The 72,089-nt window shown below is 42.1% G+C and overlaps 1 protein-coding gene across 1 annotated transcript; it reads left to right on the top strand.

Annotated features, from left to right (window-relative positions):
• Positions 1-9,713: 9,713 nt before the first annotated feature.
• Positions 9,714-36,065, top strand: Elovl4 (ELOVL fatty acid elongase 4). Its single transcript, XM_052189308.1, has 6 exons — positions 9,714-9,813; positions 26,789-26,976; positions 28,654-28,734; positions 31,735-31,906; positions 33,375-33,502; positions 35,790-36,065. The coding sequence occupies exons 1-6, from the start codon at positions 9,714-9,716 to the stop codon at positions 36,063-36,065; spliced, it is 945 nt and encodes a 314-aa protein (XP_052045268.1).
• The last annotated feature ends 36,024 nt before the right edge of the window (positions 36,066-72,089 follow it).

Genomic DNA, 72,089 nt, shown 5'->3' on the forward strand with positions numbered 1-72,089 from the left:
TGAAGAGTTAGGATAACAGGGTGCACTGGAGCAGCCTCTCACAAGCTCGTGGGTGCCAAGGTGGGCATCTCCTTCTAGCTCTGCACTCACTGATGAAATGCTCCTGGGCTTAGATGCAGAGAGGGGAGGATTTAAACATAGAAATGCTGCAAGCGAAGCCTCTAAGACCTCTTATATATTCTAACACACACACACACACACACACACACACATTTTTCTTCCTATTCTACCCTTAAACTCTGCACATCTCTTCAACATCAACTGTTGCTGTTTGCCCCTAGTTATCTTTCTTACACCTCTCAAAGGGTTCCTGATTTCCTTGTTGAAAGTGTTGATCCCTGAAATGCCCCTTTCAAACATCAAATCAAGAATTGTTCTCTAAAATATATTCTGTGTACTCTTGTGCTTCTTATCTTTTACACCAATTGTATACAGGAAAGGTCCACACTCCTCAGCATGATTTCTCAAGGTCTTTATCCACCATCTGATACTCCTGCCTTGATCTTAATACCTGGCAACCTTTCATTACTTCTTATTCTATGTGTAGTGATGTGGAGATAAACACAAATTCTATTTGTCACTTTTGAAATTTTTGTTTTTGTTTTTTAATATCTTGCATTTGATAATAGTTTTATACACGTATACAATATGTCTTGGATCATATCTATCTTCTACTTTCCCTTCCCAAAAGTCAACTCATAACCCATTGTGTCCACTAAGTGAGAGGTTATCTTACATTGTGATGGTAAGTTTTAATTGTGAACTTGACCCAATCTATAATCTCCTGGGAAGAGAGTCTCCATTAAGGTCTAGTTGAAGTTAGCCTATAATCTTGCCTTTGGGGGATTGTCTTAATTATATTCGTTGATGTGGGAAGACTCAATCTACTGTGGGCACTTCTGCTCTCTGAGTTTGGGCTCTGACTGTATTGTATATAGAGTAGGCAAGCACAAGGAGGCGTGCAGGAATTTATTTCCCTCTGCTCTTGACTGAATACTTCAAGTGCCTACCCTGACTCCCTTGAAATAATGAACTATAACCTGGGAGTATTTTTAAATAAATCCTTTCTCTATTAAAGTTACTTTTGTTGGGATAGTATAATCACGATACCAAAGGAAATTAGAACACATATCCAACTAATTACATGGACCATTTTGTTGGAAGGTCATACTTGATTCCTGTTCTCTCTGCAATGGCGGAGGGAACTACCTTTCCAGGTCTAACCTCTGCACTCTTGGCCATTAATTACATTTAACTCATTATATTGAAATGCTACTCTTTTTTTCCCCTCTAAAAATCCTCAGGAGAAAGACAGCCTGGCACGAACACTAACTAAACTTAGCATACACAGAAACTCAACTGATATTTATTTAATGATAAGTTAGTATTTATTCATGACATTCATTTTAGTTATTACTTTGTCCAATAAGCCAGAAATATCCTCCACCAGTATTGGGAGGTATTTTTATTTCACTCCATCACCCCTCTGACTTCATTCTCATCAATATTGTTGTTTAAGCTAATGTTATCAATATCATCATTTTTGCTACATTTATTCAATATTCTGACCTAGGCAGTAGGATTAACTTTTTTATGAGGTCAAAGAGCAAACCAATAGCTATTTGTCATCATACATACTTACCATGTACTATAGGCTCTCTCTTTCCTGTCTCAACAACGATGTCAGTTCTTTGATGATTGTGCCTTGTTCAGGGCCAGTTTTAAATAACAATATTAACAGCTGTAATAATAACAATGAAATGTGAGTACCAAAATTTATCGATCATATTACTCTTTTTTTTGTTTTATTTTTTGTTTTTTGTTTTTTGTTTTGTTTTTTGAGACAGGGTTTCTCTGTATAGGCCTGGCTGTCCTGGAACTCACTCTGTAGACCAGGCTTGCCTCGAACTCAGAAATCCGCCTGCCTCTGCCTCTCAAGTGCTGGGATTGCAGACGTGTGTCATCACCACCAGGCAGAGAATATTACTCTTTATGGCCGTCTTCATCTAAACATCTCAGAGTACTAATTCTATGGCTAGCATTTCTAAGCCTACATTAAGATATATCATAGTTATTTCTTCAGAATAAATTCCTAGACTCAAAATTATTCCAAAAGGTCATATTTTTCACTTTTTTTATTATTTAAAACTATTTATCAGTTAGAAGAGTTTAAGATTCATGTAGTGGGTTTGGAGAGATGACCTGCAAGTTAAGTGTGCTTCTTAATCTTCTAAAGGACCTGGTTCCCGGTCCAGGTGGATCCAGGGGCTCTGACACCTTCTGGCTCCCACAGGCACTGTCACACTGTTACACTGTCACACTGGTGGTGTGTGTTCACACAGACACACATGTATAAATAAAAACGATAGAAGTAAAATATTAAAATAGTTTTATGTAGTATTTGTAAAGATGAGTCAAAGCGTCCATCTATCTCTTCCCCACTTTTCCTTAATATCAAGCAGGACAATTTTGTCATGCTTACTGAAAAGACAAAGAGCCCAAACTATATGATTCACTTGGTTTTATGTAATGATCCGTCACAGTTCATGTCTCTTTTGTTGCCATAAAACACTGACAAAAACAAGTTGGGAAGGGAAAGTGTTTTTGCTTCATCAGGCTAATCCTGTCACAGTCCAATCGCTGAGGGAAGCTGAGGCAGGAACTCCAGGCAGGAACCTGGAGGCAGGAACTGGAGCAGAGACCACAGAGAAGCATTGCTTCCTGGCTTGGTTTCCATAGCTTGCACAATTGGCTTTCTTGTACATCTCAGGCTCTCTTGCCCAGGGGTGACACCGCCTACAGTGGGCTGGGTCCTCCCACAAAAATCAGCACTCACTGTCCCACAGACATGCCCCTGGGCCGGCCTGATAAAGGCAATTCCTCAATTTAAGTTCCTTCTCCCCAGGTGACTCTAGTTTGTGTCAAGTTGACAAAACCCTAACCAGAACAACTGACCTTCGTCAATTTAAAACACTAATACATCACTGTTAAAACATGACCTGTTCTTTTTTTTAACCCCAAGATCTCATGCAAATCTGCAATATAAAGCATAGGATAGCTTAAAGAGTCCCACAAATCTTTAAAAGTTTCCAACACTTTCATAATTCAAATCTCTTTAAAATATCCCAAAGTCTCTATCTGTAGGTTCCTATAAAATAAACTAAAATACAAGTTAAATCCCCCTTTACTCCAAAGAGGAAGGGCATAGGGGGAAGAGCCGTGACATTTAAGCTAAATCAATGTCTAGAAGTGTAGCTCCACATCCTGTGGCAGGGTAGAATTCCCTGAAGTACCTCCAGGAGGCCATTGGTGAAGGTGCTGCTTCTGCTGTAACGGAAATCTAAGCTTATCAGAGAAACCAACGGTTGTCTCAGGACAACCGCCAAAGATAATGGCAGGTGTGAAGTGGATCTCGCCTGAGCCTGGGAGTCAGCCTGTGGGGTCCAGACAGCAGAGAGATACTAGTTCCATGTGTTGCAGAATGATTTGTAATCGGAACTTGTCTGCTGTTTCTCACGTGATGAGAATTTTGAGGAGCAGGACCAAGACGCACATCAGGGCAAAGTTTCATATCACCATCCTTATCTGGTTTTAATATTTATCCTTTTCATCCATCTGATTAATGTTATTCACTGTAAAGCTGCCTTTTTCTTGTTTTAGTTCTTCACTGTTTGGGAAGAAGTTACTATATATAGGACGCACACACTTAAGAAGTGGGTGTTACGACTTGAAGGTGGGCTACAAAAATTATTTGAAGGTTTTACTACAAAGATAATTTTTTTCAGTGTTAAAAGGCAGGGCATCATGCATGCTAAGTGTGTTTTCTACCCTTGAGCTAGATCCCCAGCCCCACATAACAAGTGCATTTATACACAATCATTAATATCTACATTTATCCCCAGATGTTTGAGCTGTTGTGCCAAATTTTAATATTGTGCCATACGATCATTCTGACCTCCTTCCTATGCTTTCCTCTAACTTTACTTTTTATTAAGAGCTTTTTGTCTTATACATCCATTTACGTTATAATTGAGTTCTAGTGTAAATATATGGGTGTATCAGAATTATTGTTTCATTCCACTGTGGGAAATAGTGATACTGCATATATGCAGTCAATTTGCCTTAGTATTTTAAGGATGATTTTTATTTATTTTTTGAGAATTTTATACAGTATAATTTGATCATACTCTTTCGCTTCTCACACCTCCTCTCAGATCCTCTCCTACCTACCCAATGTCCTGCTATCTCTTAATAAAACAAAACCAAAACCAAGTGTGTGTGTGTGTGTGTGTGCATGCGATCATGGAGTTCAATAGGTAATGATCAATTACTCCTGAAAATGGAGTCTGGTTGATATACCTAGTGTTACTTCAATCAAGAAAACTGATTTCCTCTCTCTCAGAAACTATCAATTGTTAAGTAGCTTCTTGGCGAGGGGGAAGACTTTGTGCCCACTTCCCTTCCTTTCATTGTGGGGATTTTATCTGGCTTGAACTTGTACATATCTTGTATATACAGTCCTTTTCTCTGTGATTTCATATGGACACCTGGCCTGCTGTGTCTGGAAAAATACTATTTGGTTGAAGCTGTCCAACCACCTCTGGCTCTTACAGTCATTCTGTTTTCTTTCTACAGAGATCCCCGAGACTTGAGGGCAGAGGAACAGTGAAGACTTAGGGTGCAGTGCTCCAAGCTCTCTCACTCTCTACACATTTGTCTATTCATAGGTCTCTGTGTTAATCATCATCAACCATACAATGGAGTGTTTCTGATGAGGGTTCAGCAATGCACTAATCTATTGGTATAGACAGACATCATCAAGAGTGGTTCTGTTCAGGTGTTCATTTAGTAGAAAAAAAATGGTTTTGTAGTAGATATCCCCCTACCTACCAGGCCTCTCTAGTTTCAGTTTCCCAGCCTTGTTAACACTGTCAGGTATAAGTTCTACCTCATAGAGGGACTTTAGATCCAATTAAAAAGAGCACTGGTTACTCCAATGACAGTTGTGCCCTTAAGCCAGTGGGCGTGTCTTGCAGGCAGGTTGCTATCATAGCTCTCAGGCTTCACAGCTGAATGAGATGGAAGGTTACTTTTCTACAGGAGTATCATGAATAGCATTCTCAGGCATTATAAACACTGGTTGTAGGGATGGGAGTGAGGCTTGCAGTTGAGTACCAGCTTGATCTCTTTGTGTCCTGTTACACTATGTATGTGATGTCTTCATCAATAGGGTCTTACTATCACCCTCGCAGCTGACAGCAATGCCATTTCGTCTTAGTTTGACTGACTATTCACGTTGGACAGAAAATTATATTCTGATCCCATTCAGTCAGGTTTTTCTGAGACAAGGAAGACAAGAAATTAAGTAAGAGGTAACCAAGAAAGGATTTATATTGATGACTATGTCTCCTGGTTAGATAAAAGAAATTAGATGTGGGCTTGGCAAGGGTGGCACATGCCTTTAACCCCAGAACTCAGGCATATCTCTGAGTTCAAGGTTAGACTGGTCTACTGAGGGAGTTCCAGGACAGCCAGGGACACACAGAGAATCCCTGTTTTGAAAAAACAAACAAACAAATGTTAAGTAAGTAAATCAGTCAATAAGTAGATAAATAAGTTAGATGTGAAGGAATGAAAGGGAATTCCAGCACTATCTAGACAGATGTGTCTACAGACAGAATGCTTCATTCTGGCTAAATATCCTTCAATGTGCAATTAGGTTCGTCTTGACATATTCAAAATGAGGGGACTAGGGAACTTTCCAAATTGACATACATGCACACCAATGAGGGGTATGCATCTCCCAGTGACCTTGACTTTATTATATTTACATTATTGTTTGACATCCCTACCCTATTGTAGCAGTTCAAGAGGATTACGAGAGGAATTACTTTAAAAGGGGGTAATAATCCATCCTGACTTGGGAGAGGAGGAAAGGGTGATCTTACCTTAGCAAATATGCTACCCACTTCAGAAATAGTCTTATAAAAATGCTTCTTAAAGTTCAACAATGCATTTGAGGTTAGTCTGTTCCCATGTTTGTGTGGAGGGTAGTATTTACTGTCTTTGTCCTGCTTTGTTAAATAAGCTACTACTGAAACAGTCTGTGTCTTCTCTGTATTCTTTCTTTTAAGAAGAATCAGAGGAAATTCTTTTGTGGCAGTCTATATTTATTTATTTATCTATTAAAGGACATTTTGGCTGTTTGCAGCATACAGTGATTATAAGTACAAACTGCTACAAATACCAGTGGGAAGGATAAATACACTTCTATTTAGCTAACTTTCCATTAGTTTGACTATTTGGAGGTACATTATCACATACATTCTGGGTCCAATTGTCTTAGCAGAAATGATGCCTGTAATTTGATATAAAAACACCACTAACTCTTGGGAGTTAGTCAACTATAAAAAAGTTTCCTTTCTCCAGCTTGCTCTCTTCTGGGTGGTTTGCTACCAAGTGTCACAGTGTTACTGTTATTCTTTCCTTTGACACATAAATGTATCTCTTACTCAAAATGATTCAGTTTCACTTGGGAATAAATAACTTAAATATCAAAAAGAGCTGTGTGCTCATGTTGGCTCTGGAAAATTTGCATGGATCTTCTCCCCCACCACACACACACACCCCAAAACCAAAACAGCCTTGAACCACAACTTTTCAGACAGACCTAAGTTCCTTTTAAAAGTCCTAGTCCCAGAAGGCGTCTTGTGGGTCTTGAGAAGGAGGAAGGAGCCATAGAGACACGTGCAGGTTTTGGGATGGATGTAAGTTTGTTAAGTCAGGAGAGTTGCTAGGTCTCTCACATAATGAATCCACCTAAAAGCAATTGCTACCATTGTTTGAGTAGCAAATCCTTCTATCATTCATATATCTCCGGTCATCACTCCTAATGTGTTCCACACATCCCTAGGCACGGGCACGGTCTAGCCAATTTCACTTTCCTTCAGATTTCAGTGCTGTTCTTGTTTCCCTCTGCGATGTCATCAGATGTGTACAGATGTACATTGTCTGTGTTCCTACTGCTGGCGACCACTTAGGTTTAAAGATACGCAGTCTTTCTTCCCCAAGTTCTCTCTGCTGCTCCAACAGTTCCTGGGAAATCTCCATTTTGTAGCCAGTCCTTGAAGGTCTTCCAGTCTCTGCCCATTTACCCTACTTCAAAGCCACTTCTATATTTCCAGGTATCTGTAACAGCCGTGGCCCCGCTTCTCATTATTTTCTGTCTTAGTCTGTTTTGTGTGGCTACAAAAGAATTCAAAGGACTAACTTGTAGAGAATACAGGTTTATTTCTTACAGTCCTGAAAATGAAGTGGTCTGTGTTCAGCGCACTAGATCTAGCGAGGGGCCTTTTGTTTCCTGCATCATTCTACAGTAAAAAGTAGACAACTAGCCAGGCAGTGGTGGCCCACGCCTGTAATCCCAGCACTCTGGGAGGCAGAGGCAGGTGAATTTCTGAGTTCGAGGCCATCCTGGTCTACAGAGTGAGTTCCAGGACAGCCAGGGCTATACAGAGAAACCCTGTCTCGGGAGGGCGGGGGGGGGGGGGGGGAGGGAGTAGACAACGAAGAAGTATTTATTGTGAGAGACCAACCTCACAATTTAAAATGCTTTGTAACTTGATCTATTCGTGAAAGTAGAACGCCTGGGACCCACCCACTTCAGGTAGGTCTCACCTCTCTCTGCCTCGCTGTATTGGGGATTAAGGCATGAACTTCCAGACCGTAGAAGCAAGCTTTGGTTCTGTACGCTCATTGCTATCTGTAAACCACTTGTGAATTAAGTAATATTAAGTAAAGGACTGTAATCTTCAGGCCAAGTAATAGAGCTTAAGAGTGGATACATTTAAGACTGTCTCTTCTTAATGTGCTTGAACAGCTCATAAGTATAAATAAAAATGACTGTGCCCCTCAAGTAAGGCAGACAAAATGATAACATAGTTGCCATTTCTAACTTAACGAAGAAGGGCTTGTCTATGATTTCCTTATGTGACAGGCGCCCCCTAGTGACCAAGGAACTTAAACTGGCCTCAGCGGTAGAAGAGAGGCACCAAGGAAACTCTTGAACAAAGCTGCCTTACGGATTTCATATTATATTAAATAAGCAAAGACGATGACGTTTTGTGAGGTGAGGGTAGGAATCTGTTCTCCATAAAAACATCGGAGACTCCAAGACAATAGAGAGGTAGCAATCAATATTGTAAGCAAAGGGAAACCTGACTCGTACTTACATTACCAAAGGAAATGAGGTTTGACTAGAATTTTTTATAGTTACTAGATTCACAACTAGGGATTGAGATGTAAGAAATGCTTTGATCTGAGAAGCTTCAGTCTAGCAGGCAGAATTGGCAATTTGATAAATCATATACCATTTGGTTGATTTCAAAATAAAGCATGGAAAGAAGGCTATGGTGGCCTGAGTTATACAGCATATCAGTCACTTTTAATGACCCTTTCTCGCCGAAGCTCTTTCTACTTAAACAACTGCTGCTATACTCTGGAAGTGGTGTGCGTTATAATTTTGTCGCATAAATATTTATGACTTGCTATTTATAGCAGAGTTAGGGCTCAGGTAGCACTCATGTTAACAGTGCTGGGCATTTGACTCAGTGGCCTTTAAGATAAGCATTCTAAATCAGCAAGTGGGGAAAAAAAGCTGAAACAAAAGCCGATGGCACATCTGAATAAAAAGCAGATGAATTTGTTATTGGACCATTCACTGAAATCTTGCTTTATGTCAGAAACCATAAAAATAATATAGTTTAATTTTGTTGTTGTTACTCTTCGCCGGGAAGGCTGTCTTCTCACAAGTCAATTGCTCTTTGTCTCCTCAGCAACACCCTTTCTTTCAGATTGTCCTGAATCTCATCTGGTCCAAGCGGATTCTTTAACCTAGTCCTACGGCTCTCACTGCACTACCAGTAGCCTAATGTGGTGCAATTACTCTGCTTTGATCGGTCCATGTCCGTTGAGAACACTGTTTTCAATACTCACAAGGGTTTAACTACATGCTAATATTATTTATGGGGTGACCACAGACTACTCTCCTTTGCCGCTGCATAAGACAAATGGCATTCCTTTACAGTGAAACCACCGCGTTTCCTTGTCTGGGTGACAAGCGCGTGCCAGAGGTGAAGACAGCAGAAGCACGAGTGATGGAGATGAATGGTAGACAAGGACCAGAAATGTCTCGCCTTCTTCATCTTTGCTCACAAACTCCCACTTTTCCCCGTTCGGTTTCCCACGTTGCATCCGGCAGAGCAGAGGTAACCGTGGGCAGGAGGGCAGGGGAGGAGGACTGGGTACGAGGTGTCCCCCTGCGGCGTTCTTGTGGCCCAGGTGGTGGCCCGGGGCTGGCCTTAGCGCGCCTGCGCAAGCGGGCCACCACTCGCGACCGCAGCATCCCCGCGCCCCAGGCGAGAGGAGGCGCCGCCCCGCCCCGCGCGGCCACGTGATGCGGGCGAGGGGATTGGAGCTGCGGCAGCGCGCGGCGACAGAGAGGAGCAGCGCTGGGCGCTCGTGGCGGGTCCTCCTCCTCCTCCACCCTCGGGCTTCTTGTCTCTGCTGCTCGCTGCAGCTCGCCGCCTGCATCCCCAGTCGCAGCGCCTGGAGGAGGAGGAGACGCCGCCGTTGCCAGCAGGGTCCCCGCCGCAGTCGCCCACCGTCCCTCGTTGCCTCTCTTCTCGCCGCTGCTCGCACCTCTCCGCGCCAAGATGGGGCTGCTGGACTCAGAGCCCGGCGGCGTCCTGAACGCGATGTCCACGGCATTCAACGACACCGTGGAGTTCTATCGCTGGACCTGGTCCATCGCAGGTACAGGCGAGGGGCCTCACCCATCTCCCCTGGGTGCTCCATGGGCTGCCCACGGCACAGACGCCAGTTCCCGGCCTCAGCGCCAGGCAAGGCCCTGCGCCCCCTACCCGGCGCCCTGAGGCTATTGGGGGCGCCTGGGTCCCCGCAAGTGCGGCGGCGCGGGTGTCGCGGTTGTGTACTGGTTAATCGGATGAGAACGTTAAGGCGTCCTCCTCCCTCCCCCCCCCCCCCCCAACACTCCCATCTCTTCAGCTCCGCGGATGCAGGAGCTGACTTAACCAGATGCTGCTAGTGCAGCCAAGGAACCACCCCGCCCTGACGCCCGCATTTCCCGAGCTCGCCTATTCTCTTATGTGTTGGTACTTCTTGTAGAGAGATGGAGAGGCCTGGAGGTGGAGGAGAGCTGCGACTATACCTGTCTCTCCACTACCTTTAAGGCTTTGACAAAACACTCATTACCTTCTTCCATTTAGCTAACCTCTTTGTAGTATAATTTCGACTGAAAAGTAAAATAGCATTATTTAGCTTCTTGTAGAACGTTAGTTTTGTTTTGTTTTGTTTTGTTTTGTGGCTCCCCAGTAGCAAATCTGTTAGGCTACTTTTCGAGGGCTTTGCGCAGTGCAGTGCCATGGGGGGAGGGGAGGGGAAGGAAGGCATTCTTTGGGCCAGGGGTCTCCGTAGCAGCACCTAGAGGTTGGCCCAGAAGCCTGCATAGATACAGTGTGCTGAAATTAGCTAGCTCTCCCTTTAGCTTTGAGTTTGTAGGGCAAGGCTGCCATTGGGTGACTTAGGTAGTTTTCCCAGCAGAAGTAATTGTAACATAAATGTTCACGTTTTAACCTTTCTTCATTTGCTTTGCTTTTAAAGTTTCCAAGACCTTAAACATTAAGTTTAAAGGATCCTAGGGAATGGTTTGGGGCTTTAAATTTGTGTTAGCTTTTCGCAGCGTGACCCTGTATTCTAGCAAAGGAGAATGTTAAACAATCAATATAGGTTATGATAGCTGTCTTCTTTAGAAGTGAAAAGTTTCTTCTGTAGTTTTTTGTGTTTTGTTGCTAGGGCAAAGGAGACAGTGGGATGAAATTTGATGTTATGTGCTGTGGACAAAATGTTTGCTGGAATCGTTTCTGTATGAGACAAATACTTTTCGGCTACATTGACTTGTTTTAAAAGCGCGATATTTCTCAGGAGATCACATATCTGACTATAGGAGAGGCAGTGGTTCCCAAGCCTCGCAGCTGGAGATGGTTTAAAGGCAGTTGTCAAGGGACGATTCTTCCTCGAGTTTTACTTTAATGCTATCACACTGATACCTGCAATACCTGAGGAAGAAGCACCCTTCCCTTCATCTCTGTGAGACTGCCCTGAACATTGCATCAGAGCTTCCCCTTACACAACTGCACGGAGCTGAACATCAGACAAGCTGGCTGGCAGGTGACGATGCGGTTGAGGTCCTCTGGCTACCTTGCACCCAGAGCCACACCTAGGGCGTTCTCAGTCCTGTCTCTCTGGGCTCCTTCCCATTCTGTGGTGTTCTCATCCTCCCTGAGCCTCAGAAGGAAGAGTTGAGAGCCAAGCTAGAACGTAGCAGCCTCCTGCAGTGGTTCATTCCTTCCGAATGAGCCTGAGAAAGACAGTGAATGGAGTTGGGAGTTTTGTGTGGTCACGCATGTGAAAGCTTGTGCTTGCACTTTTGAGGGGCATATAAAACAATACACAATGATGGGCCAAGCTTGAGAAATGAGCAGAAGCAGAGACACTCAAGTGACCTCTTACTGGCAGGTCAGTGGGAAGGTATTCATCCACGTTCTAGACTCTCCACTTACGAAACCTGAGACTGCTTCCTTGCCTCTGCCCTGAGCTGCCGTGTGCAGACAGAACTGCTTCTTAATCCACCAGAGGCTCCGTGGCTAGAGTGTGTTTGGGCCTTGCTGCAGCGTACGGGGGACCATTGTTGGAGTTTGTTTGTTGGTTGGTTTGTTTTCTAACACACCTGGAGCTCCTGTGCTTGCTCCCTTTACGTTCCTGTGTGAGCCGCGTCCCTTCGGGGAGGCAGGCCACACTGCTCCTCTTCCAAGAGCACTTGTTTCTGAAAACCTGGGGCAGGGGGCTACAGAGTAGAAAGGGAGGTTTCTTCAGTGAGGCTGAAGAAAAGTGGGTGAGTCAGATGTTTGGAAAGAGGAAAATAAAACTGGGTGGGAGACACAGGTGCTCTTGGGAAATGGATGTGACGAAAGAATACAATTCAGGAAAAGCAAGCTGAGCTGGGCGCCAGGCCCCGAGTGCCTCGCTGTAGGTGTGTGCCGATTTCTCTTCCTTTTACTAGTTCCTTGGGTTTTTCTCTCCTGGAAGTTCCTACCTGAGCACAAGTAAAGTAATTCTATTTTGGATCATCTTAATAAGAAGGTTCCAGGTTTGTAGAGTGGTATTTGACAGTCTAAAACTTTTTTTTGGGCCTTAGAACAAATAGCTTTGAAATATAATTTCAAACTCTTTCATCAAATGTTGCTGCTTAATAAAACACAGCCAAAGGGAGGCCTACAAACCCAACTTTTCAAATATATGTATATATATATGTATATGTATATGAAATAAATTTGTGCTTTTGCAGGAACAAGTCACCTTTAATGTGTCATTGACACTTTATATTTTGAAATTTAGGATCTAAAGGACTGTCAGAAGCCAGACTTGTATAAGTTAACTGCACTTAGGTCACGTATAGTTCTTTAGTCCAAAATGTACTTGCTAGGCAAAATCCAGGTCAGGGACAGAGAGAATAGGAGGTCACTAGGTCAAAGCTCACAAAGTCTAAGGGGGTCACTGGCATTCTGCTCCCCTTTGAAATCCTGGTTTGAGGGCCTGAGGACAATCAGAAGAGTCCTTCTCTACTGTCATCTCAGTGTCAGTCACCAGTGGCGAAATCAGCAGACTGACGGGGCTCTGTTTTCTGATCATTTTAGCAATTTCCCTTGGGGCTCTGTTTTCTGATCACTTTAGCAATTTCCCTCTGGTCCCTTACCTCAGCAGTGAGCGAGCTGATGGGACACTGGGGCAAAGGTGTCAGAGGCAAAGGCAGCAGGGGCTGAATTGGGGACTGAACCGGGAAACCCAGGACTTCGAAAGGACCAGTGAGTCACTTGGAGCTGCTGTGGGCGGGGGTGCTTAATTCAGCTATAATAAGCTGGAGTTGAGGAGGTTTATCGGATGACTTGCCGGGCTGCAGGGGAGGAAGACAGGTTTTAAATGGTGTACAGCATGTTGATATTCATTTTATTTGACATAGTTAATGGGTAGTTTTTATTTGTGTTAATTTCTAAAATAGGTTTTGTTTGGATTAGATGGGAAATATATGTGTATGTTTCTCTCTGTCTCTCTCAGCAAGGGTCATGATGTGTGAAACAGGCCAGCTCTGAACTCACCATGTAGCTAAGGCTAACTCCAAGGTCTTTAAGTTTTCACTTCCCAGTACTGTGATTGCAGGCGTACACACTAGCACAAAAACCAAAGTGTGGGAAATGGCCAGCTTCTAGAACCTCCCATGGTCAGTGTTGTTACTAATGTCTTGTCTTAGCCTCTCTGAAGCTTCTGTGAGGTCCAGACAACTTTAGGGGGTTTGCTATGTTGATATTTTTCCTCTGCCACAGTCTGACTTGCGATAGCACTTACCCTTGGACATCAATGGCTGGTATTTCCATACTCTCCCCATCCATAGCATATAGCAGAACACCCCTCACGGTCAGATCGTAGTGGGGCAAACAGGGTTCTTAGACTGGTGTCATTTGTTTAGGGACACATGGTTTAAGATTATAAAGGTCTTGGACAATGGTTTTGTCATCTTGTAAGGTACAAAGTACTTGGTCATCCTTTTTAAAATTCAGTTTTTTATTTTTCTCTAGTCGTGTGAATAATAATGTCACATGATATTATTACATATGATATCACTTACATCCTAAATAATGTGGATGACTTTACATGAGTATGATTCTTCCCCTGAGCCACTACTCTTGCATTAAGTGTATGTATCCTTGCAGAGAAGAGTTATTTAATGAAGTCTATGCCTCTCTTTCCCCTCAGATAGAACAATCTTTTGTTGATAAAATAAACCAAGGTTTTTCTGTATCAGAGTCTATTACTTCAAAGTCATATGGGTTTTGAAAAGAGAAGGGTGGGAGGTACAGTTTGCAGAATCTGCTCCTGGATTAGCTTCCTAATGTGCTCAGGCAACAGTCCTCTATCCACAATCCTCTATCTGTAGCTCTAGCCAGCTTGTGTAAGTTCCCGGTCCTCCGGTAGAAGCAATGCCTGCCTACCCTTCTGTCCTTACAGTATTCCCTTGCTTATTTTCCTCTGCTTACCTCTTCAGATACCATGTAGCTCTGCTTCCCAAACTATTCCCCACATGTAGGCTAAAGCAACTACAGGTCCTCTGACATCAAACCTGGCGTTAAGCAATTACTTATCTTGTGCCATTTTTTAAAAGTGACTCTAGTCCTGAATTACATAAACCCTCATTATGATCTGCCTCTTCATTTTAAGGTTTCCTCCTCGACATGCCCCAGAGAACCTCTCTCTCTTCCTCTTATGCAAGTGGCAAGAGATGATTTGCTGACTCTAGCTTTGGTCTTTAGTTTTGAAAGAGAGTCTCACTGATATAGTCCAGGAACTTGTGATTCTCCTGTCTCAGTTTCCTGAGTGCTGACACTATAGTCAGGTACCACCACTCCTGGTCATCTTGTATAATTTTGATTATCAATTGATGTGTTGGGGTAATAAAGTTTTAGATAACCCTAAATTGCAGACAGGTGCCCCACCCCTTTTGTGGGGTGGGGGTTTGAATTTCAGTCCTTCGAACATGCTAAGCAAGCATTCTTCCTTTGAGTGCTTTTTGGGAGGTCTCTTTATTTTGTTTTGTCTTTAGCCCTGTAGAAAGTTTTTTTTTTTTTTTAATTATCTTTATTGCTTGTAATTTCAGTTGGTGCCCACTAAACCTAATAAATCAACTATCAAATCATTTAGTCCCTCATGACAGAGATACATAGTCAGATAAGAACGGTTTGCTTCTCATACCCGTGGAAACATTGTGAGGTGGGGATAGACGGTAGCAGGACACAGAGGGTGGAAAGACTTAGGGTCTGAGAATCAGGTGGCCTTGCTTTAGTCATGAGGCCACTGCTACTGAGTGTGAGAGTTTGAACAAGTCCCTTCCTCCAACAGTCCTCAACAATTTTCTCCCATAAATCCAGAGGACTGAATGATGTAATAGTAGGATCTTCCTGTCGCGTAGACCAGGCTAGCCTTGAATTCAGAGATCCGCCTGCTTCCGCCTTCTGAGTCCTGGGATTTAAGGCGTGTACCACTCTGCCTGCTTGCTCCAGAGTTCTGTATGGATGCTGCTCTTCTGTTCTTTGACTAGAGAGAGCAATTTCAGTGGCATATATGTCAGTTATTAATTTGAAAATCTTTTTGTATCATTTAAGTGCTTTCTAAAATCCTCTCAGTATCTCCCCATTAGTAAAAATAGTACATTTGTTATTAGCCATTTTTTGCTTGGCCTTACCTGTTCTGCAAGAGCCCTGTAGAGGAATGGAGAAATAAAGGACTCTACCTGAAACAGCACCGTGTGACACTACATCACCAGAGCTATTTAATTATCTCAGTAGTCTTTGAATAACCATAAGTGAGCTAACTTGCCAAAAACAGGAGCAGTAACAGAAAAAGTATAAATGATTTCAGTTACATAGTAATTCTATCATGTGATGTGCAGCTTCTAAAGATGGCTTCTTACGTAGTCTGGGAAAGCTATCAGTATTTCTTTGTGTCTCTGTTTTTTTAAGGATTTTATTTTTACTTGTGTGAGTAAAATGTGTGTGTGTGTGTGTGTCTATGAAGTATACATTTGGATGTCAGAGAGGACCCTAGAGCCATTAGAGCTGGAGTTATAGATGGTTATGAGCTATTCATCTGTCTTAAGTTTTGATTGTGGTGAACAGACACCATGACCAAGGCAACTCTCATAAGGAAAACGTTTAACTGGGGCTGGCTTACAGGTTCAGAGGTTCAGTCCATTATCATCAAGGCAGGAACATGGCAGCATCCATGCAGGCATGGTGCAGGAGGAGCTGAGAGTTCTACATCTTCATCTGAATGCTGCTAGGAGATTGACTCCTGTGTGGTTAGGAGGAGAGTCTGACTGCACACCCCCACAATGACACACATCCTCTAACAAGGCCACACCTTCTAATAGTGCCACTCCCTGGGTCCAGCAAATTCAAACCACCACATCTAGGTACTGGAGGTCAACTCGATTCCTGTGTAAGAGCAGCAAGTGCGCCTAGCACCTGCCATCTCGGCAGCCCCAGGTCTCTCACTGCTACCTGAACTGTGTGAAAATTTATCTATAAGGACATGTCATCTACCTTCAGCTCATCTGTGTAATCTGATCATTATCAAATTTTTATAGAACAATAACTTAAGTATAAGTCTAAACTTAATATTATTAGCTTTATTTTTTCTTTAGGAAAACACCTACTTTTCTGTATCATTATTAAACTTTTCAATGACAGATATTTTCTATTTGATAATGTCCAACAACTTTGGAAAGCATGGCTTAAGACATTTATAAAACTGCTAACATGTGTATGTCTCATGAGAACGGGAAAACAAAAGAAACTAAATGTTTTGGATATAAACACGTGCCTCAATGTGACACTATATTTATTTAAAGACAATTCTGTCTTTTTCCTACAGAAGGTTGTCACTGCTAAGCAAATGTCTTAGTGTGGTATTTTATGTTTTATTTGTATCTTGGAGTTTAATAAGATGAAATTCATCAGTCCACTGAAGGAATCAGTTTCTGTCTGATGACATCAGACAAGCCTTTGTGATTCTAAACGGGAGCATTTGAAGGAGTCCACATTTCTGTTTTCATTTTTATTTATCAAATGGAAACTCAGGCACATATCTGTATGTTACTGCATCTCACGTGTGTGTGTGTGTGTGTGTGTGTGTGTGTTGATACACCTCACATGTGTGTGTTAATGCATTGCAAATGTGTGTGTTAATGTATCTCACATCTCGGTCATTCCTTGTTGATGGTTGCATTGCACCATAGCCAAGAGATAGAAACAGCTGAACTGTGTCCCCTGATGAATGATCTGATAACCACAGTAGAACATGAAGATACAGGAATATTTCAGTTTGGAAGGAAATGTCTACACTGTATGTGGATGACCCCAGGGGGCATTGAGCTCCAACACAACAGGACAAAGATGTGTCATCTTACTCACGTGGGCTTTCTAAAGTAATTAATAGAAACAAATTAAAACCGTGTTTGGCAGGGCTGGAAAGAGAACGAACTGGCTGGGGAATTGGTGTTTAAGAGGTTTGAAATTTCCGTTTTGCAATGTGACACTGGTTGTGGAGACTGGCTGTACAACATTTTGAGTATGCTTGCTAGTGCCAGCACATGTAGTTAAAGCAATTACAGTGGTAAACTTCATGTTTCACACTGAGGAAAATATCCAAACACACACACACACACACACACACACACACACACACACACGCGCGCGCGCGCGCGCGCGCGCGCGCACGCACATACGCGCACACACACATTGGAACACACACACACACACCCACATACACACACATTGGGACACACACATGTTGGGACACACACACACACACATTGAGATACACACACTCACACACACACATTGGGATACACACACATGTTGGGACACACACACACACATTGGGACACACACACACACATTGAGATACACACACACACACACACACATTGGGATACACACACATGTTGGGACACACACACACACACACATTGGGATATACACACATGTTGGGACACACACACACACACACATACACACACACACACACACACACACACGAAGACATTATGAAAAGGGGCTGGGGACCTGTGGAAGTGAGAAGTAGGGACTAGAGAGGGAATGAGGGACTGTAATTAAGGTGTATCACATGCATGTGTGAAGGAATCAACATGAAACCCATTATTATGTATAATTAATATAGGCTAATAAAACGTAGGAAGAACCCCACATACTGTAAAATTAATATAGTGGCATTCCTAAACTTGACCTTTCTGGTATTGGCTGGTGAAGCAAATGCTGCTTTTGTTTTTCTGCTTAATGTAGAACGGCTTTATAAGGAATGCAGGGTGTTGTCAACCAAGCACACCAAGTGCCTGCTTGGCCTGCAGGCCGTGAACCAGGAGGCAGAAAGGTTCTGCTTTGCATAGACCACCTGGAAGTCAGGCTTGGAACACCTTATCTCCTTCCATACACACACACACACACACACACCCGAGGTTCACAGACGTGAGGGACTGGGTTGTGTCCTTCCTAGCCTGACGCTCATTTCATCCTCACACAGGTCAAGAAAGACGTCTCCATGCCTCCGCCTAGACAGCTTTCTAGCTGATCTTTCTCACTGCCTCCTGACCTACATAGCATGACTACATTCTTATTCCTACGAGATACTAAATCTGACCCAAATCATAATACTGACAATGATAACAAAAAAGCAATTGAAATGCTCAAAGATACTATTAGGGCTAGCATACGAAATTAAACTAGTGGGCCTTGTTGGTCCTTTCGAGGGCCGAGGTTCAATTCCTAGCACCTATAGGTAGCTCATAGTTTTTTTAAGAAACTGAAGGTGGTATTTTCTTAGATAAATCTGTATGCTGACATGACATATGGGCATATATATTTAAGATATAAGACATGTATCCTGAGATAAAAATTGTCTTCCATAAGCTAGAGTTATTAGAACTGTTAATTTATTGTGTTCAAATCAATGATGAACTTATTTACCAAATGGCATGAGACAAGAGCTACCAGCTACTGTTAATTAATGAAAATTTGGGATGGGAGAGTATTCTGCTCAGTGAGTATTTAGTTTATAGATGTGTTAAAGACAAAGTTCCCCCACCCCATGCACACACACACACACACACACATGCTACAAGCCCTTTAACAAATGAGAAGCATCATGGTTAAGCAATGATCTTAAAGCTTTAGATCGTTGGTGACACTTGAGTGTTGTTTGGACTCATACAACTAGAGTTCATGAAACAGGGAGAAGAGGAAACTGCCTTCCTTTTGGTCTTGACTTGTAGGACACGTGGTATTGTTTCCATTTTCTAGACCTCTCTATTTTCCGCACTGCATGTCTCCCTTCTCTTGAACTGGCTTAAATGGATGTGCTAGTTCTTAAACTATGAGTCAGGCATCCCTGGCAACCTATGATGCTCACTGCCGTCTGTGAAGTCCCTGTTCCTAAGCACTCTGACTCTCTGAGGCTGCAGTAGCATACCATCCTTTCAGGTTAGGTATTACCTAACTGTGGAGAGATGAAGAAAGGCTTAGAACCACACAGCTAGAGTCACAGCACTGGGGGAGAAAGAAGATCTTTCCACTTCTATCACGCAGCACTGCCTACTAGTCACTTACGGAGTTCTGAGTGGTCTGGTGCCGATGGAGCGCCAGGCGCTGTAGCCAGGGCTTTGACGATCATCACGTTTATTTATTACTTGTGCTCTCTGGTTATCTTCATCTTCTCGGGAGCAGATTGACTTTTCGGGGGGAGGGGAAGGGGGGTATACATCAGATACTTAACCCTTCCAAGTCAGAACTCCGTCTACGTAGCATGTATCTCACACAGATTCGATCTGCCGACGGTCTTTGGTTTTACCCTTTGCAGCATCCAAACTCACCCTTTTCTGCGTTCTGCAGGGAGCCGCATGCTTTTCCTCCCCTTCAACCTTTACTATGACCACTCTTTAGATTCACAACCAAAGTACTTTTTTCTCTTCATTTTACCCTCCACACCCTTGGGCGACTGGTGCATAACTAGGTTAGTACACCAGTTTGAACTACTCTGTACCACCTGCTTCCTCCTGCCATCAGACACTCACTCTACCCCTTTTTCATTCATTCATTCATTCATTCATTCATTCATTCATTCACTTTAAATCCCAATTGCATCTCCCCTCCTCTCCTAAATCCCATCTTCCCAATTCCTTACTCCTCCACCCTCCCCTTATCCCCAGCGAAGGGAGCCCCTCCCCCACATACCAACCTGCCCTGGGACATCAAGTCACATCAGGATCAAGCATGTTCTCTGCCACTGAGGCCAGACAAGGCAGCCAAGCTAGTGGACAAGGATCCAAAGGCAGGCGACAAAGTCTGAGTCACTCCATTGAGGACATAGTTCTGACATCTTAAATAAACTCCCAAGGCTAGTCTGGCTAGCGGTTCTCAGACTTGTGTTTTTCTTTTGATAATGGTAGATTACACAGATGAGAACACTGTTAGAAGCAAAGAACCAAGGGGCTGATTCCTCCAGGTAGAATCAGGGACCGTCTCAAAGAAATCTGGGGTGGTGTTTTGGCACGATGAGGGTTCTGACTTAATGCTCCAGGGTAAGAGAGCTTCTATTCCCTACCAGTCCCAGACGATGACATTTTACTGGTATAGGGACCACACTTTAATAGAAAGGAATAGAGAAGATTGCTATTTTCCTTTGTTTAATACTGTAGAAAAAGGAGAAGTCTTAAATGGACTTAAGCTATTATAAACCAAATAATAGGCCAAGCCTAGAGGTGCATGCCCATAACCCGGCACTCCTTCCCCAGACCCTGTGGTGCTTATGCTATCCAGGTCACCAGGAAGTGTGTCATTTCTTGCCTCAGCATCGTGATTAGCTGGGACTATGGGTGTGTGCCACGCCCTAGGATCCAGTGCTTGATGTACGCCTTATCTCTTGTCCACATATTCTGTGAACCTTCCCAAGACATCATCACCCATGACACGTTTCCTCTGCAGACCTGGTTCCATCTATTCTAGGAATCCGGATAGTTGAAAAATGTTTATTTTCACTATGTTTTCTCTGGGATGTGATAGTGGAATCTTGCTAGAAAGGAAGTTCATTTTGGCTAGTAGAAATCCTGAGCTACAACTAGAGCCTTTCAGAGAAAAAGTAGACCGATCAGAGTTTCCCAAGGATTCACTGTGATTACTTGATTAAAAGCGGAGGTTACCCGAGCTACTCAAAAGCTATGGAACTAGAGGTATTTTAGCTTTATTGTATTTTGTTTTATGTTGCTGTTAAACATGATTTTGAAAAATAGCCTTTTGGCATAATTTGAAAATTAGGCTAGGGAGGCGTGGGCAGACTGGCTCAGCAGATAATGGGGCTTGCAGTGCAGGCCTGACGACCTGAGTTCAGTCCCCGGAGCCCATGTATAAAGGTGGAAGGAGAGAACTGACTTCCCAGGGTTGTCCTCTGACCTCCACACACGTGACATGGCACGTGTGTGTAATGGAAAGGAGGGAAGGGCTTTTGGCATGGTGTGTGTGTGTGTGTGTGTATGTAGTGAAATGGACTTTATAGAATCCTTATGAGCTGGGGACACTGTAGCTCATTAAATCTTCTCTTATCAACCCTCAAAGTAATGAGTTCCTCAAAGAAAGAAGGAGCAGACAGAAGGAGGGAGGGCAGGCCGGCGGGTACAATAGATTCCAGTGTCTGACTATTTTCTCTCCCCCACCTCCGAGGCTGGTTTGCTGTCATTTGTCCCCTTTCCCAGTGTGACTCCAGGCATAGACTGTTTTGCTTTTTTTCCCTCACTCTGTGCACTTGACTTGCTTGTGACCTGATGTGATTCTCATGGCTTCTGGCTCCTGTCTCCTGCCCAGGCAGTCAGCTCCTCTGCATCCCTGGAGCCTCCTGGCTGCCTCACCTAGGGGCCACTTAGGTACATCACACAGGGCTGTTTAAACATTTCCTGATCACTTCCTCCTGGGCCTTCTTGCTGGTGTAGTCTACACTCTCCTGACTTTCCCAGTGGCCTCCTGGCCATAAATATGGCAGGAATCCTGAGCCATTCTCCTTTTCCATCTCGAATCTGTACCTGTTTTCAGATCTCTAGCGCTCCCCCTGGTGACGTTCCTGTCGTCTCCTATCCAGAGCAACATCTGGAACCCGGGATTCCATCACAGCATGCATCATAGCGCCAAGAAGCATCGTAGTCACAGTTGGACCCCAGCTGGAGAGGTGACAGTTCAGGTGGTGGGATGGACTTGAGAATGAATCCGAGTGTTAAATAGCACTTGCTCCTTATGTCTCCAGTAGAGGTGGAACTGACATGGTTTCCATGCTTCCTGAAATCCTGTAGTCTATTCTTCACTGCTTCCAGAGTCTTGTCAAACAAGGAAAGGAGCTCTGGGTCAGTTTCTCTTATTCCCTTCTCGGAAACAGGACTTCTCTGCGTGCCTGTCTGCCTGGCCTAGATTCTTTTTCATTGAGTAAAAGTTTAGATGCCTGAGGTCGAGCCGTGTCTTGTCCACTTTCCCGTCCTGTTGCTTACCTTGGACTCTTATTCTGCAGCAGAGCAGATGAATTTTCAAGTCTGTTCCTCCTTCCTATCAATGATAAACTTTGATAGGTCAGTGACGAGCACACTCGCGAACACACACACACACACACACACACACACACAGTCCCAAAGGTAGAGTTGTTGACTTCAGTGCTGTGTGATCATAAGGTACAAATGAAGTCAGAAACAAAAATGTGGCCGTGAAAGCTCATCCGCTGGCTGTGCAGGCACACGTCTGTAACTCTAGCTCTGGGGAGGCAGAGGCAAATTGGATCTTTGTGAGTTCAAGGCCATTGTGCTGTGCTTAGGGAGTTCCAGGCTAGCAGGGGATACACAGTGAGACACTGTCTCAATAAATAGGGATCTGTTTCTGATGGACATACCCCCTAGTTTTGTTTTGTTTTGTTTTACAGTTAACATTTTGAAAGTTTGGACAATGTGGTTGAGTAACTATGTACAAATTTTTAGTATAGGTAAAATGTGGCTATACTATAATAAGATTGGTCCAGTTTACCATGCGCCTCTTGAAACAGTAAATATATTACAGATATAAACCATTGTAACCTTTAAGGATGAGGCTTGAAGACATATGCCTGTCGTTCCAAGCCCAAGATGTTGAGGTAAGAGAATCAGGCTGTGAGACTTTGTCTCAAAACAAAACAAAACAAAGTGCACACACTTATTTGGAGTGGTATGTGAGAGTATGAAGAATCCCAGATACAGAGAAAGTGCAGTATCCCTGGAAATGCACTGCAGCACTGACCAAAGCATCACTGCATGTCAGCCACTCCTGGAGCTGGCTGCTGTCTTAATAAGGCTGGAGAATCACTAATCTATTTCACCTTCTCACCTCCCTGTTTGTTGGGGGCTGTGCTGTAGCATCCTGTGCACCGAGGCAGGGCCAGTGCTGGAGCTGACACAGGAGCTGCCTCGTCCTGTGTACTCCATTATTTCCTATTGTTCTCTGGTTTCTTAACTGTGTCTTGGCCTCCCTCAGTGTTTGACATTGTAGAGCCTTCAGCTTCTCACTTGTGTCTTCCTCTGCCTGTCTTGATAGCCCGAAGTGCCATTGCTTAATGAGAGACTGTGCCAGTACTGCAAGCTAGACATAGTGGGACGCACTTAGTTCTGGCTACTGTTTGGGAGGCAGAGGCAGAAGCATCAGCCTGAACTCAAATGTTCCAGCACAGGCTGGGCAACAGAGTGAGGTCCCCTCCCTTTGTCTTTAAAAATATTGAAGAAATGCATTATTTACTCTTTATTGCTGGCTAGTTTTGGTGCCTGGTTTTCTTTGTTTTGTATTTGTCTGTATGAGTGAATGTGTGGATATTTATCCGTGTGTGTGTGTGTGTGTGTGTGTGTGTGTGTGTGTGTGTATTTTGTAGGCAAGAAGTCAATACTGTGTGTCTAAAATGCTTGACACCTGACTTTTCTGAGATGGGGCCTCTGGGATGGGGCTAGATTGGCTGTCCAGCCAGCCCCAGGGGTCTGCCTATCTCTGCCTCTCCAGCACTTCGATGAGAAGTGGGCATTGCCAGTCCCAGTTTTACATGAATTCTAGAGATCAGATTCAGGTCCCTATATTTGTATGGTGAGTATGTTATTGACTGAGCCTTCTCTTCAGCTCCTGAACCTGTTTTCTCTAATTTTTCTTTTTGTTCTCACTCCTCAAAACTTTCTTTGAAGTAAATAGGAATCTTTTGTGTGGTGAGATAACAGGGGATACAGAACCCAGGATCTTAGACATTAAGGTCTCTTTACAGCAGAGTTCATGTTCCTGTCTGTGCCAGCTGACTATCCCATCAATAATGCATTGGCTCTTGACCTCCATCTGGTAGGTCAGTATTTGCCCTAACAGTTGTGGAGAACAGGACCCTAGAACAACTCTGCTGTGACCTAGGGCAAGATTTTAAGCTTCTGGAGTTTGTCTACTTCAGGGAAGACCTAAGTTGATAAGCATCCTGTGTTTTATATGGTAGCTTCTGACAGGGAACCGTTGTGTTTATAGGAAGATAATTGTCATTGAAGGATAACGTGTCTTCTAAGCCCCAAACAACCGTGACAGTTATGTGGCCTTTTGACTAATATTTAGGTATCTAATTCAGAACCATTTTGCACATACAGTTTTAGTAAACAAGTCAACATGGTTTAAGTCTCTTATTTTTTAATTGAAGTCTAGTTATATTTTATTTGATCAGTATAATCACAGTTATAAACAGTAAACCTCCTTTGTAAAGTAGGAAATCTGATTGTAGTTTTTCCTGATCCCATGTATGTTGTTAAATTAATGATATCTCCCTTCCCTTTTAAAAATACATATTTTTAACATTATATATCCACTTATATTGTTTCTCTCTTACCCTTCCTCTCTCCATACTGTCCCATGTGCTCTCCTCTCTCTGTCCTTCAAATTCATTAACATATTGTTTTCTTTAACTGGTGGTTGTGGTGGCAGTGGCAGTGGCAGTGATGTGTATGTGTGTGTGTGTGTGTGTGTGTGTGTGTGTGTAGTGTTTTCAGGCTGACCATTTGGTATTGGGTAACAAATTGGTGTGTTCTTTCCTGGGGAAGGCTATGTCTCCCACTCTCAGCATCCCTTAGTTATATATAGTTCTTGTGTAGCATTCAAACCTCATGGATTTCTCCCCACCCCTGTCCATATTATGTTGTCCCTGGGTATCATCCTTGTTCCAGTCATCTTTTGGCTGCCATATTGGTGAGACTTCATGGGTATAGCTTCTGTCATTTCTAAGAGACATCATTTCACAGCTATTACGATCTTTCCACCCCCTTCTTCTGCAATGATTCCTGAGTCTTAGGTGTCGTATACTTTGGGACTGGGCTCTACACCTCTGTATTTTTATCTGTTGTGCTTTTCTACAATGGCCTCTATCTATGGCAAAGAAGAGTTTCTTTGATAAGGGCTGAGAACTATGCATATGTATTCATCCAGACCCTAGAGTAGAATGCCCCAATCTTTGTTTTGTTGAGGCAGGATATCTTCCTAGTTTAGTAGACCCGCCTGGAGCTCAGTCCTTCTGCCTGAACGCCCCCTAGCCTTCTCACCTTTTTATCAAGTTATTTTACTGAAACTGTAGTAATTATGGCACTTCCTGACTTGAAAGATTATTTAATGAAACCTAATGTTTTGTGTCTTATTTTTAACTGACAGTATATAGAAATAGATTAGTGTGTGTTTATGCATAGATGTGTGGGTATATGTATATACACACACAGGGAGATCCTTTCTTTACCTCTGAGCCATACTCCCAGCCTGATTACTATATTTTAAAACATTATTCTAATATTTAGCTATCTAATTCAGAACCATTTTGCACATATAGTTTTAGTAAACAAACCTGTTTTAATTGAGGTTACTGTAATTAATAATACATTATATTCATTTAGGATGGATTCTAGAAACTGTTTTTCTTTATTTTAGAAATAAACTATGCTGAAAATATAATGTTAATGTGTTTTATATTGCCAAAAGTAGATATTTGATTATAAAAGATAAAGAAGGTATTTGATTATAAAAAAGTGAAATTCTGCTGGGCAGTGGTGGCACATGCCTTTAATCCCAGCACTTGGGAGGCAGAGGCAGGCAGATTTCTGAGTTCGAGGCCAGCCTGGTCTACAGAGTGAGTTCCATGACAGCCAGGGCTACACAGAGAAACCTTGTCTCGGAAAAAAAAAATTCTGTTTAACATTAGAACTGTAAATTTTAATCTTAATATACTTTATATATAAATAGATTTTCTTACTCTATTAAATCATATCATTTCTTATTTAATCAATGTTTTTGTTTTAAAATAATTACACCATAAAACTAATTGATGTTGCTATATTTAAATATTATAGGCAATCAGTTTACTTTAAAATGAAATGACCCGTTCCATATGTATTTACACATATAGGAATAAATGAAGTTAAGCATAAAATTGATTTTTCGTGGACAATAAAATTGATAACACATTATCAATGGGAAAGTAGCAAACCCACTTGAATATGGCAAGTGTGTAAGAGAAATTAAACTGGAAAGAGATTAATTCCTCAAGTATGACTGCACGGCAACTCTCCTTTCTAGACCTCCTCGCTCTCACGGCTTCCATCGCCCCAAACCTCATCAGTCCGATTTGTGCTTAGGGGTGGATGCAAAGCACCCCACTGGTGATAGTGTGCCACACTGTCTGTTACATTTCATTTGCCTCATGCAGAAAATTAGTGTTTCCTTGAAATAATTATTTTTATGCTATGAGGTCTACTTCACTTTCAACTCAAGTTATCTTCTACATTTTTAGTGCATTTCTTATCTTTGCTTCTTTAACTCTCTATAAAACACACCATGCAATCTAAGTAAAGAAGTAATCTTCCATCAATACTTGCAGGACTCAGCTGTGTCTGTTTGTTTTATATACCATGTATCTTCCTGGGCACAGTGATCTGCATCTACTCCAATTATGGAATTATAGGACGTTTTAATTCCTAAGAGAATTTTGTTTTGAAAAATGTGGACTGCCCAGTAAATTGCACGTTTGATTCCCTCCGTAGATAAACGCGTGGAGGACTGGCCGCTGATGCAGTCCCCATGGCCAACGCTCAGCATAAGCACGCTCTATCTCCTGTTCGTGTGGCTGGGTCCAAAGTGGATGAAAGACCGAGAGCCGTTCCAGATGCGCTTGGTGCTCATAATCTATAATTTTGGCATGGTTTTGCTTAACCTTTTCATCTTCAGAGAGGTAGGTTTGTTAACGTCACTCTAATAATTCCCCAAGGTTATTGGAAATAATTTTAAAATGAAACTGCCGCTGCAGCCTTGCATGGAGTGTAGGATAGCTGTTTAGATGGGACTTTGAAGCAAGCATAGAATGAACTCTCACTATACTCTTAGTAACTGCTTTGGCCTGGGAACATAATCTGCCAAGCAGGGAGGGCTGTCATCAGAGAGAGGCGTGTTTCTAGGATGGTTGGCACGTAGTCGACACTTAGTGAGCCACGAGCCATGAGAGCCTCCCAGAGTCCTTCTTCATCAGTCTCAGGCCTGACAGCCTGATCATAACACATGTGAGTGTCACACTAGATCATCTTATGTAATTTGCCCTATTATGTGCTGGAGCTGAAAGGAATTGGCTGTTACGCAGGTGTGGCTACTATTCATCAGCATAAGTTTTCTGGACATCAGCAAATTCTCCAGGATATTTTGAAAGAAAATCCCGAAGTCTGGAATTGGCACGGTCCTTTCAGGTTGCTAAAGTCTAAGGGATTTGTTCCTAAGAGACTTAGTAAAATTCTGTATGGGCTGATGGCTGACCAGAGGTACTGAGTAAATGAACTCTTCTTTAGAAAAGCCTTTCCATGACAACTTAACCTCGAGACCCTCAACCTCATAGACACTCATTTGCTTTATTTGGATATCTTAGTTTCATGGTTACACACCACTTTCAATCAAGATATGAATCAGGTAAGGCAGGACAGCTTTTGTCTGAGAATTCAAAGAGTTTATCTCATCTTACACTCCCAGGTAGTAATCCAGGCAAAGAGAAGTCAGGGCAGGAGCTCAAGGCAGGAACCTGGGGGCAGGGATGGAAGCAGAAGTCACAGGGGAGCTTGCTCTCTGGATTGCTCTCCTGTAGCTTGCTCAGCAAGCTTATTAAGACAAACTGCCCACCCACAGTGAGCAGACCCTCCAATGCCAACCGTCAGTCAAGAAAGTGACCTACATACTTGCTCACAGAGCTCTCTGGTAGGGATATTTTCTGAACTGACATTCCTTTATCCCAAATGACTTAGCTTGACTCAAGTTGGAAAAAAAAAACCTAGCAAACACAGCTGCTGTGAAACTTTCTCTTTGACTGAGGTGGCATTGAATATAATTTGCATCCAATTTGCATAAAAGTACAGAACTAGTATAGAAATATTAAATATCTTTCCAATAATGTGTAATTTATAATAATGTGTAATTTATAATAATGCTAAATGTGTAAGTTCTTGCCTATGCAAGTTTAATTATAGGAACTAATAAGCTATTATGTAAATAATGAAAAATATTATATATTTGGTTAGTTGATGTCTTGGTGAAAAAGAGTATGTTTCTCACTTAGTCTTTATTAAAAGTATAGTAAAGCGAACACACAATGTATTTTAGAACATTACATGTCAGTTCAGGGCTGGAGATGAGAAACCCTGTCTCAAATGCAGTCATACAGCGTTTGCACTGTATATGTGAAGTCCTGAGTTTGGTCCTCAGTACCACAAAAGAACAAGAAAATAACTTTAAAATGTTTAATGCACTTGAAATGTTTTTAAAGAAAATAACTGCTCTCATAATACTTGGAAATACTGTGAGTCAAATCTACTATTTTCAATGCTGTGTTTACTAAATCTTTACTCCAAATGTTAAATCTTTTTGTCTCCAGCTATTCATGGGATCATACAATGCAGGATACAGCTATATTTGCCAGTCAGTGGACTATTCTAATAACGTTAATGAAGTCAGGGTGAGTATGTCTGTGAAAACCGTTGATGATTACAGTTTAACTTTACAGGCTCTCGGGCCATCAAAGTACAGTGTTGTGTGGGTGAGTGACATGTGTTGAGTGGGGAGGAGAAAGCTCTGCTTTCCCTTAAAACACATCATTGAAAAAAAATCTGTTTTTATACCTCCAGTGTGCTCTTTTATTAGGTGTTGAAAGGATAAACATGATTGAATTGCTAGTATACAGTACTTTAAAATTAGGTCGTTTAAGTGGAGAGGTGGTGGCTCATATCTTTATTCCCAGCAGTCAGGAGGCAGAGACAGGCAGTTCTCTGAATCTGAGGCCAGCCTGGTCTACAGAATGAGTTCCAGGACAGCCAAGGCTGCACACAGAAACCCTGCCTCAAAATGCCACACACACACACACACACACACACACACACACACACACACACACACCAAAACAAAACAAAACCCAGTCATTCCATATTTGATGTTATTTTTATTTTTGCCAGTCATGATACTCTATGCCTTTAATTCTAGTCCTGGGGATAGAGAAGAAGGCAGATCTCTGTGAGTTCAAGGCCAAGTGAGTTCTTTAGAAAGTACCATGCCAGTCAGAGAGAGCTACATCGTAAGACTGTTTCCAATTTTGTTTTTAAACTTTTTTTTTTGTCAAAAATAGAAACTCAGAAAGCTAACTTATTTGAGGAAAGTGTTTTAATTATATAATACTAAGGAAGGCACAAGGTAACCCACATGGGTATGAAATTGGTCTTTATTAAATTTGTAAAAAAGAATATGATGCCCCATTTCCCCCAGTCACTTATATTAGTAAGATTATTTAACTTAAGTAGAAGAAACAGCAAATTGTTAAGTATTTAGTGAACTTTTAAATCTGTGATTCCTATACGTATTATACACAACAGACCCAGTTTACCTATGTATCTGTTTTATATATGTGGGTAATGATGCTCTATGTATGCAATAGCATCCATTGGGAAACATAATGTTGTAGCACGAGTGTTAGGGCCTGGAGCCAGAGTGTTCTGACGTACTTAGGACTTCATGTCCACATCGTTGCCCAGTCACCCTGTTGACTTCATTTGCCCACCCACCGCATGGGTGTGGAGCCTGCACGTGTGTGCATATAGTGGCAGGGCCTGGTGCGTGAAAGCAAGAAGACAGATTAAATCTCTGCCTGTGGAGAGCTCATGTTCTGCTGCAGCCTGGAAGGCAGGTAGTGTGTCAAGAAACAGTTAAGAAAGTAAAGCCCTGGGTGTGGCTGAGAGACTGAGTGAGGTTGCTTCATTCAGACTCTCAGGATATAATAACTGTACTGCCAAAATCTCCTCAGTGGAGAGCTGACTTCCTGTTAAAGGTGGGAAAAGGAGAAGGGCTGGACTTAACCTTCCCTCAGGAGTCCACTTAGGAAGCGCCCTGGGTAAGGCAGGATGTTCATATTATCAGGGTAAAGCGTCAGCCTTACCAGCCTGCTGCTTCTGAATGCACTCTGCTGACACACTCAGACGTCGCCCACTTCGGTGCGTGGATATCCCATTCAGTCAAATTCAACAGCACTCTTTCAGTGATAAAAAGGGGCTATTGTGGAAACACACCCAGGACCAAAAATTTAAAAAAAAAAATCCGGGTGACTGAGCAGATTGCATTTGGGGTCTTCGCTCTACCCACCTTGCCTGTCTAAGAGTGAATGTGGAGAAATGCACGTTGTACTCAGACTCTTGTCTTGTGCCCATTGCATGTTCCGAGTCCCATTCACGGACAACCAGGGCAGTTCACAGACGCCGAGAAATCATCGTATTTGAACTGGGCTAGCTTATAGGTCCACATGGAGGAAAAGGAAAACTTTGCCTCTTTCCTCCTACTATGCTGAAATGGATAGGTACTTTATCTTACAGCAAGGTAGCCATGGATATTAAATACAGTGTTACTGTGGGTAAACTAGACAATGCCAGGCAGGGTTTCAGGTAATTTTGTGGTGTATAACAATACTGCTCACACCGTGTAAATGCTGCTCAGCTGATAAATACAAGACTTTATTTTGGTTCTGGTATTTTGCCTTTTCTGCCCCTATGTTTTAAAATTGTAATGTTAGGGAGTGCTTATTCTAAGTGATGCCTGATTCTAGAATTGACAGTAACAAATTAAGAACTTTAGATTGCCATGAAGCCCTGGTAACAATACCAGCACTTAAAAACTAGTTTCAATTTTCAGAGGCAAAAAAACAAAACACAAGCGAAAACTCATTATAGGCATCAGATGTGGGTATAAAATGAGGATGAAATCTAAGCCTTCTGTCATAGAAAGGTTTATAAATGCACTTCATTTGCGCACTGATTTATTTTTTATTTTTATCCACAATTACAACCAAAAATCTACACAAAGTTTACATTTTGGTCATTGTTATAATCAGATCCTTGTAGAATGATTTAAAACACATTCAGAGGTCACCTCTTCCTGGGTCCTTAATCCCCCAGTATGTCACATAATCTTTTTGTACCATCTGGTGTCTTAATTAGAGCCTCAGAAAAGACTTACTTGTGTAAACAGGATTATATTTGTGACCTAGGAAATATTTGCTGTTTTTGAATTGATCATTTTAAAGACTTTACTAACACAGGCTGCAGTGATTAGACACTTTGTTGAAGGAAAGTGTGTGTGTGGGGGGGGAAATGTTAAGAGACTAGCTGTTATGTAAACTTAGGCTCTATAGGAACATCTAAAATACCCAAAGGTGCGTTGGTTTCTCTGAGATCTGCCAAGCCTAGCAGTGTGAGTGGACTGTGATCAGCTGTTGCCCACTGCCCGGCTCTAAGCAGAGAAAGCTTTGGGTTTGTTTTCTGGTGGGTAACATGGTTAGACCTGAAACCGACCTAGCAGAGGAACAATTGCACGCGCTGTACATTTCCTGTGCTGTGTTCTGCAGTTTTTACCACTGAGTAGAAGTCCACACCCTGGCATGATTTTTGTTTTACAGCAAGCCTTTCTTTCCCTTTTACAGATAGCTGCTGCCCTGTGGTGGTACTTTGTATCTAAAGGCGTTGAGTATTTGGACACCGTGTTTTTTATCCTGAGGAAGAAAAACAACCAGGTGTCTTTCCTTCACGTGTACCACCACTGCACCATGTTCACTCTGTGGTGGATTGGAATCAAGTGGGTGGCTGGAGGCCAAGGTGAGGGACCCACCTGTCTGTCCCCCCTCAAGTATTCAGGGACGGGGGAGTAGATTTATCTAGTGTGTCATTAAGCTTGCTTTGGTGATTAATCATCTCCGTTCATGTGCATCTCTCTTCTTAAAAACTTCAGCTTTTTAATCTGTGAAGAACTGAACACCTAAAGACTTGTCCCCGAGGTGGACCTAAAGCACTAAACCTAAACACCAGAAAACAATACCTCCTTGAGTGGAGAAAGATGCTGGTTGGCAGTTCTGATCTGATCGAGACCGAGATACACCGCCTCATGTTCAGTCCAAGCCCGCAGCTTACTCCTGCTGTGATACAGACCTTGTATTGCCTCGTTGCTTCCCACTGAACTGGACTTTTACATAGCCTCATTAGGGCTAAAGAGCATCAGAAGTCACAGCTGGCCAGAGATTCCTCTAGTCTCAGGTGGCTGTAGACAAAGAGTGATATCCGCAGGGTAGCGCCCTACATCCAGACAACCTACACATTTCACACTTAACATTTGCTAGTAATGTTAAAGTGAGCTTGGAATTTAAAAGAAAATTTGTAAATCGAAGCTGACCCTTCAGCTCACGCCATGACAAAATGCATTATTGAATACCCACTTTATTTTTTTTATTCGATATAATTTATTTACATTTCAAATGATTTCCCCTTTTCTAGCCCCCCCACTCCCCGATAGTCCCGTAAGCCCCCTTCTCTTCCCCTGTCCTCCCTCCCACCCCTTCCCACTTCCCCGTTCTGGTTTTGCCGAATACTGTTTCACTGAGTCTTTCCCACTTTAATTAATATTCTAAAGAATGTTGTTGAATTCGACTGAGTGGGACATCGCTAGATCTGTATGAACTAAAAGGATTGATCGCTCCATGTATGTAATGCTCGTGTTTAAAACCATGTAGAAACCTAAGAAACGAGTATTATTTTGCTGCTGGTGTGCACATTGGTGTCTAGTGGCAATAGTGTAATGCATTAAACCCTTAGAAACACCAGAGCCTCTTTCCAAGGAATTGCTGGTAGGTAGCATTAAAATAGGGTAAGGTAGGAGGCAGCAGCCATTGTACACTGTTTACTGAAGCTCGCTGGAGTCTCCCATTTAAGAATTTACCACATCAAAAACCCTTTGCATTTTAGCAATACGTATTTCTATTCATATATTTTTAAAAGAAACCCTCAAACCTAAATTGTAATATATATATACATATTACACACACACACACATATATATATGTGTATATGTATATATATATATATATATATATCAAGCTTAATTTGAGAAGCTTTGACCTTTATTTGAGACTAAATAGAATGTGTAGAATGTGATGTAAATTCAATAGAAAGTATTCTGATATGCTTTAATCATAGTGTACACATCATTTTTATCAGTGAGATCGCCTTTTAACCACAGTGTCTTCATTGACCCATAATAGTTTTCTTACGATCGCCCCTTATTTCTCGACAGCGTTCTTCGGGGCCCAGATGAATTCTTTCATCCACGTGATCATGTACTCCTACTATGGGCTGACTGCATTCGGCCCCTGGATCCAGAAATATCTGTGGTGGAAGCGATACCTGACCATGTTGCAGCTGGTGAGTTTAAGTGTTTTGAAAAGTTACTTCCAGTTGTCTGGGGGTGGGAATCAAAGTACTTCAAATATTTGAACTTTATTAGTTGTAAAGCGCCAAGTTGTTTTAGGTGGTTTTCCATCAAGAAATCAACTTTACAAGCGAGGTACCTTGTCAAGACTGGCTTGGTTCTGCCTGAACACTGGGTGGACTGATCATGGCCACTTGCTTTATAAAGTCCTTAAACACTGGATTTAGACCCTCTGAGAGAAAGTCTTTAAAAGCAGGTGTGGGGAGAATGGTTAAAATGTAACCGTACCACAAAGTCCATCGATTCTTGTATGACTAGAAAAATGCTTTCTGTGAGAGACTCTTGATTTTCTATCTTACTATTTTATTCTCTTTTTTCGTTCTTGCTTAAGTTTCCAGTTTCCCTGTGTTTTGTTTCTTTGCTTACAGACCGCATACAGGTAGCAAAGGAAGGACAAAGCCAAGGAAGGGGAAGGGTGGGGGAAGGGATTGAATACAAGGAGTACTCTTTCTAGTTCTGAAGCACTCGGTGCTTGAACAGCAGAGCCAAGGATTTGAACTCCCAGCATTCCAGGCAGACAGTTCTCAGGAGCTCCTCCTTGTAGGGCTTTTCATTACACCCCAGTGCATTCATCAAAGCACTGTTCAGAGTTCGGGTGTGGCCCGTAATCAAACCGAAAATGCAAATTCGCGCTGGTCCCTAATTTCCAGGCTTCAGAACGTATTCTAATGTGCTTTAATCATAGTGTACACATAATTTTTATCAGTGGGATCGCATTTAGAAATATCCATCTCTGCTTTGAGTTGCCTCATAGCTGCCTGACCAAACAGGAACCACAGCCTCTGGGGAATGCTGGGTGTGAAGGATTGTTAGTAAAGAAAGGCTTGAAGAAACTTCTTCCAGTACTGTGGAAGCTCGTGATAGAGTTTGTAGAACTTACTCCTGGCATGGAGAGCTAGGTGGTCCCAAGAACATGAAGAGATGACCCAAATCCTATGAAGTATTTAATCTCTTCGTCAGGGTTTGCTCCGAGGCTGTCTGTCAGCCACGTCATACTCATCTACACCCCATACACCACACACCCTTTTTCAGTGGTACAGGTTCCAAGAGCCATTGTGAAATTACAAGTTCTAAAAATTTGGCTTTTTGCCATGGGAATTATAAAAGTTAATATAAACTGAAGTGTGTGGAACAAATTATCTGAATATTTAATGAAATAAATTTATGGGTCATGCTATCTTTCTCAAAGAAACTCTAGTGGCCCGTTAACAGGATGCTGGGCTTGAATTTCTGTGTTCAGACTTTCTCTAAACTCTTAAATAAGAGTGTTACAGAAAGTTCACCCTTGCTATTGCTACAGTGACCGGTACACCAGAATTTAAGTTTATTCTTTGAACATTTCTATATTTTGGATTTTCTCTTGCCAGGAATTCATAAAATTGAAGGTGATTCTTCTTGCATTTATTGATTTTAGTTGGAATATAAGTTTTTTTAAAGAACGGTGTTTATTCAGATGCGGACTTGCCTGTCTCTTAGCTGCAGGAGAAAGCTAGTGAGCTGGCTTGATGAGCTTAGGTTCATTGTTAGGGTGAATGTGCTTTATTTGGTGGGAGGGCAGGAAGAGGATTATTCAGGGGAGGAAGGAGACCAGTGGGCGGGGCTGAGCCAATGACAGTGATGTGCATGGATGAGACTATCAGGGAAACCCCATTATTTTGTGTTCCTGCCTAAAGATGTAATAATAAAAAAACATATAGTGAACGTAGCTGCTTGGTGACAGATTAAGTAGGAAAAAAAAGGAAGAAGAACAAGATCCTACAAATACCATCTTTTGCCCGCCATTGGCTCCCTCTCCTTGGATGCTCTTGAGCAAGTATTCAAATGTCCAAATTCTGTGCCAGGGACGCTAGAATGACCAGTGAGCAAGGCAGAGAGCCCTGCCTCCGGAAAGCGCAGTAGAGGAGGTAGCAGATGCAGGAGTCGGCTTCAGATAGCTATCACACCTCTTTACAAACAAAACACGAAGGCCCTGTGATGATGGGTGACGAATCAGCGGAAATCACTAAAATGTCCTTGCTGAGCAGGTGGCTTTAAACTGTGCTCTCAGGGAGAGAGAGAGAGAGAGAGAGAGGCAGAGACTCTCACCCTCTCAAACAGTAGAGCACAGCTCAGGCCCGTGTGTGACCGCCCCAGAGGAGACTGTGATGCCTCTGGCTGTTAGAGGTCTCTTTCTGCTCTGATGAAATGTTCCCTGAACAACCGCGGCTTCTGTTTTTTCAGGTTCAGTTCCATGTGACCATCGGGCACACAGCACTGTCTCTCTACACCGACTGCCCCTTCCCCAAGTGGATGCACTGGGCTCTGATCGCCTACGCCATCAGCTTCATCTTCCTCTTCCTCAACTTCTACATTCGGACATACAATGAGCCCAAGCAGTCGAAAACCGGAAAGACAGCCGTGAATGGTGTCTCAGCGAACGGTGTGAATAAATCAGAGAAGCAGCTAGTGTTAGAAAACGGGAAACCCCAGAAAAACGGGAAGCCAAAAGGAGAGTAAATTGAACTGGGCCTTAACCGGTAGACAGTGAGGAAACTCCTGTGTCATTTAAAAGTTCAGGGGCAACAGATGCAGAGGGTCTGGGGTGGGGAGACAGGCAGATAGGGTCTATGCCCTTCAGACTGAGTAAACCTTTCATTATATGGTACCCAGATGTTTTATTTATGAAGTTTTTATTTTAAACGGTTTTTTTATTAGCCTTCATGTTGTCCAGACCAAAGCAATCCCAATGTGGCCTTGGGGCCTCTCCTCCTGTTCACATCCACCTGGGCAGTGGGTGGAAATCACGCCTATCTTCCATTTACTCTTTCCTCAGTCTGAATTTTAGATGATCACAGAAACACAATTTTATGAAAAAAATTTTTTTTTCCTAAATCACTAGTTTCCTACTGGTTGCAAATCAGTTACTTGACATTTTCTTGTTCAGAGACAGAACAAGAAAATATGTTTGAATTTGGATCCATTTACTGACCCTTGTGGTCAAACCTTTCCACCCCTAGTCAGACTATTCCCTTTTGGCTGTAATTAAATTTGAAAGCTCTGCAAAATCTCTGTAGAATCTTAGAGGCTTGATGATAATGATGATAATGATGATGATGATGATGATGACGACGACGACGACGACTACGGTATTGGTGAAGAAAAAGTAAAATCCTGTCTTGTGACCCAAAGGCCACCATGACTTATGGCACAAATCACTGTGGGAAACAATATATCTCTCTCTATTTTTTTGTAATGAGGAAGGTAGCCTTTGAATACTCCTATTATTAGCAGAAATGTATTATGAGAATTAAGATTATTGTATGATTGAAACATGAAAGAACTCATGTCTTCGTTAGTAACATCTAAGGTAGTCACATTTACATGCACGTAGAACTCTGAGGGTGGATTGATTTTTATCAGGGCTTTCCTTGTTTTGATTTGTGGCTATTGCTGATTTTTTTTCATACGTGGACATAAACCTACCTCTTCTGTTGGAAAGAACATTTAAAATGAAATAAATTTTACTTAAAAAAATCAAGGAGTCCTCTAATGTAAACTTTAATTTTAACTTTCCAAGTTGCTTTTTATTTTATTTTATTTACTAATAGCTCAACCAAACATTTCCATGATGTTGTCTATCTCCTTCAATGTGTCTAATTCTGAGTCATGCTTACATCCACTTGTGACTATGTTGCAAAAAAAAAAAATCCTCCTTATTAACTAGAAAAGAAGTGTAAATGCATTTTGGTGCAACATCTTGACTCCTTGGTGCTAATGATTGCAAAATCCAGTGCTTGCCGCTACAAGGTGTTATTTATTAATACAAGATGAGAAAATTTGAGACCAAGTCGGATCTCTCAAGTCCAATGTGGTATTTACAAAAGATGTATCTCATGTAATTGAAATGGGCGACTTGAAGACTGCAGAAGAGACGTTGTTCCACTTTAAAAAAAAAACAAACACAGATTAATGTGTTATGGGACGTCACAGAGGGATCATATGGAAAGAGAAAATGTGACAAAAATTAGCATGAATATTTCTAAATCTTCCAACTTGTCAAATCTGCATGTGTGGGCTGTCTGCTGTTTGTGCAGACTTTCAGAACATTTTGTAAATTATAAAGTATTTATTGTGCATTGAGATTCCATTTTCCCCAGAGGCATGCAGTCACGAACATTACAGACACCAGCAGCACAAGCAATCGTGCTGTCTAAGAGGATCGACACTTTGTTTTTCGCCAGTGTGTAATGACTAGAGATGTGTACATCTTTGTGAACATTCTGTACTGGCTTTCCAGATCCCCTCACCCCGCTATCCGATTTCAGCACAATAAATACCCTACTGCTGTGGGAAAAGTGACTCTGTCAGTCGTTTGTTTGTTTCTGCCTTAATTTATTTTTGGTTGCCTACTTCTTACATTGAAAAGCAGTGGAACTAGATCTTGGGTCTCAGAGTTTCTGGTTCAAAGTTTATTGTTTTTGCATTCACTTGCTTATTTTTGAGACAGGGTCCTGCTGTGTAGTTCAGGCTGGCCATGAACTCATTACCCAGTCTTCTGTATCCAGAGTGCTGAGATTATAGGAACAGAGTACAAGTAAAAGCTTGTTTTTATGGTAGCACTTTATTGTTGTTGTTAATATTATTATTATTATTTTATTTTTATTTCAGTTTGCTTTCAGACATGAAACGTATTCTAAATAATTCTGAGGAGGCTCTTATAATTCTTAAATCACTCAGTTCTTATAATGAGTTTATGGAATATGACTTTAAATACTTAAATGACAGCCTTTCCTAATAGCTTTGATAATTTCTGAATCATCACAGAACAGTCAACATGCCTTACTGCTGACGCCCAGTGAACAAGGGTTGCGCCTTCTTTGTGTTAAACAAAGAAGATATTTAAAATATGAAAATATCTTAAATAGAAAATAGTTTATTAAACATTTGCACGTTAAAACACTTGACTATAAACGCCTGAACAGCCAGCATTCCAGTAGAGTGGAGAGCCGCAGCTGCCCCACCCCCCACCCCATCCCTGGGCTCTGGTGTCTTCTGCTGCTTCCTGACAGACACCGGCTGGCTGCTTGTCTCGGCTTCAGCATTACTAATTCATTCATTCTTCCATGCCACACTCCAGGCATCTGAACGCGATTTAGAACAGATTCACATCCTGAAATGTGGGCTCTGCCAGCGCCACACCTCTTGCCAATTCATTCTGTTGTCTGTGGCTGTGGGTTGCACCTTGGAAAGGGACAGGGAGCCAGAGTGTCCTCAAAAGGAGTCCTAAAAGCCAGTTGCAGGAGACTTCCAGGGATTTTAGTGATCCTCCCCCCAGCTCTGTCTCCTGAAGAAAAGAAAGAAAGAAAGTAGATGTTCTAACCAAATCATACACAGCTGTCCCTTGGGTGGCAGTTGGTGGCAATGTGGCTTGTTTGTGTCCCTGGGTTCATCAGCTTGAGAGAAAAGCCACAGTTAGCAGAGCCATTGACTTGTTCCTGTGGGCTTCGGAAGGCCACATGTTGCATGCCAGCCTGGTGTCTGTCTACTTCAGGTCTTCCATTTCTGAGGTGATTGTGTTAATGAGCCCTAGACGGGGAGATGACGCAGACAGTGGTGGGCAGAGGTGGCCGGGCATTTGCGAGACTGCATTTGTCTGACAATGTAGAAGGATCGTCCTAAGAACTGCACCAAAGTGTAATGTCCTGGGGCTCAGCAGTGGTGTTGGCTTAGTTTTGTTTCTAGTTTAGCATGTGTATATTGGACACAGCTAAACTGTGGGGTTTTAAAAATAAAAGATGAGGTGAACTGCTTTAAAAAAAAGAAAGAAAAATATCTTAATTTATAGATTTGTTCTGTATGTGAGAGGTTACCCTATATATGAGAAAAACAAACAAACCTGGAAGTAGAGATTATTTTATTGCACTACCTAATCGATAGCACACCAATTCGGGCACTATATGTTGTCAACTGGAGCACAGTGTTTGACACTGCTTCTTGTTAAGAGTGTGGCACCTCACACGCTGAGCAGTCCTCTCAGCTCTTCTCCTCTTAGAGTTTGACCTCAGCCGTCTGAATTCTACCCCCTGGTTTGCTCCCTTCCTACTCGACCTTCCTTCCTTCCTGTCTTAGAGAAGCCAGCTCTTCCTTTTCCTAGTTTAGAATCCTCTCCTTCGTGTGTTTGCCAAGAGGGAAAGGAAGGTGCTAGTTGGAATTCCTTTATCACCCGTGATGCATTCAGTGCAACTGAGGCTCTCCTCCCTGTGAAGGAAGGATTCTGTGAACCAGTCTTTCAAGAGTAATGATTACCTACCTATTTGGAAATGAGGCTGTGTGGGTAGCTGATGCGGCCCCATGATATGGAGGCATTATGCTAACAAGCCACGCCCCACCTTTCGGCTTAGGTTCTACCGTGTGTGATCTGGGCATCCTGGACAACACATTCCACAGGCATATTGTATAGGTAAGAGTATTATCTGTTCAGACACAGTTTCATTTCATATATATTTATCTATTTTCTCTCTCTCAGTAATGAGTTTGGAACTCGTGCATGCTGGGCAAGAACTCTGGCTGTGAGCTACATCCCCAGATTTCACATGAATTCTAATCTTGGGTCCAGTCAGAAAAAGTTTAAAAATGCTCCATGACCACAAACGAGAAAGTAACCTCTCTCCGAATTTGTATTTAGAAAAAAGAAAAGAAGAAGAAAAGAAAGGCTGTAGCTTTGTTAGTAGAACTAGGCCAGCCCTTATAAAAGTGAAATCTAATATTTTCTGCACTAAGAAAATATCCTGGGGCCTTGAGGTGAAATAGCAGCCAGCTAAGGCTGAGGAACGGATTTCTTGTAGTTGGGATTTTTCATCCTAGAAGTTTACCATAAAGACCAATTACCTCATCATTCCAGCTCCATCTTTGTTAGTGTGTTAGACATCGATCGGTTATAAGGGATCCATTCGAGGTGATGAACTCTCTGCCCTCCCTCAGCATTGCAGAGACTGAAAACCGAGATTTACATTTGATTCCTTTGTGAGCTGTGTTTCTCTGACAACTTAAACTTTTGTCAACGGAAGGCAAAAGCTGAAATCTTAGCAGGCAGAGGACACAGATACATCTTGTAGTCATCTAGCTAAAGCAGCGGGTCCTTCCAGACAAGCTGGCAGCAGCTGGCGTGTACGCTCCGCTGTCTCTATCAGTCTCGTAGATGCGGACAGTTGTGATAACTGTCATGGCAGATGCAGTCCTACACGTTGGAGGTCAGAGCTAGAGGGAGATTTTTTGACTTTCATGTTTCCAAGTTTCTAAATAATTTTAACAACATTCAATCCTTTGAGAGGTATGTGCTCTGTGTGTGTGTGTGTGTGTGTGTGTGTGTTTGATATACCTTAAATGGTATCTGTTTCATACACTGAACTTTCCATAATTCAACCTGGATGTAGCACAAAACACAACTGAGAACACATCTCTAAAGATGATACGGAGGTAGCTCTCTGTCCAGGTTGGGTTTCTAAGGACCAGTAACCTAATGTTCAGTGAGAAATGCGATACTGTTTTCATGAGGCACATAGCTAAGTTATGACCCACAGTAGTGGGAATTGTAATTAAAGGTAATCGCTAGGCAGACCACAGGGCGGCTGTACTGTGCCATTATCATGCAAATGAGGAATGCAGGGTTTAGTGACAAGGCTGCCCCTGTTCGACACACAGGCACACAGAAAGAAAGTTGGCTCGCGTTTATAATTCATGGTTCAGAGGAATACAAGAGATTGTATGACTACCCATCAAAGGCTTTCTTGTACTTCGTAGGTGCACACCTGAAATGTCTCCAAACAATGCTTATTCCCCAGGGTTGCAGAGGTAAAACTTAAGTCACAACCTCGGCAGTTTTTCTGTGCGAACATTGATTGTAGCCTCGGTTATAAAAGAATAGGGCTCCAAAGAACTGCATTGTGAGTATTTGAGTAGATTTAAATGCATGTGAGAACCTGAATTTTGCTTTGCCTTTGACCAGGCCTGGCCAACTAATGCAGTCAGGTTATCAACTGACACAGGCCTTCCTTATACAAAATACAATGAGTTTAACCAAGGTAGCCACCTCCAAAGGGAGGCTGAACCTCCCAGTGCCCTTTTCTATTCTCAGTACCATCGCATCCAGGGGAACCAGCCAGACAGGAGATGGTGAACAGTGGTAAGATTTGGCAGATTTTGTATTAACGCATAGGAATAGGTTCTCAGGATGCTAACCAGAGCAGATGAAACATCTGTAAAATGAACTGAAATTGTTGGTAGATGCATAACATACCAGAAATTCTTGATTTAAAACTCATGCTCACCAGCAAGGATGGGCTCTATGGTTTGTCCATTGTTTAACAAAAACATGGACTCTGTGGCCTACATTAAAATGAAATGAAAATTAGAAATGCATTGGAATCACATGCAAATGATAACTAAAATGCTTATGGAGCTGGTGTGGTTGGGGTTGCTGTGTGTGACCCATTTGGCCATGTCCTTGCTGTTTGATAATGACCACCAACATGCTTGGAAAATTGCTTAGTGGCTGCTTCCTGTAGCTTGGGGATGATGGGAGGGAGAGAAAGCTATCAATGAAGTGGTCCCTTCAATGAGAATGGTAGCGTCATCAGTTGGAGAGGTACCTAAGTGCCAGTGATGGCGAGGCCATGCCTATCATCAGAACAGTAGAATCGATATTAGAAAGGCTTTGGATAGTATGGTGATGGTAATTGATTATAATGTGCCTGAGACAGAAGTAAATGGGTGACTTGATTGATATAACTGACAAAATCTTGTGAACACAGGCTTAAGTTGCTACAATGGAAAGGAACACTCCCTACCAATTTCCATATATGATCCAGAGCATAGACTTGGAGATTCTTTTTCCCTCCCTCCCTTCCTCCCTCCCTTCCTCCCTCCCTCCCTCATCCCTCCTTCCTCCCTCCCTCTTTTTTCTTCTTCCATTTGAAACAGGTCTCACTATATTGCCTGGGCTAGCCTTGAGTTTCTGGGCCCCAGCTTTCCTTCTGCCGTGGCTTCCTGAAGGCTGAGACTAGATGCCTCCACCACCGTGTCTGACTGCAGAGCTACATCAGTGAAGGGAATCTTGAGGGGTGACACCATGATGATATATCATAAATCTTCTTACCTTTCACCGAGAAAGAAGAGCAACAGTTTGGGGGGGATTACTGGACCATGGAACACGTCCATCATTAAGCATCCAAGGTATCACTATGGTAACCAATCAAAATGAGAGTTGCAGAGGCCAGGTGATAGATGGAATTGTAGCCTGAGTCCATCCCCATGGAGCTCAATGACCCCTTCTACACACACACACACACACACACACACACACAAACACACACTCATTCACTCACACGGCCTCCCCAGTTACCACCTGCACAGCTGAATTACACCCTGTCTTTCTCAGGCCCTACACTGCTCCCCTTACTCATGAGAGGAGAGACTTGGTATGAGAGATACAGTCAGAGCTAGGACATTCCCTCCCAGTTGAAGCAATATGCCAGAAGCAATGAGCACCCTATTCCCTGGTAATGTCAGCTGTTCCTGGCGCCTTCCATGGTCTGAAAGATTCGAGGTAACATGTTTTTGTTATGTTCCCACTTAACCCTTCCTGTTTGATCGGAACAGAGAAACAGCAGCATCCTGGAGAATGAGACTTCACTATGAACTAATCATGCAGCTCCAAGTTCAGCAGCTGGTGCAGATCTCGTCAGATTTGGGGGAGCTGATGGCTATCAGCACGTTAGCCATTTTCCTTCATTTTTGATATGGTGAGTTAGGTTTCTGCCTGAAGCATACGCTGTGAATCGTGCCACCTCACCTCAGGGCAAGACCAGTTATCCCTTTTCAGCAAGAGTCTCCCACAGCAGCCTTGCTTGTCTCACCATGACACCTATCACCCTGATCTATCAGGTGGATAGCATCGTGTTGATGTGCTGCTATGAGGAGAAGGTAACAAATACCTTGGTTTCTTTGGCAAAGGAAAATGTATGCCAGAAATCAGAGGGAAGGTAGATGGAAAGTTCAAGGGTCATGACTTCTGTAACGTTTACAGAGGTCCATTGACCTACAGAAGGCTGAGACCCTCCCTCCAGAGTAAGAATATTGCTGCTGTCTGCCACCCATCACTATTAAAGTAACACCAGCCATCTTGGTGGCTTTTTAACAACAAACACACACACACACAAACACACACACACATCAGAAGGTGCTGCTTTTTTTCTCCTTTATCGGGTAGGCCTGCCAGTTCCGAAGGGGGTCAGAGGCAAGGAAAGGATTTGCAGGCACCACGCCTCGCAGTGCAAGCTACTCTGCTGTTTAAGATTGAGGCGCCAACAGATTAAATGGTGCTTGATGTGATTAACTTAGAGCAGTTCTGGAGGTGACATCTGAAAGCCCTCGAGATGCAATCCTCTAGGGTTTGGGTAAACGCCATAACCCAGTCCCCACATTGTTAAGAAACAGATTGGAGGTTATACCTGGGCTTTGGTATGCATCTGTGTATCTGCCCGAGAACATGAAATGTTTCTGCAAACTGGGCTGCCCACCCCGGGCTGGGTGTCATCTGAACCACCCCCTCCTAAGCTAGAGCAGGTACAACAGAGTTCCCTCTTCCAGTGGGAGGCGGTGAAGGCCCAGGTCCGTGGCCTGAGCAGCCCTCAGAGGACCAGCCTAGCTGCCCTTGCTGCCTGCCACATCTCCCGCACATTGAATGTTCCACCTCACGACAGTTCCATTTAGAACTTTATTCAAAGGCTAGCTGGCTGCACACATTTGATACATGTCCTGAAGTGCTAGGCCATACAGACTACATCATCTCAGCTCCTTTTGTGGTTTCAGTGTGTCCCTCAAATTCATACGTCAGTTGAAATTTAAGCCCTAAAGTCACAATTAATGATAGTCAGAGGCGGGGCCTTCAGGTCATCGGGGTTTGTCCCTCATGAATAGATGTAGTGTAGGCCAGGTTGAGGGGCTTTGTTAAATAAGTGAACTCCTCTGGACAGCTTCCTCTGTCGTGTGATGTCTTGCATCATATCTTAACCCTGTAGAAAGACCCTTTCCAGATGCCAAGCAATCTTCTAAGACCATAATCTCACTAACCATTTTCTTTTATAAATACCAATGGTGTTGAATTTTGAAATAACCTCAGAAAATGGAGAAAGGCGCCCCCCCCCACGCCCCCGGAACTGGCCTCCGGCTGATTTCAGTCAAGAGGTCATGAACAGGTGATCTAAAAGTTCCACTGTGAGGATGCTACCTTGCCCTCTCCCTATGGTGGGTCGCCTCTCTAACCCAGCCCGTCCCTCCAAACACAGCCTCTTCACCTTCTATTTCTCTCAGAGTTCAAGAGTTTCCCTTCCTGTTCTTGCACTTCCGGGAGAACAGCACCAAACGCATGTGCATTTCCCTGAACCTCAGGGTTTCCCGTTTGTTCCTTTCTCCCTGTGTCCACATCTGCATACGATCCTTTCACTAAACTGTCTTCAGACAAGCAATGTAGGGGCAAATTCTGATTTATGGTGGGCCCCTTCTTGAAGAACTGAAAAAAGAAATAATTAGACACAAAATTACAAATTATTTTCTGTAACATGAAAAGACCCATTGCAAAATGAAGGCGGCAGTGCTATTACTGAGCCTGGAAGTGTCCCTGAAAAAAGAAAAAGCCATGGTGGATAAAAGTATGAAGATATGAATTCAAATGCCCAGCAGCCACATAAAAAGCAGGTATGGCTATGTATGGATGTAAACCCAGTCGTGGGGTAGGGAAACAGGGACATTGTGAAGGCTTGCTGGCCAGCTGGGCTCGCGGAAATAGCTAGATTTCCTGTTCAGTGACAGACCCTGTTTCAAGACATCAGGACAGAGTGACAACTTGAATACGGGGAGATTGTAAGTGAAGGGTGGAGTAAGATAGGATCTATAAAAGCTAATAAAAAGGCTCAGTAAAATGTCTTTAAGTCAAACGGCACTTTGCAATTGTATGCATTCCATTGGAAAATTGGCATAAACTGTAACTGTATTTATGTCAACTGAACTGGAGTTGCAAATATGACAAAATACTGATTATTTTTCAAGAAACTTTGAAATCTGTTTTCTTTTTTAAAAAAATAACATTTTCACCAACATAATATTTTAATTAAATATTTGGGAATTTTGTACAGTGTATGCCAATCCTCCTCACTTTCCTTCTCTCCCAAGTCCACCCTCCCACCCTCTCCCCCTCCTACACACCAAGCCCTCCCAAAACCAACCCATCCAATCCATTTTATGTTGCTCATATATTAACTGGAGCATGATCAAACTCCCAGCGGCCAGTCCCTTAAAGAAAACTGAGTTCTTCCCCATGTCCTTCACACACACCACTCCCCCACCAGAAGCCATCATCTGTGAAGAGCTACACTCCAGCATCCTTAACACAGTTTTTGAGAACTGTCTTCAATAGCTTCCTTTCCAGACTCTTTCCTTTGGGGAGCGGGGCAGGGATGTTACAGAAGACTTCGATGTCTCTTATTCTCTGCCTGGAGTCTGTGCTCACTGATATCACTGAAAAATAAGCTTCCTTGCCCACACCAGCCAGGAGCAGCATGGATCATAAACTTCCACATTATTCCTGGCAGCAGCATAATCACCGACTTCAACATGGCTTTCAGTAGCAGCTTGGATCATGGACATCAACCTGGTCCCTGGCAACAGGACGGACCATGGGCGTCAACCTGGCCTGGAGTGGCAGCACGTGCCAAGGACATTAGCACGGCCTCCAGCAGCAGCACAGACCATCTTTGTAGCAAACTGAAACCGCAGTTACATGCTTTTCACTGTTCATAGGGAAGGTGCAGGCAACCTGTCAAAATGCACAGAATCATTGGCCTTAATTTGAGCTTGTCCTAATTTTGGTTTCATTTGGAATGCTGTTCTATTTGAACGGTATTGCTAACTTGGTTTTCACCTTAAAGACACATTTTAAATGAATTATCTAACTTACTAAAAATGCCAAATCTGCAAGCCAGTTACTATTGTCAACTGCTGGTTCAAATATTTTTTGAGAAAAATATTTGGAAAGTTTCAATACTCTGTTGCAAATAATAAATTTTCAATATCTGGCCTCAGCTCCGCCACCTTGCTTCTGATAATAAGTGATGTTACCACAGTCGGTGTCAACATTTTTGAGGAATTCCTGGAATTGATAGTGATTTATCTCTTGGCCCTTATGAAATTCAGTCTTAATGACAATTTGCAGGGCGTTATGCAGTTTTATACTTTTGAACATACTTTCCTGATACGCTATAAAATGGTGCCTCATTAAACAAGAGCAATGGACAGCATCTGCATCGACTTCTATCAAGTTTAATAGTAAGTTCCTGTTTCTTCCTCATCATCAGTGGGCATCAGCCATAGCCGTACCAGCTATGCTGACGTGGACAAACAATTGCTTTACTGTGCTTCTCACTCGCTGGGTCATGTACATCTGTCTGTCTATGTCTTTTTTTTTTTCAGTGTACTTTTATTTTTTTATTTTTTTATTCGATATATTTTTTATTTACATTTCAAATGATTTCCCCTTTTCTAGCCCCCCACTACCCGAAAGTCCTACAAGCCCCCTTCTTTCCCCCTGTCCTCCCACCCACCCCTTCCCACTTCCCCGTTCTGGTTTTGCCGAATACTGCTTCACTGAGTCTTTCCAGAACAAGGGGCCACTCCTCCTTTCTTCTTGTACCTCATTTGATGTGTGGATTATGTTTTGGGTATTCCAGTTTTCTAGGTTAATATCCACTTATTAGTGAGTGCATACCATGATTCACCTTTTGAGTCTGGGTTACCTCACTTAGTATGATGTTCTCTAGCTCCATCCATTTGCCTAAGAATTTCATGAATTCATTGTTTCTAATGGCTGAATAGTACTCCATTGTGTAGATATACCACATTTTTTGTATCCACTCTTCTGTTGAGGGATACCTGGGTTCTTTCCAGCATCTGGCAATTATAAATAGGGCTGCTATGAACATAGTAGAGCATGTATCCTTATTACATGGTGGGGAATCCTCTGGATATATGCCCAGGAGTGGTATAGCAGGATCTTCTGGAAGTGAGGTGCCCAGTTTTCGGAGGAACCGCCAGACTGCTTTCCAGAGTGGTTGTACCAATTTGCAGCCCCACCAGCGGTGGAGGAGTGTTCGTCTCTGTCTGTGTCTTTTAATGGCACTAAGTCATTTATTCAGTATGATTTTATGTCACCCGTTGTGGGTCTACAGGAGATAATCCACTCATCAAAGTGCCCGCCAAGTGAGCATGAAGACTCAAGTTCAACCCAGTACCCATGTAAAAGCCCAGGTATGGTGGCATGTTTCTATGACACTAATGCTGGGGTGGGGGTGGGGAGGCGTTAGCTTATGGAGTTTGGCCAATACCTGGAGCTTTCTGGCCAGCAGCCTAGTCTAGTCAGAGAGCTCCACAGCCAAGTGAAAGATCTGGTCTCCAAAAACAAGATGAGTGGCTCTTAAGAAACAATACCTGAGGGTGACCTCTGGCTTGCACAGCGCATGTGTGTGCATACCTGCACACACACATGCACACTCACACACGAATCTCCACCACCTGGCCTAGCCCCACGTGCAAAGTGACGAATTCAGGCTCACCTATAGCAGTGGCACTGTCACTCAAGGCCAAGACATAAAATTAAAACTAGAGGCTGTGCTCTCTAAACCTCTTTGGAAAGGTTTCTCGGCAGCTTTAGTTTCTCTGGTTAGTTGAGAGACAAATGGATTTTAGAAGAATCTTCTCTTTCCTTTGAGAGCATCTTGTACCTGCTATACTCTCTCTATCTTGTTTAGTAATTCACCATCAGAAAATGGTTTTGGTTTCTCTTGCCATTAAATATATTATTACATAACATGAGAACATTTATGAGCTTAAAAAAAAACAATTTTAATGAGCAGATAGATTTGTCTTTCTGTCCTGCCATTTGATTCTCCTGGTGCAGTCCCTGATACAAACCAAATTTGGCAGCATGTTTTTTTTTTTTATCCCTTTTCAGATTACAGCCTTTGAAAACTTGTAGAAATTCCCTACAAATTAAGCAGAATGCCTTATCATTTATCTCTACAAGAAAAAAAAGTAGTCATCTGCCCACTGAAACACCTTTGTTCTTGTAAAGCTTTTCTTTTGCAGGTTTCTGCTTCCTTTTGAGAAATTATAGAAGTCATACTGCAATAGAAAATAGCAATTGATAAGTGATTATTTTAATGTTTAAAGTATTTGTAGCTCTGTGTGTGTGTGTCTGTCTGTCTGTCCATCTGAGTGTGGGTACGGGCAGCACCTTCAGAGGCAGAAGTGGGTGTCAGATCCCCTGATGCTGGAGTAACAGGAGGCTGTGAGCTGCCTGCATGGGTGCTGGGAACTAAAGTTGGATCCTCTGTGAGAGCAGCACTGACTCTTCTCTGCAGAACCATCTCTCCAGCCCAAGGGCTATTTTACTTTCTATTATGAAAGTTAATTGACAGGCACATAGAAAGCAAGGTTTGGTTTTGCATCCAGCTTCTGGTGCAGCACGAAGCCAAAAATAAGTTGTAAAGCCCACAGGCAATAACTGAAGTGTGCAGAGATATAAAAGTGCCCGTAATAAGCAGGTGAGAATACTTCCAACGGTCTTCAGTAAAGGCTGACTGACAGCGCCTGTGCTGCCATGGTACTGAGTATCGAGCATAGGCCTGGGGGATTGACAGAAGACACAGACACAGTCATTCTGTAAGGAGAATGCCAAAGCTTTACTGAGGGATCAGCAATATATACTAAAGGCCAGGGAAAACAACAGGAAAAAACAATCATAGTTATAGATTAGGCACCAGGGAGATCCCTACCACACTGGGCGGGAAAACAGGAATCAAATTAAGCTGCAGGATGTTCCTGCAGGATGTTCTGCAGGAAGTTTCCTGTGCAAACAGCTCAGCTGGGGGAGTTGAGCTAAGCTCACTGATGCCCAACAGATGACTGTTCCCAATGATGATGAAAACAGTTTGTGCTCTGTTTTGCCCACTGAATCACAACAAATGCACGTGACATCTATTGGTACTGGGTCTACAGTGACTTTGGAAGAAAACACACTAGAAGCTGCACACCATAGAAACTGAAGGCATGCATGTGGACACAGTGAGAGCATGCATGTTTCCTCTATAGAACATTAGGGTGTGAGCTGTGCTCTGCTTAAGAGTTCCCACAATTGAGTCATAAGTTACAACACAAAACTCATGTTGAAAGTAAGTTTTTAATTTTGTGCTGGGTGGACCCCGTTCATAGATATCCTGGACCGTACGTGGGCTGTGTGCCGAGAGTTGGACACACCTGGTTTGTGTGAAAGACAGCCATACTATGCAAATTCCAACACACATGTGATGACTTTGCTCTGGTTTTGTTTGGAAGAGGCGATTGCTGTTGGGAGATGGATTGTGTGGGATATTGTTTATTGACATCTGCTCCTATTCTTTCCCTACTCTTCTTAATTCATCCATGGCAAGGCCAGCGTTCAACAAATTCCATTCCCAGGAGCACCTGAGGCCAGAGTGCTGGGTCTCCCAATATTCTCCATCCTTCATCATCAGAAGCTAAAGGAGGGGTTTGTTTTGTTTTGTTTTGTTTTGAGGAAAGGGGTAACATAACTACTTAGGCAGACTCCACTGGATCACATCTTTTTCTTTTTTCTTTCTTTCTTTTTTTTTTTTTAACACATCATCTGCCCCTTTAATATGGGGCAGCTTTGACAGCACCAGAATCCAGCAGTTGCCTGCACTACTTCCTGACTTCTGGGCCAATGCACAGCAGCACCAAGGGCAAGAAAGCAGAATGAGGAATCCTTGCCTTGTGTTCTCCCACCTAATGGCTTTGTGTAGCCACACAATTTCCTTCGTCTGCTAAACCTTTTCCCCAAAACAAACAAACAAACAAAAAGCCAAAAAAACCACTCTAGTTTCTGCCAGGTAGAAGTGGCACATGTCATTAATCCCAGTACTCTGGAGGCAGAGGCAGATGGATCCCTGAGTTCGAGGCCAGCTTGGTATGCAGAGAAACTTCTAGAACAGCCAACACTATCCAGAAAAACTATGTCTGGAAAAAACCAAAACCAAACCAAACCAAATCAGTTTTGGTTTAAGTTTCTGTTCCCTGCCCTCAATAGGCTCTTAAATTAGATGGTATATTATGCCAATTTATTTAGCCTGCAACAGCCATGAAAAGTTGATTGGTTCTAGTATTTGGAAATTAACCTTCTTAATTTTAATTTTTATGTTTGCATGTGCTCTATGGATGCATATTGTTGGGGATTGGTTCTAATGCTTTGAATTAATCTGGCCCCCCAAATCGGGAATAAACACTGAAGGTCCTTGTCCCCCAACTGGTTTTTGATTGATCAATAAAGAGCCAAAGGCCAATGGCTAGGCAGGTAAACTGAGGTGGGGCCTTTAGATTTGCATGGGCTAGGAACTGGGAGAGAGAAAGGAAGAAAATTTCCATGATTTGGAGGGAGACAGATCAGGTTTAGAGCTGCAGAAGGAAAATCATCTGAAATGTAGGTGAGAAGGAATACCGGCCTCGGAAGGACTGCCCAGAAGCATCTTAGGAAGCAAAGATTGGGGGGGGGGGGTGCCCAGAAGGAGCCATAGCAACAAAGATAAAATATAGAATTAGAGGGCCTTAAGCCAGGAGTACCGGAGGGAAATATGTGCTAGTAGTGTGGAGGATTAGCACTGCCCAGCCTTTGAGCTACTCAAGATGTATTAAAATTAACTGGTTGATGTGTGTGTGTGTGTGTGTGTGTGTGTGTGTGTGTGTGTGGCACACACACACATGCACACCTTTCATTTGTGATAGCTTTTGGGCAGGTCCATGAGTGCAGCCCATAGGGAACACAAGGTAGAATAGCTAATTCATTGCTACGTCATCTATCTGTGTATGCATGTGTGTATGTGTGCACATATGTGTAGATATCAGAGGCTAACTTTGGGTGTCTTCCTCAATCATTCTTCATCTTTCTTGTTTATTTGTGGTTTTTTTCCTTCTTTTCAGGTGTGTGTGTGTTCAAATATGTTCACATGCATGTAGGCATCTGAAGCTGCTCTCTGGAACCTCCTGTCTTTCTTCTACCTTATTCACTGAGGCAGACTCTCTCAATCAAGCCCAGAGTTCATTGATATGATAGTCTCATAACCCACATGCTGGGGAGATCTCCTATCTCTGTGTTCCCAGGCCAGAATTCTAGGCAAGCCTCCCAGCCCACCTGACACTTACACGATTTCTGGGGATTTGAACTTTGGTCCTCTTGCTTGTCCTGACAAACACTTTAACTGAGGAGTCTTCCTACCCAGCCCCAGTTTCTCTCTCACTGAGCCTGGAGATTAGTGATTTGCCTAGGCCGGCTGGCCAGGTACTCCAGAGATATATTGTGTGTGTGTGTGTGTGTATCATAATATTTTATTTTAATTAAAATTTAATTATATAATTTCTCCTTTCTTTTCCTCCCTCCAACCTCTTCCATATCCTCCTTCTCCAGCCCCTCCCACATCTCCCCCATTACTCCTCAGATTCATGGCCTCTTTTTCTGTATTATTGTTACATATGTATCCATGGATGTACACACAAATATATAAATACAACTTGATGAGCATGCATACATCCCCCATATTTATTTGCTTTGTATGAATGTAGGCTTGGACATGCGCCTTGATGCACAAGTGGAGGTCAGAGTGTACGAGTTGCTTCTCTCCTTCCACTATGTGTCCTAGGGGTTAAACTCAGGTCCTCAGGCTCAGAGGAATGAACCTTTGCCCACTAAGGTATCTCTCTGCCCTTCTTGGGTGCTGCTGCTGCTGCTGCTGCTATGACTACTGTGTAACACACACACGCGCGCACACACACACACACACACACAGCTTCCCTTCAGTGCTTTTCTATACTACTATAAAAGCACTATATCACAGTGCTTTTCTATACTACTGAAATGGTCCTTAAAATATGGAGCCATGGTAAATAATTGTTCCCACTTACATATTCACATGTCTTAGCATAGCCTTAGTTCTAGATTCATGTGTCTTGTCTGTTTTGGGATAAACTCTCACTCTGTAACCCAGGTTAGGCTTAACCCTGGAATTCTTCTGCCTCAGCCTCCCAAGTGCTGTGGTTATAAGCATGGACTACCATACCTCATCAGGGTTTTGTTGTTCTTGTTTTGTTTTGTTTTATTTTGTTTTTTGGAATGTTTTCTTTTTTGTTTGTTTTCTTTCTGGAGATGGAGCCAAGGGCTTCATGAATACTAGGCAAACACTACCACTGAGCCACATTCCTAGCCTTTTATTCTTTGGAAAATTTTAATCTTTGGTTTATCGTTATTTATTTACTTACTTTTTCTGAGATAGTTTCTCACAGTAGCTCTGGCTGGCCTGGACTTCATTTATGTAGACCATGCTGCCCTCAAACTCAAATCATGCAAATGATGTAATGCATGTGTAATATGTGTTTCTTCATGTGTGTCAGCACATACATGTGTGTGCATGCATGCAGCATGCAAGAGTGGAGACCTGAAATTGATGCTAGAAGTCTTTTGTGACTACTTGCAGCAAGAAGTATGGTCCCTGTCTGAACCTAGAGCTCACCATTCCTACTAGTTTGCAGTCCACTCTGCTATGGGAATCTCCTGTTTGTGCCTCCCTAGAGCTGGGATAAAGGTGGTCTCTAAAACTTCCAGGCTTCTGTGTGCTTTCTAAGGATCTGAACAACAGTCATCATCTTGCACACCAGGTTCTTTGCCAGCTGAACCATCTCTCGGCCTGTTTTTTTTTCCTAACATTTTTTAATTGGAGAATTTTTCAAAAATGTTCTTGTTCACTTAGAGTTGCCTTTGTTTCCTCTAGGGTCAGATAGTTGGTGTTTGTGTATATATATGTGTGTGTGTGTGTGTGTGTGTTTTGTTCTTTTTGTCTCAGAGCTGTGTGACTCATGCCTGATGCTCATGTTTGAGTAAAACAACATAAGACAAGGACTGTGTACCCATGTAGGTTGTGTTGGCTGTTAAGATGAGTTTCATGTGAGTGGGCAAGGCTACCACACTGAGGGCTTCCCAATGGCAGAATGAGGCAACTCCATCCATATGTATAGCATATATGTATGTATGTCTATGTCTATGTGTGTATGTATGTATATATATATATATATATGCTAATTTTCTATCACTGTGACAGACACCCCAACCAAAACAGTTCATAGAAGAAAGACTAATTGGTTTTATAGTTCCAGAGAATATAGTTCCCATTACAGAAGAGGGTACAGTTCCCACTGTAGAAGATACAGGTTTTACAGTTCTAGAGGGTATAGAACTTCCCGCTATGTAAGAATAAAGCCATGGTGTCAGGAGCAGCTGAGATCTCACATCTTGAACTGTGAACACTAAGCCAAGAGTGAACTTAAAATGGTACAAGTCCTTAAACCCTCAAAGCTCAGCACCAGTGACACACCTCCAACAAGGCCACACCTCCCATACCTCCCCAAACAGTGCCACAATCTACAGAACAAGTATTCAAATGACTGAGACTATGGGAAGGCATCTCATTCAAACCACTGCATATATGAACCCTATCCTCACCATTATTTTTGGTAAGAGTCACGGAAAGTCAAAGTTAATCCATGTAATGAATTTTATGGCCGAGAGCGGTAACCAGGAAGTGACAGTTGAGCTGTCTCTGTAGAAGCTTTCTCAATTACATATTTTTTTTCAGCCAAGAACTCACCTTTGACAGCCCATCAGTCTTGGATTTGGGGACTGTGGAAGAAAAGCTCAGTGCTTCTTGAACAACATCTCTCTTCATGCAATTTTTGTGGTTCAACAACATATGGATCTGAATTCATCTTATCAAGGTATATATTTAATGGAGATATCAGAAGATAGAAATTTAAGAGCTTTCCTATTATCCAGTGTCAGAAAACTTGTTGCTATTTCTCCAAACAAAACAGAAGGCTTTTTTTAACATCCAGAGACTCATGTCTGACCTTTGTTACTTAGGTGAAACCTGGAACAAGTTACCAAATCCTTTTGGGTCCTTTTCTTTATATGTAAAATGTAGCTAATAATATCTATCTGAATACAAGAAAATTAAATAACTCTGTATACAGTCTTTCATTTGTATCTAACTCAGAGAGGCACAGAGCATGACAATTTTTATATTTTCTCAGTATGTTCTTAAAAGTCCTACCACTCCTGCATTTGGTAAAATGGTTTTATTATTATTTCTTAGTTTATTTTATAACAGTTCTAGAGAAAGTTGGATGCTTTGCATGGTTATTATTTAGTAATAAAAGAAAGTGAATTATTGCTCTAGGCTATTTTCTAGTTGTAAATTATTCACTACCTGGCCTTTAAGTTCATTTCCAAAAATGGTTATATTACCTGGTTGAAGCAAGAAACTAACTACTCAAATGAAGATGATACTCAAAAAAAATTATAAACAAAAAAAGAAACTAACTACTCACTGCATATTTAAGTTACTATTAGGGTGTTTTCCCTTGATGTCTATTTATGGCTTAAAGAATAGTTTTGAAGGAGTTTTGCTGTACTGAGAAAATGATAGAACTTTTCTAGTGAATTGATCTAGTAAAGTTATAATTAATATTTTAAAAGGTAATATATGCATCATGTATATTAACTATTCCTTAGAACACTGCATTGTTGCTTATAAACCGTAACATATTATGTCAGCATCAAATAGTTACAAAAATGTTATGATGATATGATTTGATGCCTCCTTGGAAAACACACACACACACACACACACACACACACTGAAAATACAAAATTTGGTTTGCTGAGAAAAAATTTCCAGTTAAGGGGTAACTGAGTCATTAATTGTACCTCTGAAGCTCTGATACTGTTCACTGGACTGTTGATTGATGGACTGTAATTTGAATTTTGACAAAGAAAATCACTATAGGAAGATAACATTACTTATGCACTTAAGTTTATTTAATAGCAGAATAACCCTAAATAACTTTCTATATTGGCACTTATAGATAGATTTATAGAAGGAATTGATGTGCACTCCTTATGAGATGGGGGAAGGGGTAGAATAGCCAGAAAGATAATCAGATTAAGGGCTCATGGTCAGACACTGACAATAATAGAAATTAATGACTGTAAATCCTAAGGGGCCTGCCATAGATTACTAATACCATGCCCTTCCCGCTATGCATCTCCAAATTTCTTTCACTTTCAGTATTAGGGCCTCAAACACATTTATTAGCTGGGCACAGTGTTGTGCCTCAGCTGCTTAGAAACTAAGGCAGGAGGATCACCTGAGCACAGGACTTTCAGAGCAGCCTTGAGACTTTGCCTCACTTTTTTCTATTAATTGGGGGAGCACAGATGGCTAAATGTTTAAAATCCAAGTTGGGTTCCCAGCTCCAAACTTCCTGTAACCCTGAGAGTACCTGCACTCACATGCACACATTCACACAGGCACACACATACACACACACACAGACCCACACACAGACACACAAACACACACAAACAGAGACACACACAGAGCACACACACACAGACCCACACACACACAAACACACAGACACACACAGACCTACACACTAAAACACACACACACAAACACACACACACAGACACACACAGAGACACACACACAGATCCACACACACACAAACACACAGACACACACAGACCCACACACTAAAACACACACACACAGACACATAGACACTAAAACACACACACACAGACACACACGCAGACACACAGACACAGACACACACACACAGAGACACACAAACACACACACATACACATTAAAACACATTAGCAAGGTGGTGGTGGTACACCATCTTTAATCCCAACACTCCAGAGGCAAAGGTGAGCAGGCCAGCCTGGTCTACAGAGTGAGTTCCCGGTCAGCTAGGGCTACATAGAGAAACCTTGTCTTGAAAAACAAACAAAATAAAAAGAGTCTTTAAAGGGGTTAACCATCATCTCAACAAAATTATACCATGGGTCTTATTGGTACACTCAATTTCTTTCAAGTCACATGCAAATTTTTATTATAAATATCCTTAAAAACAGACATCATTTTTTTAGAGTAATTTTGAGTTCCTGGAGGAAAACTGAGCAGAGATCAGAGGACCCATAAACAATATGCCCTGCTTTATGACTTTTGCCGATTTTAACACATTAATGTTTACAAGTTCTAGTTCACATTCAGGCTCATTCTCAGTGTTATATAAACCCCACAGTCACGCATTCACTATTATGCCACCATACAAACTAGATTCAGTCCCTAAGAGCTCTTGGTGACATACCTATTCACCCCTCCCTTCCTCCAACGCTGGTCACTACTCATCTTTTGGCTGTCTCCATGTTTATACCTTTTGCAGAATGTTCTATCCGCTGGAATCACATTGTGGCATTTACAGTTAGGGTTGTTTCAGTGTGTGTGTGTGTGTGTGTGTGTGTGTGTGTGTGTGTGTGTGTATTTTCATTTGGATTGTTAATTCCCTACCTCCTTTCCCAGGACACACCTGTGCCTTAAACGTGCTAGTCAAGACTACCACTGAGTTAAACTGCTCTGAATCATTGTCTTTCTTATTGTTGAATTTTAAGCGTTCTCTCCGGATTTGGGAAAACAGGCCTATATCATATCTATTTCTCAAAAGTGTTTTCTTCTACGCTATGACTTGCCATTTGATATGTCATATTTTTAAGTGAAGTAATATATAATTGTTTAGGATCTACAAACTAGACAATTGTATTTTTAAATTATTGTATACGTATATGTTAGAGATAAGTTGTGATATAATAATAATAATAATACATTTTTATCAAAACCATGGCATCTGCTTTAGTCACAGACATTTAGAATTAACCATTCCATTTTTTATGTTTCTCACTTAGTCACTTTTATTCTAAACATCGTTGAGTAAATCATTATTTTCTTTGCAGTGTGTTGTAAGTTGGGAAGAGAAGATAAGGAGGTTTCTCCACTTGCTCTGTATTTCATTTTACATTAATAGTCATGCCAATTTACCTATTTCTTTGTGATAATTGAATGGTTAGAGGCGAAGTGACAATTGTTTTATGAGTATGCATCTAGTTTTTACTAGAACCTGTGAAAAAGTTAATCACAAATGTTAGTATTTTAGCTATGCATTTCATTAGTTAATATGTAAGTGAATTACTGTATTATTAAATCCTGGGACTTTCGGACCAAGAAAAGCCCTTACTTCCTCTAGGCGTATGTGACAAATTAGTGTCCACTGTCTCTCTTCTGTCCGGTTGTCCATTCCCTAGATCCTATACTGACTAAGGCTGATGTGGAGATGTAAGAGGAAGAGGCTGGCTCCAGCATGACTCACGGATGTCTCCATCACATGACTCATTACTCTAGGATTTAGAATACCAGCATGCTTGGAGGGGTGGGTCTGGTTTCTGTGTCATCATCTTTGGGACTAAACTATGATTAGACCATGACAAAATTTTTTGTTGTAAAACTTGCTAAGAGTTGGGATTGGCTTTTTACAACAGTTTGTACAAGGTACAAAAGACAAGTTATACTGGAGATAAGAGTAGGGAAGAAGGGTACACCGGTCTTAAAAATGACAAACAGGCACAACATAACAACCAGTCTCATAACAGGCCCTGTTGAGTAACAGAGAGAATGGTATTTTCAGTGATTTATGAAAAAGCAAGGCACTCTTGTAGACTAAAGCATGGGATTCACCTCGGATATAAAGCAAAGTTGTCACTTGCTATATGCCTTTTGGTGAAGGTGGCATTTCTGGCTTATGAAGATACAGATTTTCCTGAAGGAATCGACATATGTGAAATGCAAAACCATGTTCAAACTCATAAAACACTATTCAGAATCAGACTGATTTCAAAACCATCTGTTTTAAAGTAGAGATGGCCTCCTGTGTGGCCTCTTGTGTGGCTTCCTACGGCCTTGGTGACACCAATCCCACTCTCCCAGCCACGTGCTTGAGTTTGCCTTTGAAGGAGAAGCCACCTGTGTGGTGTGATTTTCCTCACGCTGGTGAGAGGACTGACTGAGTGTAAATTTTGATCTGTGAGGAGAAACTGATCCACAGTGGAACGTTGTCTGCTTGTGATGGTCACTTGGCTCAGGGCACACTTCCTGCCCACCTGCTCTGACGCTGCACCTGTAATCACTGAGTGCTCACTCTCTTGCCTGGAAGGAGAGGCAGAGGAAGGCACTGCACTGAATCCCCTTGGACGTTTTCAGAGCCAGCTGCTGAGTGATGGGGCTCTCGGAACGCATCCCGGAACGCATGTCAATGGAGCATAAACAATGAATGCGATCTGTGTGATGCAGCTAAGAATGTGGATCTGGGGCAAGCTGTCCAGGTATGTGTCCTGGTTCTGACACCTCTGGGTTGTGTCAACTGGGAAGTAGCGCTCACCTACCTGGCTTTCAGTACTGGAACACATGCTGAAGATTTGATGAGAGATTTCACAGAAAGCAGTCAGCCTAGGGCCTAGCAAACATTAAGTATTCAATAATTACTCAGTCCTTGTGTGTGTGTATGTATGTGTGTGTGTGTGTGTGTGTGTGTGTTGATGTGGATACACATCAACACACACACACACACACACACACACATATATATATATATATATATATATATATATATATATATATATATATATATATATGCATGCAGGTGCATGTGGAGGGCAGGACCGGGTGCCTTCCTCAATCTCTCTTAACTTTTACTTTTTGAGACAGGGCCTTTCAATGGACTTGGCATTCATCACTTGGGCTAGGCTGACTGGCTTGTGAGTTCCAGGCATCTGCCTCTCTCTAATCCCGCCCCCCCCCCCCCCCAGTACTGGGACAAGTTCAGTGAATGCCACTGTGCCTGGCCCTTTCATTTTCTCTTGCAGGTACACTGAACCATCTCTCCAAGTCCCCAAAACTAAATATTATTTATCACAGACTTTCACTAACATCATTGCCACAACAATAACATACAGTATGGCTTTCCTATAATAACCATTTTGATTTGTAAATTCTATATATAGTTTCCATCCGCACGCACCAATAGTCACAGGACCTTCTTTGACATCCACAATGCCACACAGTCAGTTCAGTCCAGGACAAGAATCACTTTCCTTATGTACTAGACTTGGTTCATTTTAGCCAGTAGCCTAGAGAAAATTAATAAGCATAATATATACAACTAGAGGGAGGGTCTGGTGCTCTGATTCACGAGTTATATAAAATGCTCTAATGAGATTCCCTGCCCTTGTAGGTATGAAATATTAACCATTCTCTAGCATAGGGAGAGACTCAATAGTGGCATGGAAAGAGGTAAAAAGAATGCATGCAGACAAAGGGGTCATTTGGTATTTTTCTCATAGAGCTACTAAATACTTGGTAGGATTTACTGCGTGGCTTTGTTCTGAGTCTAAGCTCATGGACCACTCAGACACAGCGGGCTGTGGGATTCTGCTAACTCTGGACACTGGGCATCTTTCAAAGATTTTGAAACAGCTTGAGTGATGCTTAAAACGGCACTGTATGCAGTATTCGTCATTTCACAGTCGGGTCTTCAGCTGGGCCCTTCAGCTTTCACAGAGACATTTAGGGGACTGGACTGCAGCTTGGGAAAGAAGACAGTCTTTGTCAAACAGTAGTATGCTTATTAGATACCCTTGATAATAAAGAGCCTGTCCTATAATTTTTGTGCTAATTATACTTTATACTCTCAGTTACTACCGAACTCATTCAATCAACAAATGTTTAATGAATTTCTTGTATATACCAATTATTGGACTAGCCTCAAGAAGATAATGATATACACCCAAAAGCTTTGAAGAAGCCATTGACTATAGAGTTGGGTGAAGACACCAATAATTATATTACAAAAGATGCTATAATTGAAGCCTAGATGAACATGAGGGTTAGAACCACTTTGTAAAACCTTTCATCTCCTTATAAACAGCTTTTGTGACTGTGCACACATTCAAAGTATATTATATATTAAGTTATATTAATAGCAATGTATTATATAGTCACAGTAGAGTTTTCTGCTGGAGAGCGCAGAGAGTATGTGGTATTTATAGAAGTCAATCTGTCTGAGCTGGGCCTGAGATGTTAGTTGCATGTGTGTCTTCTCTGTAAACATGTTAAAGAGTCCATTGGCCGAAAAGTGTGTTCGCGGAAACATTTAATTTATAATCATCTTATTTTGTGTATGCATACAAAAGTGACCAGGAAAAAAAGCCAGTGAGTGTTTGAACTAGACTCCACACTTCCTCTCTTCGTCTGATTGTGTTTTTTTTTCTTTTTTAAATCTTTATTAAATTATTTTATTTACTTACATTCAAAAAGTTGTCCCCCTTCTCGGTCCCCCTCCCTGAATTCTTCATCCCATCCTCCCACCTCTGAGAGGGTGCTCCCCCACCTACCCACTCATACACACCAGCATCCCTCTTTCCTGGGGCATCAAGTTTCCACAGGATTAAGTACATCCTCTCCCACTGAGGCCATACAGGGCCGTCCTTTGCTACACATGCTCCTGGGGCCACAAACCCACCCATGTATGCTCCTTGGTTATTGACTTAGTCTCTGGGAGCTCTGGGGCGGGGGTCTGGATTAGTTGACACTGTTGTTCTTCCTATGGGGTTGCAATCCCCTTCAGGTCCTTCAGTCCTTCCTTTAACTCTTGCATGTTGGTCGATGACCTCAATCCAATGGTTGGCTGTAAGGATCTGCATTTGTCTCAGTCAGTTGCTGGTAGAGCCTCTCAGAGGACAGTTAGGCCAGGCTCCTGTCTGCACATACAATGTGGCCTCAGTCGACAGTACATGCTGGTGAGGAACACGCCTCCACTGCTGGTGGGATTGAAGACTGGTACAATCACTCTGAAAATCAATCTGGCGGTTCCTCAGAAAATTGGAAATAACTCTACCTGAATACCCAGTGATACCATTCTTGGGCATATAGCCAAAAGATGCCCCATAATACCACAAGGACACCTGCTCCATTATGTCCATAGCAGCCTTATTTGTAATAGCCAGAAGCTAGAAACAACCCAGATGTCCCTCAACAGAAGAATGAATACAGAAACTATGGTTTATTCACACAATTGAATACTACTCAGCTATTAAAATGAGGACATCATGAATTTTGCAAGCAAATGGATGGCATTAGAAAATATCCTGCATGAGGCAACCCAGACCCAAAAAGACATGCACGGTATGTACTCATTGATAAGTGGATATTAGCCAAAATTTTCAGAATACCCATGATACAAAACTCACAGACAGTAGGAAGCTTAACAAGAAGGAAGACCCAAGTGTGGATACCTGAAACCCACTTAGAAGGGAAACAAAATTAATCATGGGAGGCAGAGGGAGGGAGGAAACTGGGTAGAGAGGGGTGGGGGGAAGTAAAATGGAGGGGTAGGATCAGGTATGGAGAGAGACAGGAGGGAAGCCCTGAGGGCCAGGAGAATGAATCAAAATATGCATCAGTGGGGGTTAGCGGGAGGGGGAAACCTCCGAAAAATCCCAGAGAACTGGTATGTGTGAAGCTACTAGAACTCAATAGGGATGACTTTAACTGAAATGCCCAACAGTGGGGAGATGGAACCGGGGGTGGGGGGGTTGGGGGGTGGAAGGCCACCTCCAGCAGATAGACATGGCCCCCAGTTGAGGAAGGGGGCCACCCACTCAAATTCAAATTTTTTAACCCAGAATTGTTCCTGACTTAAGGAAGTTCAAGGACAAAAATGGGGCAGAGACTGAAAGAAAGGCCACCTAGTGACTGGCCCAACTTGGGATCCATCCTGTGTATGCACACCAAATCCTGTACCGTGTTCTTAAAAGATTAGAAACTAATGGCTTTAAGAAACCAATAGCCTTATTCCCCTACAAGTGGGGAATGTTAACTATAGTTATTATAAAAACATGATGTAATTTTAAAGGCCATTAAAATACAAGCTGAATTTTTACCATCAGTTATAAAGTATTCACTATTAGTTACAAAGTTTGTATTAAGTAGCTAGTAACATTATAGCTGGTAGTGAATATTTAATAGCAAGCTTTTGTATATTTGAGACCTAAATATGATGCTTGAGAGTGTACTAAAATTTAATCTGCCTTTTAAATGTGCAATCATGGTTTCAGAAAATGGTCAAATGTCAAACATATCATGATTCAAGAGTTTGTGCCTAATTAAGTAAATTTTTGATACGTTAAAAGTTGGAGCTAATTTAGACCAAATAAAGCTAAAACACGCAGGCGATCATTAATTCCTGCAAGAGTAACTAGGTGTTTGCTACCCACAAAGAACGATGACAGAGTTGCCTTGCTAAGCAAGTTTGGATTTGTCACTCCTGGTTTAGACCGATACTATGGAAATGCTCATAAGGCATCTTGGGAAACCATACAAGTCATCTAAGTTCAATATATGTATTCTTCAGTTGTTGTTGGACTGGGTTCCAAATATTTTTGCTCATTCATTTTTCTGGCCTGTCTGAAAGTCATGTCAAATGTGGCTTAGAGTTCTGCTTTCCTCCACAACATGTTAAATGCAGGGGGTCAAGGAGCGCAGCAAAGAGAAAGAAAAAGTTAGGTTTGAAACTTCGCCTCCAAATAGATTGCACAGTGCTTTTCTAGGAGAAGCCTATTGGAGCCCTGTGCTGACCGGCTAGTCATGCAGCTGACACCCAGCTTGTAACAGGAGCCTGCTCAGCTCCGAGCCATTACGTGTAACTAACTCCAGCAGCTTGGAGCAGAGCCACCTGATTTTAGGATTGGTGTCATGGTAAAGTAAGGAGGTGGGAGACAAACCCACCCAGAACCTCCCACTCAGGGCCAGGACAATGCCTTATTTGTCTTTAAACAGAAGTTTTAGTGTTTTAGAGTTTTGCAAAAATAGGAGTTTTTAAATGGCTGCTGTGAACTGCCCAGTAGTAAAGTAATTAATGCACACATTCATACCTCTGCTGCTATCTCAACACTTCCTGGTAATTGCCCAAAATACCGAATGATCCCTATAACTTACAAGCAATTCATTTTCTCAGGATCTCCAATTAGTAAATCTCCAATTAATGATGACTTCCTTTGGAATGATAAAGGTTTATTGGGCACCTCTTTGGTCTATGATATATATAATTCAAGGAAGTAAGTTTATTCATCCACTGAGACTCAAAATTATTGATTTGGTATCCCTTCAGGTTCTAAAAGATCTGAGTATGGAAGACTTTATGAACCATAGTGGCATGAAGAGCTTCACTGACTGTACAGCCTCCATTGAGAAGTTCATCTGGGGACAGAATGAAAGAGGACACCAGAGGACCAGCCATTGGATGTCAGCCACGGTCCAGACCAGCCTTCCCACCCTGCCACCTCTGAACTGAGACAGGAAGGCTAAGCATTTCAGAGATGAATAGCAGAGATCGCTCTAGGTCTTTTCTGAGCACAGGCCAAAGTAGGGCTAGAGTTGAGATTCACTGGAGTTGGGATCTCCAGAACTTCACTTCTGGGGTACAGTCAGGACAGGTTCTAGAATAGTGTGTCTAGGGCTCAGAGGGAGGGGGAGAATTCATAGTATTTGTGAGAGAAGAAAAATAATAGGTGTACAGGGAGAGAGGCAAGCAATAATAAATTGAGATGGTAAGGCTCAGGAGTGGGTAATTTGTACTGGGACCAGTAAAACTGGCGTTTCCAGGCTCCCAGGGTTAGGTGTGGCCATATAGCCGATGGCTCTTAAGGAGTCAGAGAGAGCAGAGTTATTCATTCCAGTTGTTTTTGCCTGCAGTGTATAGACTAGCTTAACAAGGGGTAAGTAGGAAAACTATGATGGAAGAATTAGTCACTAATATTTACAAATAATCTCTGAAAAATGTTTACGTTAAAATTATTCACATTGAAATCGTAGGGTTGCAACTTAGCTTAGAAACTAAAACCTTCCTTTTAGAAATTAAAACTGCCAGCCCGCCATACCAAGTGAAGTGTGTCTTCTTTTAAATGTCCCATTCTCACGAAAACTAAGTTTGTTAACTCCACCCAGTTCCTCCTTGCTGTACTTGACTCATGCTCTTATTAGTTTTTTATGTAGAACAACTTACCCTGTAATGGCACATAAAGAAGTTTGCCTGGCATTATTATTAAGTGAGAGGCAAACACTGAGTACCAAGAGTCAGAGACCTACAATTCAGTAGCACGGCAGTGCCTTGCTGCCCACAGAAAGTAGCACAGACATTAAAGATGTGTGGCATCCACCTCTCTATGCTAAGCAAGCTCTGGGAGACTCTCTGTGTCTTCTTCAGGTCAGTCTGGAAATCTCATTGCTCCTTAGAAGTCCATACATCTTCTAAGTCAGTGGTTCTCAAGACTCCCAGTGCTGTGACCCTTTAATACAGTTCCTCGTGTTGAGGTGACCTCCTCCCCACCATAAAATTCTCATTGCTACTTCATAACTGTAATTTTGCTCCTGTTATGAATTGTGACACAAATATCTGTTATGCAGGATATCTATACAAGCTGTAAAAGGGCCATTCAAGCCCCTGTATTTAAACTCCAATGTATTAAAAAACATTGCTAGGGGGCTGGAGAGATGGCTCAGCGGTTAAGAGCACTGACTGCTCTTCCAAAGGTTCAAATCCCAGCACCCACATGGTGGCTCACAACCATCCATAATGAGATCTGATACCCTCTTCTGGTGTGTCTGAAGACAGCTATAGTGTACTTAGATATAATAATAAATAAATAAAATTGTTTTAAAAAAGTTGCTAAACTTACAGGGTTGTTTTGTAGCTGGCATAAGCAACTAATGTGTCTCCACTGGACTTTGTCAGGTAGGTGGCAGAAATCCTAGTGACTAGACTGGAATAATTATGTGACATCCGCAGCAGAATTATTGTATAACACCTCAATACCGTCAGTTTTCCTAAAGCCCGGTGACTCCTTGTGGAAATACTGGGGATATTCCTTGAATTGTATCTTTACTAGTTGCCATTTCTCTTCATTCCTAGGAAAGGAAGTGTTGTGACCTCTGCACACCGAAGTAAAAAAAAAAAAAAAGAGTTTGTGCATCGTGTTCAGAATAATATAGAAGTTTGAATAGCTGACATTCCTACAGAAAGTGCACAAACACACACACACACACACACAGAGGGAGAGAGAGAGAGAGAGAGAGAGAGAGAGAGAGAGGATTTTAGCAGTACAGTTGGCCTTCTGTACTATAAGCTCTGCATCTGTGGATTCAACCAAATTGCAAATTAAAATTCTACTACATTTGGAAGAAAAGGAAGTGCTCTGTGTTGATGTGTTTGGGCTTCTGCCTTCTTATCATCTCCAAATAATACATATAATAACTGTTTACATAGGAGTTATACTGTATTAGGTATCTCTTGCCATCTAGAGATGAGTCAAAGCACACAGAGAGGTGTGTGTAGGCTATATGTAAACACGGTATTTAACATAAGCACTGGGGTGCTTGAAGGTGTTGGTATCAGCGGTAGGCAGGGGGTGTTCTTAAATCATTCCCCACCCTTGACGCCAATGCATAGCAATATATGCTTTCAAGAATACAGAGCTATGTAGGTGCCATGGTGTTATATAAAATGTGGATAAAGTGAAAGCAGAGGTATACCATTTGAGAGGAGGTAGAAGATCTCAGTAGACAGGAGAAAGGACAAGAGCTGGTAAGAGGGGAACATGAATATGAGCAAAGTGTAATGACAAACATAAATAAATCATGATGAAATCCATTATTTTCTATGCTAGGTTAGAAAGAAACGGGCATTACTAAAGCTGGGACAAGCAGACAAATAGAATATGGGAAAAGGCTACCGAGTATCATGCACACTATTCTCCTCGATTTGTGGGAATCAATTTGGGCTACAATTTATAGGATAGCATGGGCATGAGTAATCTCGGGGTGCCAGATGAGAAGGAGAGGAGACGAAATGCACTGGGAGACAGTCCCTGCCTAGTTATCCACTCCAACGACAGCCTTAAATCTCTAACCAAACAAGTGAAAGATCTGTATGACAAGAACTTCAGGTCTCTGAAGAAGGAAATTGAAGACCTCAGAAAATGGAAAAATATTCCATGCTCGTGGTTTGCCAGGATTAATATAGTAAAAATGGCCATCTTGCCAAAAGCAATTACAGGTTCAATGCAATCCCCATCAAAATCCCAACTCAGTTCTTTATAGAGTTCGAAAGGGCAATTCTCAAATTCATCTGGAATAACAAAAAACAAACAAACAAACAAACAAAAAAAAAACCAACCAGGATAGCTAAAACTATTCTCAACAGTAAAAGAACTTCTGGGGGGAATCAGTATCCTGGACCTCAAGCAGTACTACAGAGCAATAGTGTTAAAAACTGCATGGCATTGGTACAGTGACAGGCAGGTAGATCAATGGAATAGAACTAAAGACCTAGAAATGAACCCATACACCTATGGTCAGTTGATCTTCCACAAAGGAGCTAAAACCATCCAATGGAAAAAAGATAGCCTTTTCAACAAATGGTGCTGGTTCAACTGGAGGTCAGCATGCAGAAGAATTCTAATTGATCCATTTTTATCTCCTTGTACTAAGCTCAACTCCGAGTGAGTCAAGAACCTCCACATAAAACCAGACACACTGAAACTAATAGAAAAGAAACTGGGGAAGACCCTTGAGGACATGGGCACATGGGAAAAGTTCTTGAACAGAACACCAATAGCTTATGCCCTAAGATCAAGAATTGACAAATGGGACCTCATAAAATTACAAAGTTTCTGTAAGGCAAAGGAAATTGCTTACCTCCTTGGCTTACATGGTTCAGGAACCCAGATAAGTTCTCGACACTTTTAAGGGTTGAGTGGCCCTTTTACAGCACTCACACACATATCCTGTATTTCAGATATTTGTGTCACAACTCATAACGAGAGCAAAATTACAGTTTTGAAGTAGCAATGAGAATTTTATGGTGGGGGAGGGGGTCACCACAGCACGAGGACCTGCATTAAAGGGTCACAGCACTAGGAATCCTGAGAACCTCTGACTTAGAAGGTGTAAGGACTCACTCCTGTGACCTCATCCTTCCTTTCCTGCATCTGCATTTCTCATGCCTGGTGCTTGGTTTCCCAATTTCCAGCTCCCACCCTCATGGCTTATCTAAAGAAAACATTAGCCAGCTAAGGGCAGCAAAACTGCCTGGGTCTCCTGAGAAGCTGAGCTACCAGTGGGAAAACAGAAGAGAGGATGGATTTCAAACTCTAGCACATTGCAAAACCACTGGAGGAAAAACACAGATGGATGGTGGGTCCCGATCCTGGAGATTGGAGCCAACTGGAATGAACGGGGCTGCAGTCACGCATTTTTGATGAGTCTGGGTGGTTACCCAAGGACACTCAGTAGGAGTGAGCTAGAGGGTGACTGGTGACTTGGGGACTCAGGTATGATTTCTTTTGTCATCATACTGTGAGAACCTATCAAGTCATCCAGACAGAGCAAGTGCTAGGGTCGAGTGCAACTGTCACAGAGACTGTGAAGAAAACAGAGGAAGTGATGGCTAGGTGAGGTGGAGCCTTCCCTGGTGTCTTGTGTGGGAGAGTTGGAGGGATAATGATTTAATTATTATGGAGTTGTAATATCTAGTGCTGTGTAGTACAAGTTCTCCCCCCCTTTGTGTGTGTGTGTGTGTGTGTGTGTGTGTGTGTGTGTGTGTGCCTGATGACAACATCATGAGTTTCCTTTGACGTTTCTCTGCTTTAATTATTGAGGAAGGATCTCCCAGTTGAACCTAGAGCTTACCTGTATGTATAGGCTAACCAGCCAGCTTGCCCTAGGGACCCTCTGTCATGTCTTCTGCACTGGAATTATAGGAACATCTCCCTACTTTACTGCTGGCTTGGCCAGTACTTTACCTACAACTATTGCTTCAGAGCCCTTTCCGCTAACATCCATAAAAATGCATTTGCTCTTTGTTCTTTGGCCACATTGTCTTGTGAATTGTCGTGTGGAGACCTTGAGTATATTTAGATTTCTAAGGTTGGCTGACTTCCCACTGCTCTTTAATGTATGACCTTTAAAATCGGAGTACTTATGAGAAGCTGGCCTGAGAAATTTCTGAGGATAGGATTTTTGTAAAATTGCCATGTTTCAAAATCACTAATTCTTTACTGAACACAAACTTAATAGTCCTTTAGCTACAACTAGTCCTTTAGCTGTAGTACTTAGTTTTCCAAAATTCTTACATATCACAAACTTTTCTATATAGTATTTCTAGTTCTTGTTGAAGCCTAGCTCGTCTCTGGTAGCTTCAACTCATCTTTTATTGACTTTTACTTATCTTTTATTCCTCTTCCTTGACTTTTCCTGTTTAAGTATTGCACATGTTTTAATATAAGTTTTATAAAAATTGAATTATTTTAGGTTAGTGTTCTGATCCAAACTGAAAGATTTTGGATTCTATCTCTTTCTTTAGTTATAAGACTAATTTAGTTATCATACTATCTGCTTAATAAAAGTGGAACCCAGGCCTAACCAGCACCAGCAATGCCTGTGGAGTTTTAGTGTCTTGCCTCACGGGCTCTGTGGCTCAGTTCCCTGGCTGCCATGAAGGCCAGCCTGCTCAGGTGAGTGCTCCACGCTGCATTCCTGGGTAACAGCGAGTGAGCATAGCTGTCCATGTTGTTAGTGGGCCGTCCTTTCAAAACAGACTGCTCGTCTGCTCCTAAGGGCTGTTAAAGGATAGGAAGGGTTCCCAAACTGTTTCTTGGAGCCTAAGTGAGACATCCTTCTCAGGATGCTTGCTTCTTGTGACTGTAGGTCTATCTAACTTCTTCTTTGGAGCATTGGTGAGTTGAACCACTAAGGGCTGGGTTAGCTGCCCAGGCCTGGCTGTCTGCCACTTTCCAGGACTAAGATGGCTGTGATACCTGACTGCTTCCTGGAGTTGCTGCTGGTGCTCTGATGACCCTGGAGCAAGAGAGATTCCATTGGCCTCTCACTTTCTTCTAGTAGGTTCTAAGTATATAGAACCTACTAAAAATTGGATATGTCACTACAACAAGAGGTCAGTAAATATCAGAGCTAAAATATATCATAGATTAAATGGACATCATGACTGCTTACAGAACACTTCACCTAACAGCTCCAGAACACACACCCTTCCTATTACCATAGAAAATCTTCTTTTAGGCTGGATCATATGGTGGGTTGTACATCAGGTTTTTTACTGATTCAAGAAAATAAAAGAACCGTATCACATATGTTCATTGAGCACATGAAATAAAATTGAGAAATAAGCAAGAATGACTTTGGAAATTTCAATAAAGGAAAATTAAACAACAGCTCTTGGATGTACAATGAATCATTGAAACCCAGGGCAGTCTTCAAATTCATAGAAACAAACGTGGAGACACAACTTATCAAAACCCAGGGGTCCAGCCAAAGTGATAATATGAAGGCACCAGGAACTGATGGCACAAAGAGCCCACCTTTAAGGAAAGAGCAGTTGCAAATAAACAATGTAACTCAAGAAACCAGGAAAGAAACGGGGAAAAAAACCCTTCATCCAAAGTAGTAGAAGGAAAAAAAATAGCAAAAATTAAAGATAAATGTTTATAAACAGTGATACAAGACAACAATAAAATAAAGGATTTTTTTGAAAAATAAACTGAGTCAGTACTTTGAGCTTAATCAAGCAAAAAAAGTTCTAAGTTAAAAAATGTGTGAAAAATACATTGGACTTTATATCATAAAATATGAGTAAAAATAGTTAACAAAGTGGAAAATCTGAGAGATGAATATAGTTCTAAATATATAGAACCTACTAAAAACTGAATTTGAAAGAATTGAATTTGAAAGAAATGAAAGCTTGAACAGAATAATAATGAGTAATGAAACAGTCAACCATCATCACATCATCATTTTCATCACTGTTGTTGTAATGATCACCCCCAAATAAAAGCCCAGAACTGAATGACTTGACTGAAAGATTTTATGAGACATTTAAGAAGAATTAGCACCAACTTTAATTGAAATTCTCCAAAAATACTTGAAAGCCAGAAAGCTCTTCAAAACCTCTTCAATGAAATCAACATTATTCTAATACCAATAATAATAATAATAATAATATAAAGTCAGATGCTTGCCACCAGAGCAAGCTTATTAACCACACTAGGTGAAATGGCAAGTTCTAGGTTCAGTGGAGAGCACACCTCCTACTAGGTAGCAATGGTGCACACCTTTAATCCCAGCACTCAGGGGACAGAGGCAGGTGGATGAGTTCTAGGATGGCCAGGGCTGTTACATGGAGGCACCCTGTCTTCAACAAACAACAACATCAACAAAACCCCTCTATGTAATCAGCAATTCTGCCTAGGAATCAATGGAAGGGGCGGCTATCAGGTATGGGAGAGAGGAAACGAAGCACGGGTTCATAATGGAACATTGCACCCACAGGCAAGAATGCGTTCCTGGGTCCTGTTGTTTGCTGCTATTTGGATGAACCCAGAGGACATCGTGGTAAAAAAAAGCAGGTTGGGCACAGAGAGAAACCTTGTCTCAAAAAACAAAAACAGCAAAACAAAACCAAGAAAGAAAGGAAAGAAGAAAAGGAGAGGAAGGAAGAGGGGAGATGGGAAGAGAAGAAGGAAGGAAGGAAGGAAGGAAGGAAGGAAGGAAGGAAGGAAGGAAGGAAGGAAGGAAGGAAGGAAGGAAAAAAGGAAGGAAGGAAGGAAGGAAAACCAAGGGTAGGAAATAGGTCAGTGCAGAGAATTTGCTTAGCATGTGCAAGGCCATGGGTTTAATTCTCAGCATCTCAGAAACTAAACCAATTTAGAATGAGACAAAATTCCACATTGTACAAGGTTGGTACCTGCAAAACCTTGACAATTCTCAACAAACATCGATAGCAATCATTCCCATCTTCGCTGGCACAGACAAGGCTTGGCTGGGTGTGTTCCAACCTCTTCCGGCCTTCCTTTCAGATGAGTCCTTCCTTTCCAATTCGCAGCCTTTCCATTGCCTGGATGGGGAAGTGGCACCATTGCCTCACTTCCTCAGAGAGCACCAGTGTCTCCGAATGCTCAAATGCTGTACTTTAGCCTGCAGAGCTACATAGTCCAGAGAGTTTGGTCTCAAAACGCACCTCCTCAGCTCCCTGATCCCAGGTGCCTTTTCTATGCAAAGGAAAAGGCAGATTCTTGTGGCATCGAGATTCTCTCCAGGTTAGAATACTTTTCTACTCCTTTGGAGATGAAATGCACAATCTCTGTATTCCTCTGTTCACAAATCTCTAAGACAATAATATTGACCTTAGGCAGTTACCGGGTAGAGTAAATTAACTGGAATAATGTGTCCACCACGTTATTGGGTCAGCTTTACCATTTATTTGTCTCCCCTTTCCTTCCAGAGATATCGTGGGTTCCCATAGAAATATACAGACTATAGAAATGACAAAATGAACCTGAATGAGACAGTATCATCCGGAGAGAGGTAA

This window comes from Apodemus sylvaticus, chromosome 7 (genome assembly GCF_947179515.1).
Source record: "Apodemus sylvaticus chromosome 7, mApoSyl1.1, whole genome shotgun sequence".
Lineage (NCBI taxonomy): Eukaryota > Metazoa > Chordata > Mammalia > Rodentia > Muridae > Apodemus > Apodemus sylvaticus.

Excerpts from the sequence above, each read along its gene's own strand:
- Elovl4 (XM_052189308.1), top strand. The coding sequence starts at position 9,714 with ATGGGGCTGCTGGACTCAGAGCCCGGCGGCGTCCTGAACGCGATGTCC. Across the intron at positions 26,977-28,653 it reads ACCTTTTCATCTTCAGAGAG|CTATTCATGGGATCATACAA; the intron begins GTAGGTTTGTTA and ends TTTTGTCTCCAG. Across the intron at positions 33,503-35,789 it reads ACCTGACCATGTTGCAGCTG|GTTCAGTTCCATGTGACCAT; the intron begins GTGAGTTTAAGT and ends CTGTTTTTTCAG.